Here is a 72089-nt window from a genome sequence, read left to right on the forward strand (position 1 = left end):
AGAAATTTTAATAAAGTTTCGTATGAGCTTAAAGTGTTCTACCTTATTTATGCTCATGAATTGTGACACTAGAAAACATTAAACTCAATTCAATCTTAGCTGTTTAATCTGTCACGTGACTGTCCATTGACCTAAATTTAAGATATTCAAATGAAATTGAATAGTGTTCTATAACTTCTAGGACTGTTACAGTCCACACAAAAGAACAAGAAACGCATTCAACTTTCAATTGTTCCTACGGCCATGTTAATTCCGCAAAACAAAGCGCAATTTGACAAAGAACTAAATAATTACTCCACTATTCGTCCTGGAACGGTCTCTATAATCTATATTATTACCTTATCAATTACCCCTAAGTATTGTTACGGCAGTGACATTTGTTGGCGATCTTCGAACACAAATTACCTTCGACCTATTAATTCTTATAACTGACAGACCTTTTTTCTTGGAGACAATCATAATTGTTTCTGCAACTGTCTCCTGTCTCAGGTCAGGGGCAACTGCCACAGACTTGCAACAAGTCGCATCAAGTCTTTGAACAATCTTCATTGGCCTACTCCAAAGTTTTTGCAGCAAAAGTAGGTCCGAAAGTTCACCTGTTCACGGTGATTTCTCTGTTACGCTAATTTTCTTGATAGTGATTTAATATTTCACACTTATTTTATTATTATTAGATTTTTTGATATCATTGTCCTTTTGTTTGAAGTCCTAAAACGTTTAATATTATGATTCCTATACTTAATTAGAATATTGTGTTAACAATTTTTGTCATTGTGTGATGTCCATAGCAATAATGTATATCTTTCTTTCACATCATTTCTAGTTGATGGATTTTAAACCTACTTGTTTATTTTAAGCAAGTGTCCGTACCTAGATACAGAAAATAGAATTTCATTTTCATAATGTCGCATCCCTGTGACGATTTATTTAATTAAACACCGGTCATAATGTTATGACCACATGAAATAAAAGAATACAGGATTTAACAGATGAAACAATTAACTTCTTACGTGATTATCTGAAAAGTGAACAAAACGAACAACAATGGTGTTCTTTGTTGCTATTATTGTTGAGTTTGTGCCATTCGGGAACAAAGTGAAACAATGTGTTGACGACAATAAGCAGGTAATCCGAAATCGTACGAACAGAGGGGTGTCTTGACATTGTGCTCCAAGAATACCCTACTTTAATATACGTAGATATGGTAACTCGGTAAAATTCGAGTTATCACAATATGTCCTAAGGCTAACGTAAATGAAACTGTAGGTATTCAATATACGTTTACTTATCACTACGACGTTTTTATTAGTGGTATAATTTACGAATTACTCGCTCCTGCAATTACCTACCTGCCTCCCTAGACAAGAGGAAAAACGTGACAGTTGAAATATTGAGAGATGGACGGATTCGATTTTCGATTCGATCAAAAAGTGACACTTGTGATGATGACATGTGACGACGATAAAGGCAAGTGAAATACCATAAATACCTACTAATTGCCACTTCATTAAATGAATAAATAATAAAATATCCATTAAATTCTGCGGGAAAACTTGCCATCTTATGTTCTAGTCCGCAATGTGATTAACGTCCGTATTCACAAGCAGCGGCGAACGCACACAGCGTTGAATAGAGCTCTGTGATTGGTTCGTGTGTCACCCCGTGCGTTCATGTGCACTGTGAGACCTCATAGTAATGTTTGTGAATACGGGCGTTAATCACACACTCAAAATACAGCCAAGATCACGTATTAACTTATGCGTACATGATCAATACAGTTAAACACCATCCACAATTCTCAAGCACTCCAATTGGCCTCTAAAAAACCGTAAAAAACCCGCCGCACGCGATGCTCATTTTGGTCGAAAAAACCTTATTTGTGGGTGCTTTTTTTTGTAATAATAACGGGTAATAATTAGTAATTGGCACGTCGGGGTTGCGCTTACGCCGGACGCCGTAAATTGCGGTTTCGGATGCCATTAGACGGCCATATGGTGTGGTTAACGAACATTGTTGTTAGACTTCGAATATTAAAACGAATTGAGGGCACATACAGTTCGCGGCAAGCCATGAGACTGGAATTTACTGCCTGCTGTCTTCCCTGAACACCATAATACGGGTCTTTTCAAGGCAATAGGCACTTATAGGGCAGATATTATCATCCTTGACAGCATCTTACTTAACATCAGGTGCGATTGCGGTCAAATACCTGCCTTATGTATGAACTTTATGGCGCTCTATACAGGGTGGAAACGATAAGTGATCTCACTCGATTATTTCTAAAGTAAGTAGACAAGGTATAGGTACAAGATATCAAAACACTAGTTACTGATCCTGAAAGTGCTTCATGAGCTCTATCAAACGGTGTCATTAATAGGTTACAGAATAAACTGGATCTATCCGAAAATTCCATGTTTCCAGCTTCAAAAACTGAATAAACTTAAAACCGTAAGGCACCTAAGTCACCTAACGTCTGTAAATAGTGAGACTACTGTCATTATAACAAAATCGTCACAAAGGTGATCCATACTTAATTTTATTCATCCCACTTCCAACTTAAACAGTAAATAACTTCCCACTTTACACACAACTTAAGTAGCCCACAAAATCAGTGTCACTTTAACCGAAAAAACAATCAACGCTTAGACCCTTTTATCTCTATTTACCCTTTTAGTATGCAAATATTGACAGCCTCCTGGGGAGTGGGGGGTGGGGGTACAAAGGACGCCGCCGCCTTTGATGTCTTACCATTGCCGCACCTTGCACGACTACCGAAGTATTTATGGTCGGGAATCGAACCTGCGTCATTGTCTTCGGATGCGAGCAAAAACTGGAATGAATGGTGGTTTTATGTTACTTGATGGATTAAGCGATTGCTAGGCTCTGGGTGGCTGAATGGGTTTTGTAAACGATTACAAAACCCACAATTTGAACTAACAGAGTTAGTTTTCAACTGGGTATCGTTAATTGATGTTATTATAAGTGGTCTACGATAATCTTTAAATAAGAATACAAAAATAATTCTCCTTAATCTTAAACAGCTGAACAATTTTAGTGGCTTTGTTTTTGGAGCTAAAGTGATGAGAGTTAAACAAAGACTCTCATAGACTACATTTAATGGCAAAAAATCACTGACAGACAACATTTTGTATGACTAAGTAAACTCTAGGTTTGATTCTAAAAATGTCTTGTTTAATTTTTTAGATAAACAGTGTTCGATTGCTAATTCGCTACTCAAGATTGACTTTGAAGCTCATAACTTAAATTACTCAAATAAGTAAGTAGGTACGTCACAAATAATACAGCTTAATCTCCAAAACGTCATAGGTCAAATCCCCAATCTCTATCACAAATCTAAACCACCATAACAAATAAGGTTAGCTCCAAGTCCCAGAACCGTGACGAATGTTAAGGGGAATCGTGACGATGACGCCGATTGCGTACAGTTACGTCACTTTTGACAACTTTATGTCACTGCCAGTTATGCGAAATAGAACCCTATGTCTTCTCACATAAGGTAAAGAGATTTGAAGATAGAGTTGTGATCAGATGCAGTTGGGTGATGGCAGTAACGCACGATGCGGTGTTACGACATGAGCACCCAATTTTATATGTCATCTGGCTTGTTTTAGTGTCAGATACTAATAGTCATAACTTAATTGGTGAGCAAAGGTTTTGCATTTAACTACATATTAATAATATTATCTAATGAATCTCCTGCTTTTTCCCACAGCTGCACTGGCACAAATTACCAAAACTTATATCATAGCGCATTTTATTATTCACAACGAGGAAGCTTTTTGCCTGCGTCTGATCTGATATTATGGAAAGTGATGATGATCATAAAATAGATTATGCTTTTAAAAACATTGTTGCGTGCAATGTTACTTTAATGACATTAAATAAATTCGAGTAGGGAGACCGAGGAGAGTTGAACTCTCCTCTGAGCTCTGTTACAACTCTCCCAATCATCTATTATTACCAAAATTGCTGAAAAAGAGCTTTTTAAAACTAGAAAAGTATCATGTCCTATAGATGTTTTTTCTAATATTCAGGGAATTATTTACATACAAGAAATTATTTTTCTAGAAAATTATTAGAAAATTAATAGAAATTATTGTACTAGTACAATCCCATTCAATTCCGTATTGACACAATCACTGCCACATTTGAAACCGCTTCATCATGACTACAAAGCTAACGCTCGCCAGCGGCCAAATGTTTTAAAACTCTCCAGTGCGAAAATGCATTAGAAATAACGACCAGGGTCCATTATTCAATTGAAATATTCGGGGGACAACAACCACTTATGGAATTGTTGGGTCCGGCAGGCAAATATTTTCAAAATAGGGGCCAGGGGCCATTGTGAAATTGACCGAATGATTGTTGGGGGACCAATGAATGAAAATCTCGTGTACCAGTTTTAGAGATAATTTAATTGAAGAGGTTAAGCTGGTACAACATAAATTTTGTATTGATGGATTCTTTTATCCATTTGTTTATGGAGTAAGACAACGTATTTGGTATACATTTGGGATTAAGGGGTAGTCGATTTATCATTAAGACTAGATAAAGTTTGTATGATATAGGATATTGTGAAATTACGTAAATTGTCTTCACATCGTCTCAGCCTGACCTGACAGCAAGCTAATAAAAAAATTTGACCTTCAAAGACTCACCGATTCTGAGAGAAGTCCGTGTTTTTTGCTAATGTCGGATCGATTGGGACTTTTCACTTTTCATTTAGGGGAGAGTTCGGTATATTGTACCGCCGGGTAAATTGTACCACCCTCATATTTCGTAAAGTATTTATTGAATGTCTGTAATTGCAACACTCAGCGAAACACAACTAAAATCAATTAATATCGGCCATGTGGTTTTTGCCGTGACAATAAACACGTGTGTTTTATTTTGAAAAGTATTTTTTCATTGTTTTCAAGTAACTTTTGACAATACATGTTTAGATTGTAATTTTGTTAAATTTAATCACAGGGTGTTTCTAATATGTTATTTAGAAGCGTAAATTAGTGTGGATTACAATTATTTGAAACATTTTTCGGTATTTATAAGCTATATTTTTTACCGATTTTTTAAAAGCACTATCACCTAGTCGGCTAAATTGTACCACATCAAGTTGTATGGAACTTTACCAAAGGATTTTGAATTTTTTTTTAGTAAATCATATTTTGAAGTTATAATAGCGTAGTTATGTTTGACTAACAATAAATGAAAGCAAAAGACTGGCAAAGTAGATTAGGTACAAGTGTGCGTTACGATAATTGGAATTACAAAACTTGTACTCAAAATCGTGATAACGTGTAAAACAATATCGATTGTCTATGTTATTAACTACTGTCCCTTTTCGTTTCCTAATTTGTTAAGAATGTATCGTATAATATTTTGCCATAGTTTTTTTATAGGCTTGAAATTTATTGAAATCCAATTTAGTAACCCTGTGGTACAAATTATCGAACCGGTTGGCTAAATTGGACCGAAGCTCTGAACTCGTACTTTGTTGATTTGTGTTAAATATACAACAATCATGTTAATTAATACTTATGAAATAGTAAGTTGAATAATGTATCTTTTATTATATACCATGGACATTAGCAAAAACAAAAGAAAACTATGTGTATAATGGGATTGAAAAAAACTGGTCCAAATTAGCGGACTCTCCCTTATAATAGTGTTTAGAACTCGTAAAAAATAAAAAATTTAGCTCGATGCAAATTGTAAAGTTGCATAGAGCCCTTATAGGGCCGATTTTTCAATAGTCAGATTTTTAACTGAAGAATAAGTTTGGCATATTGACAGTTTCAGTATGGGAAATATTTCAAAATTACAAATTTATTCTTCAGTTAAAAGTTAACTGATGATTGAAAAATCAGCCCTTATAAAAAGGAGTACGGGAATATAATTTTAGTTCTTTTACTCTGCAATAGATGACGCTACTCGTCTTCATGCGAGTTAAGGACAAGCTGGACAAGTCTTATTGCGCCATCTAGCGACAAGTAGCAAAACTTGTATTCTTGTTGTTTATTTTTTTCACCATTATTTTCTTAAGTGAATGATTGATCTGTAAAAATATATTATTAATATGTACAACAGCTTACATCTACATTATTTTATGGATATGCCGAAAAAATATTTTTGTTTGACGACCAGCGCAGCGTGATATCGCGCTATGGGTCCAAGGTTCGATTCCTAGGTCCGATCAATTTAGAAAACGACCTATCTCACCCTTACTTAGAAGTTATACTCGTAAAGACTCAAAATAAGAATTTTCTTTTTATTAGATACAGTGAAATGATTAACAACATTATTAAACAGATAGTGACAACTTACAACAGTTGAAAACATTTTACTAACATTAAATGATGGTTTTTTAACTAGAGTTTACAAGGATGTTTTCATAATTTGACTTGAACAACTTGTAATCTTTTGTTTATTTTTTGGATTTTCCGTAATTGAACTTATTTAGGCCTATGAGATTAAAGTAAGCATAGCAAATCACAAAATAAGTTATTGTAATAAGTAATAGCTAAACTTGAACTATTTGCAAGCTCTCCCCACAATAGGTATTTTTTTAAAACCAAAAAATATGAAATCTTCAATAAGTACCATACTTACAAGAGCCTTGGCAGGCAAAATTACCTCAACAGCATATTTTGCTCTTGTGTACTTATAGGCGCTTTATGTAGGTTTCATCATGGTACTTCTATGACAACCATGGACAGGTGAATGGACTTACGGGACTATTCCCACCTCTCGTTCCCACCGCTGCAACTCCTGTGTAGCCAGGATCTACAGCTTGACCGCCAATAAAAGCCCAACCAGTGAAGGTCAAGTTTGTCCCCGGGGAAAGTTAAACTGTCATTGGACCCGCAACGAAATTAATCAGAAGAAAATAGGAGTAGTTTGAAGGAAAAAGACTTTCCTGTGTAGTATACTATTGTGTACTACAACCGCCTATAAAACTTTCAAACCCATAATAACGACGCAGACGCATCAAAATAACTTTTATATTATGTTCACGATACGTTTATGTAGGTACTCGTACTTATTCCTAAATTAAGTAAACATTTGTGACGCGTTCTGAATCATTAAACAAGTAATAGGCTAGGTAAAATACTGCCATAACGTAGAAAGGTTTTTCCATGATGCAAAATTTCATGGTTAGTTTTCACTTTTTTTTTCTTAAAAATTTTGAAAAATGTTTTAATAAGATCTCTCATCTTGGAATGGTAGTTCACAATAGTGACTATATTTTCGCTTTTCTACTAATGTAATAGAACAAAACACTGCACACACAGATATACCAGCCCACCTAAATTAAACAACGTAACATTCGTGAAAATTTTCAAATAATAAAATTATTGCACAAGTGGTTTTTGCCCGCGGCTTCACCCGCGTGAAATTTAGTTTGTCACAGATCGTTATAAATTATAGCCTAATAATGTTATTCTGGGTTATAAACAATAACACTGTAAAGTTTAATCAAAATCAATTCAGTACTTTTTGCGTGAAAGAGTATCAAGAAATAACAAACATCCAGACATCCAAACATTAGCATTTATAATATTAGTAAGATTCAAGATGCGCCTACGTTCCTTTTCATGCACATTTTGTGGTGCAATTGACTTGCATGTTCTGTCTAGATGGCGCTATACTACTCGTTCCTGTGGTTATTAGGTAGGTACAGTTTCTTTTATAAAATGCATAAACGAGTACTGCTTACAATGTGTGTTATTTTAACAATTTCATTGATCATAAAATTAAATAGTTCATATCAGAACTATGATATCAACTATGGAACAACCCAAGTAAATAGTAAAGCGGACCACTATCAGTAAAAATGACATCATTATTAATATTATTGCTTCCTCCGATAATGACATTCCAAATCTTACCTTATAAATATTATTGTCGCACTAAATAACCATAGTATAATGATTAGGTACTATAACCGTCATTCCTTCATTCCAACCACCATGAAACCACTAATGATCTGTAGGCCTAGGATGCGCGCCGTGATAAGCGTTTGTCACGGCATTTTATTGATTTTAATAAAGAAAGAAATATACATTTATTATAATGGACATCACACAAATACAGGCAATTACATAGACATGACAGTGGCATATAATAATGGAAGAAGAAAAAATAAAAACAAGAGTAAACTGAGCAGTGCCAGTGCCACGCATTTACCAACAAGATGCCCACTGCAACGGGACCCCAATCAGCATATGCCGTGGCCCACGGTGACGAAGGCCACGGCGCTGGTTTTCAGTGTGCCCCTAATTTTACGTAATAAGCCCATAGGTACATTTGTCTTGTAAAAACATCGATGAGATTTTATCACGGTGCGCATTCTAGCCCGGCTGGTCCGCGTAAGTATAGGTAATTTTTTTTCCTTATACACTCAGTATCAAATAAACCGCACCTCCCGCAACGCGAACTTTAAAGATTTTCTTCTGACACAATCATGGTGCCCCAACTCACCTCTGGGACCAATTATACCTATTTTTGTGGTTATAAAACCAAATAATGATCTTACGTGTCCTTTTTAACAGATGGATAGCGATTAAACCCAATTTAACAGTTTTATAGCAATAAAAGTTGGCTCAAGTAAAGACTCTGGATCCTTTTAAAAACACATTTTTGGAGTAAAACCTTTCCTTTAATGAAATGAAGTTTAGAATTAGGCTCTCAAATGCTACCTACCAATATAGGTGGGAAGTGGGGATGCATACGTTTAAAAGTGCTTGTTGCGGGAGGTGCGATTTATTTGATGCCGAGTGTACCTGCAATGTAATTCAGATCTTATCTCTGAAATCATAATAATTTGTGTATTGTGTGAAAACTATGTGGTATGTATGTATGTAGTCAGTAGCTGTTGTAGTCCATACATTTTGTTGCAATCTAGCTCCTATTACAACTAACATAAAACCCACATGGTGATTCGCTTGATGTGCTGTCGTCTGTACATTTAAAGTGAGTAATTTTCTAACGGCATGGCAATTTTCGTGGCAAATCGCTCAATTCTATTATTTCTGAAGGTTAAACCAGAACACAATCAATCTCACATTTACAATAACATAATTTCCCCTGCTCTTTCGTAACAGTAGTAAAGCAAGGGGCCTTGAAAGGTGATTTCTACTAAGTGTAACTTAAAATATGATACTTAGTAAGTTATTATAAACGTGAAGAATTAATTTTTCACTTAGGTCTACCTTCCCGATGGATGTACAACTATTTCAAGTAAGTAGGTATAAATCATACCGATAAAATCGTCCACCTTTTACTAAGTAAGCAGATGTTTTTTCGCCAACCAACAGACCAAGCTAAATCAAATTAGGCTCAAATTGAAGCATTTTAGCAATTTAGTCGGATTTTCAGAAGTAGTAGCACACACAGTGACAGTGGTAGAATTAATACTGGGACGTATAAAAGTGCTTTTTAAAAGTCTATTGAGTTATATAAGTTTTTATTTATCTGAAAGACGCATCTTAAGATGTGTCGAAAAAATGCTGAAAAAACTATTACATAACAATTTTCATATTTTCGTAATTTCGCGAGCAGCACAGGGTTTTCCGTATTCTTATCTACATTTATAGAAGGATAATTATATATTTTTCACTATTAGACTCCTACATTGTTTTTGATGAACACAGGAGGTTCGAAGTGCACCGGGTCTGCTAGTAAAATAATATAAGAATTCTGAACTTTTCACACAGTAAAATTTTTATGATGTTTTTCCTTTGTGTTTCAATTGAATGACCTAGAGTAGATACCTATTAATTAGTTTCCATTATAAAACGAGTAATAAAACATCAATGAATTTTAAATTATGGGGGCACCTTTATTTTTTTTTCCTGAAATGAGCCAGTTAATGGGTCAAAGTCTTTTTTATCCGTGCTAATGTAATGAATTCGTCATATTAACTACGAGTTATTAAAGCAAGAGTCAAATCTATTACTTTAATTATCTCTCTTTAATCAACTGCTAAACGTTATTGAAAATGATATCTTTATAAAGTAGGCAGGTACAACAACTTTAACTTGTTTCAGTTTTTTATGGACCACCAAGAGCTAATATTAATAACCGAGATGTTATTTTTTAATCACCAACTTGGTTTACATCGACCAAATTAATTCTCGTGTCAAGTAGGTATGAACTTGTTCGTAAAAGCTAACCTCTTGGAGGATCACAGTCTATATATAACCAGACAAAACGCACTTGTGTCCAGTCTCTCACGACCGGCGTTATTGGCGGTCACACTTCAAGTGACCTCTAAATAAGTGAGAATTTCTCAACTATGCATGGCTTAATCATCAGTGTTCTACTTTGCCTTATCGCACTCACAAGTGCGAGCGTCATCCCAAACAAATACAACGCGGAAAGAAACGAATTACTAACGCAAGAAGATGAACTCTTCCTCGGGGGAAAACTTAAACTCACAGAAGATGAAGAAAACGTCAACGATATCCTCATGCACTGGAAGAGAGAAGAGGTAGATGAATCCTTCGCGAACCCTGAGAACTACAACTTTTCCAAACATTTCTTCAGGTACAGAAACGACGTGAGCAAGTCCAAAGTGTACCAGATCATAAAGAAGATGCCGAAAGGCGCGGTGCTGCACGTGCATGCCAGCATGATGCTGGACACGGATTCTTTATTGAGACTGACGTACGAAGACCATTTGTACGCTTGTTACGGCGACGGCCATTTACAATTACGTTTCGCGGACACCGTTCCCGCACAATCATGCCCATTTAAGTGGGAGCTACTCAGTGATCTCAGAAATTCCTCAGGTGACGTCGAGGCATTCGACGCCGAACTAAGGAAACACCTTACTTTGTACACTGATGACAAGAAATTACAAGACTCAGATATCAACGACACCTGGAAGAGATTCGAGAAGGTCTACGATGTAGTGTCAGCCATCATTCACTACAGACCGGTCAGGGAGAAATTCATCTATGAATCTCTTAAATACTTCTACGACGACAATGTTATGTACGTCGAAATCAGGAGCGGGCTACATAACCTTTATGAGTTGGACGGAACTGTGCACGATCGAATGTACTTCGCTACTCTCTACGAGAAGGTAACCAACGAGTTCATACGGGATTACCCCGATTTTGTTGGAATAAAGTTTATATTAACATCTGGGCGTTGGAAGAGCCCGGAGATGGTCCGTAGAACATTGGAACTGGCCCGAAAATTGAAGGCGGAGAAGCCTAAATTCTTTGCGGGTTTCGATTTAGTCGGTCAGGAAGATTTGGGTAGACCATTATCTGATTTTCTGCCGGTTTTGATGGAAGCGAAGAAAGACATGGACTTTTTCTTTCATGGTGGAGAGACAAATTGGTTTGGAACTACGACTGATGAGAACTTAGTGGACGCAGTGCTGTTAGGATCAAAGAGGATAGGTCACGCGTATGCGCTGATCAAACATCCAGTTATATTGTCGGCTGTTAAGCAGAGGGACATTGCGCTTGAAGTGAATGTGATTTCTAATGTGGTGTTATCTTTGGTGCGTGATGTGCGGAACCATCCGTTGGCTTCTTATTTAGCTATGGGGTTGCCAGTGGTGTTATCAAGTGATGATCCTGGAGCATGGGAGGCTGATCCCTTGTCGCATGACTTTTACGTGGCTTTTGTTGGTATTGCCAGTAGACAAGGAGATTTGCGAATGCTGAAACAACTAGCCTTCAATTCTATAATATACAGTGCCTTAGATGACCACGGAAAGAATAGATTAATTAGTGTTTTCAACAAAAGGTGGAGTGAGTTTGTGAAGTACGTTTTGTCGCAACACTCATGGGCTTAAGGATAGTGAAAATTGTAAGTTATTAATAATTTTAGATGAGTAATCCGTAGATTTAAAGAGAGGAGCGAATTTATTTTTATAATGATTAGTTAAGTTCCTACTTTTATTGTAAATACTTTATTACCTACTAGGTTTACAAGGCTATGAAATAGTGTTATCTTCTGAATTTCAAGTTTAATTAATTGAAATGAACTTTTGTCTTAAGAAATCTTACCCTTAAGTGGCTTGATTGTGTATTGTATGTATGTATCTATGTTACGGTCAAAGTGATAAATGTGAAAATTATGAATAATCGCCGGTTATTATGAATAATCACCGCATGATTTGGTAAATGTGATTAATATGAGGTCATTTATGTGTGTATAAAACTAAATAGGCGGCTTAGGGGTGGCCCAAGGGCCACCCCAGCCGCACCTTAACCTATTTTTCACTTTAAATCAAAACATTATGTTATAGGCATCATGGAAAAGTAATATTATGCAAGAAACATTCCAAACTCATTATTCCAAATTATATTAATATATGATATCAAAACGTTCAAAAGTTTGGCTGTACACGAGCACGTACACAAGATGTTCTCTTTTATGAAATTTAGTACTAAGGTTGAATTATTAAATAATCACTGTTATATGTGATTAATTTATCACTTTAACCGGGACTGTCGGTAATTATTCATAATAACCGGTTATTATTAATAATTTTCAATTTATCACATTAACCGTAACATCTACACAAATTCCAGGAAATGCATGATTTATGCTTATTTTATAAAGGTTGTATGGGACTTTAGGCTAGATAGAAATAAGACTGCTTTAAAATTGTTAATAAGACTTCCCAATACCTAAGCATTTACGTTATTTATAATTACTTTGACCAATAAAACAATGACAATAAATACTTATGCTAACTACGATAATTGTATTATCTGCAATAGTTATCTAACTCATTTAAGACTTATTTATCTGATATTATCGGCATGATTAAACACGTTTAAATGGTATAATCCCGCATTTTTGTGAACTTTACTGTGAAGTATTAGAAGATATTTTGCAGCAGCAATTGAGCTGAGAAAAGACTATTCCCGCCTCTCGTTCCCACCGCTGCAACTCCTGTGTAGCCAGGATCTACAGCTTGACTGCCAATAAAAACCCAACCAGTAAAAGTCAAGTTTGTCCCGGAGGAAAGTTAAACTGTCGTTGGATCCGCAACAGGAGTTCGAAGTTTAACAGTGTATTTGTGTAATCTAATAAATCTTAGAACATTCCCACTTGACACCAATTAGCTTGAACACCTAATGGCTCTAAAACATGTGGGATGTGTGAACGTTTTAATTAGTCGATTTAAGATGACCGCGACGAAGAAGCGAGTAAACTGAAAATACAAACTTTTACTGCCACAACATAAAAGTTGATTCCTGAACCAAATTGAGTTGTGAAATTAAAGTTCAGTATTATTAGGACCGTTTTTTCAAACGTCATTCTTATAAATATTTACACAATAAGTGTGGCATAACAATTTCTGCATGGGAAATAATTGTCTTATCAATAGTTTTCTTGTAAAAATGAATGCTTATTTAGTTAAAAATTTACTCATTAAGGATGGATTACACCATCTTACTTTAACTTTAAAAAACAAAAAACACCGGTTATCGTTATAGTTACGGTCAAAGTTAGATGTTGCAACTCCGCCTAAGAGATAAATATTTATTGAAGCGAACTTATCGACGTCTAACAAAATGTTGTGGTTTTTTGTTAGTTTATAGGTCAGATGATAAATGATTCTGATCAAAGGCTTAGGTCGTTGACCTGGTGAATGGAATTGAATGTAAGAAAATCGGAATGAGGTCATTTATTTTATATCAGTGGTAATTTTTATAATTGAAGAGGTGCAGTGATGTGGAAAATTGACCTGCGTATAATTTTTTGAGTTTATTATTATTAAAAAACTTTAATTACACAAAAAAATGCAGTTTAAAAGGTCAACTTATTGCTTTATGGCAATTTCTGCCAGTTTGATATTTTGGATTCTTCAAAAGAAATATTTTGTTTATTTAAAACCTATTTCTAGATTGATCTTGCTTATAACATACTAGCTTTCCGCCCGCGGCTTCGCCCGCGTGGTATTTTGTCTGTCACAGAAAAACTTTATCTCGCGCGTCCCTGTTTCAAATACCGGGATAAAAACTATCCTATGTCCTTTCCCGGGACTCAAACTATCTCTATGCACAATTTCATCAAAATCGGTTCAGTGGTTTAGGCGTGAAAGCAAGACAGACAGACAGACAGAGCTACTTTCGCATTTATAATATTAGTGTAGATTCAACCAATGCAGAATTGCAAAAGTATAGGCTTACTTACGCATTGAATGGCACTTTACTACTACTTATTATAAATTTGGTCTATTTGCGAGTGAGATATGAAATTTTCCAAACTAGACTTATCGGGTTTTTCGAGGCAGCCAACAATTAAGGCGTGGATGTGAAATCGCGCGCGACTGTGAACATTAACGCTAGAAGCGCTACGGGCAAGCGTGCAGTCACTTCATCTGTGACTGACTTATACAGGGTGAAACAGTATGAATACTTATAAACTAAGTATTGGATGTAGTCAAATAGATATGGCACTAAATTTTTGTTAAGTACTTTATCTAAAGGTAAAGGACTAAAGGTAAATATGATTATAGAAGCACTAGCTTTCCGCCAACGTGGAATTTTTCGATTTTTTATTACCCTATGACACTCAGCAATAATGTGGCTTTCTATTGGTGAAAGAATTTTTAAAATCGGTTCAGTAGATCCCGAGATTACCCCTTACAATTTAACAAATATACAAACTCGCAAACTTTACCTCTTTATAATATTAGTATAGATAAAAGCCTCATCATCCAGTTAAAGTTAATTTCAACGGCAGCTTATTCTTAGTATTTATACTCGTATTATATTATTGACTAGTATCAAGCCTACAAGCTAAGTTTTACTAGCTTTTTCCATGTCTTCACCCGCGATTTGTCTTAGAAAGATTATAAAACGATGCTGCGCGCATATTTATCACTTTCGAACATAATTAGAAAGGTACCTACCAAAATAATTTGAATCGGTTCAATGGATGGTTTAATCATTATACCAGTTAACAGACAACGGCATAATAGCACTTTGCACTTTTTTTCCTATGCTAAACACCCTGTATAAAGTTGTGTCTTAATTAACACATCCTCGGATGAACACCGATTTATCGTCTGTTACGTTGCTTAAGGTCTGAAAAACAATTTAATGCTTTAATTTTTTCTATTTTTGACATAAAGCATGAGGTATTGAAAATTGAAATCATAACACAATGAAGTCTTTATGGTTCATTATATTATAGGTTTAAGGTCTTTATTAAATAAATCTCAAGAGTAGGAAGCAAAATTATTACTGAAGCCACTAAAATTACGAGTAAGTAGGTTAATGTTGAAATAAAACAAACATGACTTTGTTAAAAAGTTTTATTATTGTTATTCTTAAAGGACTGAGTGAGATGAATGATTTACAGTTGAAAGTGGCTATCTGTGCCCAAATCATAGGCGACTGCCAAAGCCAATAAAAATAAAATCTTTCTTCAACATGAGTTTTTGAAAACCACTCTAAGAAACTCCTCTTATAAAACTATCACTGGATCAAAATTCATGGCCGAATATTATCTACCATTTATCCTTAACGACCGAATCAATAAACTTCGTCCAACGTATTTCGAAGTCGTGGACAATCTTAACCTTATCTTTGACTGTGCTGTAATACAACGAGTTCAATGCCAGCTTCTTCAGGAGTTTCAAGTCGGCGTGTCTACTCGCAACCCCCACGAAAGTGACGTAAAAGTCGTGAGAAAGAGGATCTGCTTCCCAAACCCCAGGGTCATCGCTTGACAACACCACAGGTAAGTCCTGAGCCAAAAACGATGCCAAAGGATGATTCCTCACATCCTCAACCAACTTCAATACAGCATTTGACACAACATTCACCTCTAGAGCAATGTCCCTCTTCACTATTTCCTGAATCAAATATGGGTGTTTAGAAATAGCGAATCCGTGACCAATCCGCCGTGAACCCAACACAATCGCGTCGATTAAATTCTCATCAGTATCGGTTCCGTACCAATTTGTTTCACCGGCATGGAAAAAGAAATCCAACTCACTTTTAGCTTCAACCAGATCAGCTAGAAAATCTTTTGTCGGCATCCCCTTATCTTCTTGTCCGACCAAATCGAATCCAGCCAGGAAATCAGGCAGCCTCTTTTTTATTTCTTTGGCAATTTTGATGTATTCTCGAACTGTTTTAGCATCAACCATCCTGAACGGTGCGTAAATCAACTTAGCTCCATAGAAATCAGGATAATCACAAATAAACCTATCAACAACTTCCTTGTATGACACTGCAGTTTCCACCGAGTCATACACATTGCCATCCAAGTCGTAAAGCTGTGGCAAAACACTACGTATTTCAATGTACATTACACTGTCTTCTCGAACGGCCTTCAGCGTATCGTAAAAATATTGCTCCCATACTGGTTTATAGCTGAACAACGCACTCGTAGTAAAAAAATATTGTTGGAATTTTCCCCACGCAACATTAATGTCAGTATAAACTTCGGTTGGGTTATCGATAACTATAGTGAAATGTTTCCGCAACTCTGCGTCAAATTTTTCAACATTTCCAGATGAGTATCTGGCGTCTCTCATGAGCTGCCATTTTGTTCCGCAGGTTCCATCAGGGGTGTCTTTAGAGAATAGTAATCTGAGGTCATCTTCTTCGAAGCAAACATACAAATCGTCCCAGTAAGTTAGAGTTACAACATAATCCGGACTCAACAAGCCCGTGTCGTGTGCGTGAAGTATTGCTCCTTTAGGCATTTCCTTAATCAGTTTGAAGAGACTAGACTCTTTAACCACGTCTTTGTATTCAAAGAAATGTTTAGATACATTGAAGAGTTGAGGCTGAAGGAATCCTTGATCCAGCTCCCGCCTTTTCAGATCCATTATAATATCGTTTGCTTTTATTTCACTATCACTTAACTCTATTTCATGTCCTAACATCATGTCCAATTCGCGGTGTAAAATATCGTTTCTTTCTCTAACTACATTTTCGAGCAAGTCCGTTGACACTGCGGTGAACGAAACAAATGATAAACACAGTATTGTAGACCACATGGCACTGTTTATGAATTCAATTTGCACTATAACTTTATAAAAGGTTGTTTTTGGAGCGAGGTTGAGTCAGTAATGTTACTAGATACAAAACTTGAGGCAGGTGGGTGGAATTGAAAACGTTTTTTATCAATTGTAGATCGAGCAGTAATGATAATAGCCCACGCGCTGTCGAGGCGTTTGTTGATAAGATTCAATGATTAAATTGAATTGATCGAAATGACAATTGAATGTCTACGTGTAATGATTATTCTCCGACGTGTGCACTATTAGCAGAGTAGATGTTCTATGACCAAACTTGTTGATAACTATTTTGTTAGCACCCAGCATGGGAAAAACCACATAGGAAAGACTAATGGGGAAACGCTAATTTAAAAATTGATTATCGTAAGTTGCGCCTGTTTTAGCTGCAATTTTTTTTAATTATCGTATTCAAAACTAGGAAATACTAAGTTGAGATAGTATGTAAATAGTTCGAAGCTATAGGTGTTAAAAAGAAGAATTCTAAATTGTACTGTTAGTTCAATAAAATGGAAAAAAATACCTATTTTATATTAATAATAAGTTGAAGGCAAAATCTATTAACTATATCCACAGAATAAGTAATAGTAGGTATATCTAAAGCCCAAGCCGCCGTATCTAATAATAAATCGATTACTATAATAATCATAACGCACCAATTGTTGCCAAGTAATTATATTAGATATTCATAATCATAAATTAGTATAATAATCGCCATCGGATGATTTAATGTTACTGAATTGGAACTTGGTATTGGTGGACGCACTTAAGTAAGTAGATGTATTATTTTTGTTATCTTTGTGGTGATAAGAACTATCTCACAATAAACTGAACTTAACTATCAATAAATGAAATGCTACTAAATTATTGTAAATATTGAATTGCTGTCATTTCATCTGAAAACAGGTGGTTTAATTCAAAAGATAGCATCTTTCAGGAGAAATCATCGTCATCGTGTCAGCCAAATGAAGTCCACTGCTGGACAAACGCCTCCCTCAAGGATTTCCAAAAAGAAACGGTCCTGCGCCGGCCGCATTCAGTCAAATCATTGTCATTAAGTAGCAGGTTATTTTGGTCCCTAATGCAAGGGCAAGACCCTCTCCAATTTACTGGAGGCAAAATTAAATGAGGATTTGAACTACAATTCTACGCTGGCTAGACGGGTTGAGAAGACCTGAAAGTATGAATACCTAAGTTTAATTTATTAAAAGCAACTAATTGATCCAGCAAACGTTATGAAAATTTTTTTACATTCTATTCTCAGACCTACTAAATATACCATAAGAATCGGTCAAGCCGTTTCGAAGAAGTTTTGTTACAAACATTGTTACACTAGAATCTATATTAATAATTTCGTCAAGGGGTACGGTAGACTGGATCGAAACCTTATATGAATAACAAAGCATAAAAGAATATCGATTTTGAGTCGACAACATATATCCGCAAAATTCGGATAATGGAGAATTTCGTTAAATTCCGATGGCACTGACAAACAATTTCAAACAAACCGCTGTCGCCATCTTTAGTAGTTCACTATCCACTCACTATGCGATCAGCGCCAAAACCTTACTACCTCTTTGCTGGGTTGTCATCGATCCATAAATAAATGGAGATCAGAGCCCCGATTACGGTAACTTTTATAACGTCTACAATCCAGACGCGTTTCTGATTCTGCGATACGATTGGTCAAAACAGCTGACGTACGCTGTTGAACGACCAATCGTATCGCAGAATCGAGAAGCGTGTCTGGATTGTTGACGTTAAAAATTACCGTAATCGGGGCTCTGTGCGTTTCGCGATTTTTATGATACACTCTTTGTTATGTGTTTTTTCTTTTAACCTTATATTGGCCGATTCAACCACAGAAAAAGAATATTAGCCACAACCATAAAAGTTGAAGTTCAAATGTCAATGTCATTTAGTTTCGCACAGTGAGAAATTCCAGTGACATGCAATTTTTGTAATGGCAAAATATTTGTAAGAAATTGCAAACAAATTCAAATGTGCAGTCGATATGTGGAATGCGACAACATTATACTCGGTAAGCGGCTTAATATTTTTTTTATTTAACCCGACAAATAATAATAAATGACCACATGCATAGCCTGTGTTGAGTTGTTATCAACATATANGGATGGCATGAAAATCTTCAACACAGAGAAGAGAGTCGAACTGCTCGAAGCCGTCTTACAATGTTACAATTTTATCAGTATAGACTTCCTGTTCGTAAAAATTTTAGCCCATTATTTTACGCTGAAAAACGTGATTTTCATATAAAAAATCACGCGTGCGGACGCGTTGTCAGTGTGAAGTGCCGCGCGTGTTTTCTATACAAACTGAGGTACTTGCATACAATGATTAAATCTGTCGCCCCGCGCTCCGCGGCGGAGCGCGGCGCAGTGTGATAACCGCCTTAATAAGAGTTATTTACATAACCTATATTAACGATTGAATTTGATTGTTTTGTTAATTTGTCTTAGTTTATTTTGACTGGTGATTTAAAATAAAAATAATTTGTGTAAAAACTTTTGCAGTTTTTATTTACCATATTTATTAAACACAACTAACGAAGCTATATGAATCTATATTTAATATTCTTTGAGAACCGATGACTACAGAAACATCTATCTACATTTTGCACCTAGAATTGTGTATTATGAGTCAAATTTCACCCGAGCGAAGCCGGGTTTTCATCTAGTAATCCTATATTGCCGTATGAATATGCAGGATTATCAAATGTGTAACATTTTGTTATCAACTCAGTTCGTCGAACTAACACAGTTTAATTCATATCGCAAATTCGCAATATACTGACCTACAACGACCATGGCCGTCGCAAATACGTTTACAAAATAGAGATATGTAATTAAAAGACGTAGACAAAGTAATACTGATATGAATGCAAAGTACCTACTCGTAGTTTCAGCGATTCTTCCCAGTAGGTACTGGGAAGAATATACGGATTGAATATAGAAAACCAGCATAAGTAGGTACTTATGCTGGTTTTCTATATTCAATCCGTCCGTCAACTGTCTTTCAAATACTTTCAATAATGTTTTTGGTCAAAATATCTACGGGTTTTCGATGTTTTAACATTTTCATATTGTTTATATTATATTAAGTCTTATAAACTTTATAAGACTATTTTCAACGCATCAAAAATTGTGGGTATTTGATCGAAAACTGATTGAAATTTGACAGTTGAAATCAGGATTTGGAAAAGGATTGAATATGGGAAACGGGCGTTAGTCTCCTCTGCTCTAGCACTGTCGACAACTATAAGGGCTGAAAAATACAGCTTTAAGTATCCAGGTAAACCGTATAGCGGCCGCTGTAAGCCTTTTGTACCTACTACCTACTTGGGCAGTTGTGACCCGGGTGACAACATTGAAATATTTTCGATTCGATAGTCAGCATCGTTTCTTCACAGTCTTTTTCTAACTTCGTTATGTGACGAAGGTAAATTAATTGGATTCTAGTTCCAAGTAGAACATAAAGCCACGTATTCATTACGCAACATTTGTTGATAAACTGTTTATGACTAGTGTGAAACAAGTTTACCATAAACACAGGTTTCTGAAACATGGCCATGGCCGTCCACACTTGTCAGTTGTTGATAGGATGTCGCCCGAGGAGGTAGTGGTGCTCGCTGCTGCTTACATAATAATTCACAAGAGCAATAAAAAAGAAGAAAAGGTGTTGGATTTGAAACTATCTGTTGAATAGAAGTTATGTACCTATTTAATGACCTCCGCGAATCTGATGGGTCGTTTCAGAATTTTACCAGGATGTCACCAACTTTTCCACTTCTTTTTGCGACATATGCAATACTGCAGCAATGTCGGTCCAAGCATCATTTTTTTCAACAAATGTAGCCTAATGAATACGTGGCTTAAACTTCATGCTCTAAGAAAAAACAATTGAAATCGCAGAAAGTACTTGTCATTTTAAGGTCACCATGCAATGTGATTAAAAAATGAACTAATCTAAATAAAAAATAATTGAAACTTAAATTGGCATTCCCGTTTTTATTGTTTCAATCATAATATTTTTCAAAGTCGGCCAGTTAATTCTATTGTTTATCCAGGAAAACGTTAGGTACCTACTTCCTAAGTATGATTCATACAGTTCATGCCATAACACACTGTAACACAATCCAATCTGTTTTCGTAGAATGTTATCATGGAACCAGAGACCGCGATAGTTACGTGGGTGGACAAACATCGTGTTTTGTTTTACTTGTTTTGAAGTTCTAGTTTTGTGAGAATAGGAATAATTTCAGGAACTGTGGTCCGAGATCAACAATTTTCTGTGAAATTTGATTATGATTAGACATAATTACACTATCCAATTTGTCCAAAATAACTGGAAAATTGATGTGGATTCACCCACTTCATGGAGCATTTTCAGAGGTTCTGTAACTTTCACTGAAATTAGGAGGAGTTTATTAATATTTTACCTGGTGAAAACTTGGATTCTGATGCATATCAATTAATTTTACTTGTTTGCATATTAAAAGTCGATTAAGTCTAGACTAGAAGAATCAATAAATCAATAATACTTTCGATCATAATATTATTCAGTCAGTTATGAATTATTATCGATTCCAGAGACTGATCATGAGCAATTTCATAGTTTTAATACGCAATCGGAAATATTTATTGCAGACTAAGGGGAATAACCTATTTAGCTCTAGCTATGTAAGTAATATCTGGGAAATATTTTGAAGACAGTGATCAAATTGTTTGTGAACTGGACGATACTGCGTATGATAGACTCAATGTGTGTGTCAGTGCGAAGAATTCCGCGAAATTGCAATATGAGTCATTGCCGCATTTGGAACAACGACCAAAACTGTTGAAGTTATTAAATCAAATCAATGATAATTTATCATAGATGATAAAACTTACAGAAGTCCCATTCTCAAAGACTGTCTGGAAATCTGTTTATTAACTGTAATAACATTCGAATTTCGAAATACCATTCGAATTGTAACGATCGTATTTTGTTTCGTGTCCATTTTTTGTTCGAATTGGAATTCTATTTCTTCATAAATACGTCTTCTTGACAGATGTTTGAACTTTGAACATTTATCACAGAAATGAAGGGCTGCCACAAGTATTACTTGCAGACACTTCATAAGGGAAGTGCATGAAAACTTATATTTGTGGGTGTCGCGTTTGAAGCGTCACATCGATATGGGGAGGCTGCAATTAGAAGATTAAAGGCAAGGTGACAACACTCGTGTCGCCCTAGATGGGTCTGAGATAGGGTTGCCATCACTTAAATTGCCGTTGAAAGATCTTCTTGCTTTATTTTCGAGAGCTACACTTAATGGTTTTAAGGGTAGTAGATAAATTTTCGGGTGCAAGGCGGTGCAAACTATTCTATCCCTAGAAGTCCGAAGCCTGTCCAAGATAATTCCTACCTAAAAACTAAGTACTTTCGATACGATGCGATTTCCCATTAATTGATTCATTGGAGTCGGAGGTTGAGGACAAAGACACCACTTGAATACTCCACTGGAATTGATAACAGTCCTATCAGGACTAAACTTCAGGGTACAATGAAGAAGAGAAGTGCATATTAATAATATCTTCAAACGAAAGTCTAAAGCTAAAGTCCAAAGCCTCAGCAGACAGGAGATTCAGCCAGGACAAAAATGAAATAGGCAATTCGTTCTTGTACTTAATTGTATTACTTTAGGGAATACACCGATAGCTACGGAATTCCACAAGATTCAGCACTTACCAATAAATAAATCTTTCAGTTCTTTCAGCTGTCTTTTGCTGCGATTGTGAAGATATCGTCGACAGGTTTTACGACAAAGAAAAGCGAAGAAAATGCAGAAACTCCATATAGGTATGTAAGCATGCAGTTCGAATCACAGCTCACACGTACCGGGTCCCCGCCATGTTTTTTTCTTTTTTTAACGAATGCGTGGCGCGGGGCGGTTCACCAAAGTGCCACTTGATCCTACCCCAACCCTTTCGCAGAAAATCATGGCGGATACAGCTTCGTGTTTCTTTTATTTTTATTCTTTAGTTCGCCGAAAGCTTTGAAAACGACCCCTTTTTAAAGACGCGAGCCGTAATTTACACCAGGTTTTAGTAAATCGTTTTAAAATGGCTAGAGAACTTTAATAAGTTGATCTTGTAAGAGTGCGGTTTGAATAGCCCGTTTTAGGCTGTCAGTTGCTCGTTTTCTTTTACTGCGTGGTAAAAAGGAAAAATATACATCCACTTGAAATGCTCATTTATAGTCTTAAAATCATTTGTAATGAAAATAATTCACAGCGAGAAAAATAACAGGCCTAAGCTGTTGCTACAAAATTGATATCTTCAGCGCTGTCAAAAAAGGTTCAATCGAGCCTACTTGTGTCGACGCATCGATCAATGAATTAAATTATGTATACCTTCAATTATAATGATGTTTACAACTTTTATAACATAACACTAACATCGGCTGCACAAACGGGTCATTGCGCCAGAGCATCCTTCTCTGTCTAATCTGAGGCAATATGTAGAATAATATAATCACGTACAGAAGCTCCAGTCCTTTAATTTGTAATTTAACGTCATTTTCCTACCTATCAGTTGCAATAACACATATGCTGCAAAATTAGAATCGTTAATAAATTACTAGTGGTTACTAAAAATGTAGATTGCTAAAATCTCATAATTTTAAAATTATATCTTTAACGGCATACTTAACTATACTGATATTTAGTTAGACTTCAGGCAACGATATCAAAGCCAATGTTTAACTTGGTTTTGATTATTGTTAACAAGTTTTTGGTAATTTTGTGTAATTTTCATTTTATTGCAACTATACGAAATTCTCTAAACCAAATATAAAAGAAGTCGCCCTTCTGTCCCTTTGCGTACTATTGAGTATTCTGTGTTACTACGCCGACACGTCATCCTTTAACTAGCCAGTGAGTGATTGACCATATCGGTGTCCGAGCGTGCGACACGGACCCCCGTGACCTAATCATGCGAAAACTCATTATTCTTATCTCACTATTTGTATACGCATCGTGTGGGACGAAAGACTACAAACACAAACGCGCAAAACTATTACAGGATGAATTCTTACTAACCCTAGGAGGAAAAGTCAACCTTACCGATAAAGAGATCGCAGTAAACAAATGTCTGATGAAACACAAAGAGAACGAGCTCGACTATGGATTTGACCATCCCGAGCACTTTAACTTATCACACCATTACTTTTCTTATAGAGAAAGCATAAAACAATCGAAAGTGTACAAAATCCTCAAGGAAATGCCCAAAGGAGCGGCGCTGCATGTCCACGACATGGGAATTTTAGGACCTGACTACATCATGAACATCACTTACATGGAGCATCTGTATGTGTGCTTTGGAAGCAAATTGTTGCTTCAATTCTCGCTGCGTCGACCAGATGTTACGTGCACGGGGAAGTGGCAACTGATGTCCGAAGCCAGACGGATATCAGACAATGTGACGAAATTTGACGCCGAACTGAGGAAACATTTCACCCTTGTTGTTGACAACCCAGATATCGTTTACCCAAGCATTACAGAAACATGGAAAGCGTTCATGGATTACTTCATCACAGTCGCTCCAATGCTGAGTTACAGGCCGCTATGGGAGCAGTACTTTTATGATGCACTAAAGAAATTCAGAGAAAGCAACATCCTTTATGTCGAAGTCAGAAGTATCCTACCCAACCTATACGAGCTTGATGGAACAGTATACTCTCCTGTTATTACAGCAATGGCATACAGGAAGACAATAAAAACATTCCTAGATGACTATCCAGATTTTGTAGGAGCGAAACTTATTTATGCACCATCGAGAAAAGTGGAGACCTCCACAGTGAACGAGTATTTGGAATTGGCTAAGCTGATCAAAAAAGATATGCCTGACTTCTTTGCTGGCTTCGATTTAGTTGGACAAGAGGATCTAGGGAATCCGCTGGTAGACTTTGTGCCTCAACTCCTGGGTGCGTCAAAGGAATTGAACTACTTCTTCCACGCTGGTGAGACCGATTGGTCTGGACTTCCAACGGACGAAAACTTGGTGGACGCTATTCTTCTGGGCACAAAAAGAATAGGGCATGCATACGCGTTGCTTAAGCACCCTCTACTTTTGAGGGAGGTGGTATTTAACGACATTGGGTTGGAAGTCAATGTGATCTCAAATACTGTTTTGTCTCTGGTGCGTGACGTCCGTAACCATCCTCTGAGTCTGTTTTTGGCCTTGGACCTGCCTGTGATGCTTTCCAGTGATGATCCTGGTATTTGGGAGGCTGATGTGATTACAGATGACTTTTATTTGGCCTTCGTGGCTGTGTCAAGTAAACATTCAGACATTAGGATGCTGAAGACATTAGCTATGAATTCATTGAAGTACAGTGCCCTTAATGAAACATCAAAAATTGCAGCATTTAATAAGTTCAACACCCAGTGGAATAAGTTTGTGAATGAGTTTGATTGTTCTAAGTATTAACGACGTAAGTAAATTTTATTAATTGTGTATAAAATATTTTTACCTTTTCCTTGTTTATTTTTTACCTACTTCGAAGCATTCTGTTAGTAACGGATGTTGCACCAATTATTGTTCAATGCTACGGTACTTATTTCCACAAATAGATCGAGTAAAGTAAAGTATTAATATAAATCGATTACCAGTGATAATTCGATTATAAACCTTAGGTCGCTAAATTAAAAGTTAGAAGACGAAGATTCTTTAACTAAGTTAGGTATTTGCAATAAGTAATCAAGTGAACTAAAAACTCAATTGTTAATTTTAACAAGAGTTGCACTATTTTAATATAACATTCTTAAAATTCAGCTATTGGTAGCTGTCATCCAATTTTATTTCAGCGAATAGTATTTAGTATTAAGTCCAAACTTCTTATTATGGAACCTAACAAATTAGGTAAGAACCTAAGATAGGTAGGTTAGGTTACTTTGCAACATCCTTCATTTTCACTAATATTTAAGAGCGACAGCATCACTCAAAGGATGGGTCTACTTTGACTTTTACAAAGTGAAAATAGTAATGACTCAAAAACTTTGTAAATCAAGAACTGTTCTGTTTCATATCTTATTGCCTGGTGATAAAGGTGAACGTTGTTTCGTTGCTTCATTGACGAGGATAGTGCAGCCTCAGAGTGGAGTGACACCCTCCAAAGGAGGGTTCTTTGGCTAACGAACCCATTGTGAATTCGCAGTGGCTGCAATCCATCTGAGTTTGTGTACGTGCATATTTTTATATGTAAATGTAATGTACAGTCGGTACTACAATAGGTACCTACCTAAAGCGAAAGCACTAAAGGTGATTCTTACAAGTTTGTACAAATGACACACACAACAGAGCTAAGTTGCACCACTTTATTTTAACAGTGACTATAGCCATAACCTGAGTTTTTTGTATTACTTTTGACGTTTGTTAAAGTTAATAAGATAGTGCAACCCTGCCTAAGTATTTCTGTATCTAAATTAGGTACTGAAAATCTTTTTTTAATGCAGCACAATGCAGGTAATCACAATGATAAGTGAGATGCACTCTATTGTTGCTTAATCTCACCGAAGATTGACTAGTGGAGAATGCAAGTAACATTAAGTTCACCTTTATTTGACAAAATAATAACAGTTATAAAATTAATACAACAGTGGACTGATCGGTTGAATACCTACTTATATTCGTGGTAAAAATGAAGTGCATTTGAAATATGACGATGACGACCTTTGAATACACTGAGATTGACAAGTGGAAACTGAAAATTGAAATGGATTGAAATGATATCCATTTCAATTTTCAGTTTCAGGATCTTCAAACTTTAATAAATAAACAAAAAATCTACAATAGCTGCCACATACGCGGGACTTGTGACTCCAAACTTTTGGATAACTCCGAGTCTGGACATTCAATAATGCCTTTGATATAAAAAAAACATTAATTCTCTTTGTATGTTAGTTATTATTGTATTCTAAACTCACGAACTTAATTTATATTTATGTTCGGAATCGGATTATTTTCAGTAGCCTTGGTCTCGCTAATTTGAAAAATATTTAAATAAAAAAAACTTACTTTGAGAATGGTTTTAAAATTATTCTCAAAGTTCTTTGTAGAAATTAGAATAAAATTCATAATATGTATGTATTTGCTTTTGGTGATTCGAGTTATCTACACTCGACAGCAAATAAATCGCACCACCCGCGACGCGAACTTTAAAGATTTTCTTTTGACACAATAATGGTGCCCCAACAATATTGGTGTTATTTAAAAGCCCAATAAATATCCTTAAAGAAAAACACATTTAATTTCTTAATAAATGATTAACATAATACCATAAATGTGACTTGAAAAAATACCTCACTTTGGGCTCACCTCTGGGATCAATTAGACCAAATTTTATGGTTATAAAACCAAATAATGATCACACGTGTCCTCTTTAACAGATGGATAGCGATTAATCCCAACTTAACAGTTTTATAGTCATAAAAAATGGCTATAGCGTAACTACCTATTTTTTTAAGAAGTGACTCTGGATCCTTGTAAAGACACATTTTTGGAGTAAAAACCTTTCCTTTAATAAAATGAAGTTTAGAACTAGGCTTTTAAATGGTGCCAATATTGGTGGGAAGTAGGGATGCTAACGTTTGAAAATGCTTGTCGCGGGTGGTGCGATTTATTTGCTGTCGAGTGTATTATAATACCTACTTATAGGAAATGCGCAATGTACTCGTACTTACAGATAACATTCTGTAACGGGTAGACAAAACTAAAACTACTAATAGTTTTCTAAAAAAATCTGAGTCCTGCCTTGATTTTCATCATGGCCACCCATTACACCGTTATGTACATAAAATATGTCATCCCTCTAGTCTATAGATTAATCCTCATCGATTGTCGATTGCGCATTGTTGTCTATCTATTGAGGGTCCCAATTAGCCTACAAGGGCCGCTGGCGCTGAGTGCCCGATATGTGTACCATTGTTGGTGGAAAAATCTGGAGTGAGACATGCAGACATGAGGATTAGGGTACAGCAGGATTACTTTGGAAGTGTTGGAACCAGATCCCGGGTACTTATTGCAACGTTAAGGGCTTTGAGATTGTGACACTCAAACACAAGTTCTGGTTTTCTTTACGTTACTAGCTTTTGTCCGTCTCACTGTAGCATCTAAAAAATGGAAAAATAAGATAAGTTCACGGTCTAGTTTTTTTGTAACATTAAAAAATTTAAAAAGAAGCATTATTTTTTACTTTATTTTTACGTTTCAAGTGTTTCTAAGACATTTAAACTTTTTTATGTCAACTTATTGCTTACTTTTTTAGCTGTCGAACAAACTCACTTTTATACTTATAGGTCCTGTGGGTCTAGACAAAGTGCAAATTATAATCGCAAACCAGTCGAAAAGTGGTCGAAAAGCCCCTTTTTTGTATGGAATTTTGACGGATTCGATTTTCGATTCGATCAAAAAGTGCGTTTTATCTAGGGGGACTGTACATCGGTAGATTTTGCTAAATAAATGAATTCACCCGGACTCAGAAACTAAAAATTAAAATAGATGTAATTTTTTAATAGTAGGGATAAAATGTTTTATTCCAGTGGATTTGTCGATAAAATTGATTATATTACTGCGCCCTAACGGATCGAACACTGGTGACCGGACATACTGTTTATAAGTACCTACATACAAGCTAGTCTACCTAATAAGTATTCCCCATTTTCCTCTATGCGTCGGAGACATGGACTCTTCGTGAAACCGAAGGGAGGAAGATTGATGCATTGGGGATGTGGTGCTGGAGACGGATGCTGGGAATATCGGGGACCAAGTTTCGTACTAATGACTCCATATTATAGGAACTCGGCATCAGACAGCGCCTATCAACCACGGTTCAGTCACGCATTTTGACCTTCTGCGGCCATGTATCTCACCGCAGTAATGACTCCATAGAGCGTCTCGTAGTGCAGGGAAAGGTTGAGGGCACCAGACCACGTGGTAGATTACCAATGAGGTGGACAGACCAGAACAAGGCCGCAACTAAGTGCTCGGTTATCGAAAGAGGAATCGCGTGGAATGGCGCCGTATTGCGAGGAACATCACTCATCGTGATTCACAATGATGACCACGACCACTGACAAGAGCGTACCGATTGAGAAAAAGCCAGTTTATTTTTATTTATACAATTTAAATATTAACAAATACTGAAAATTTCTTAGTCATCACATAAACAGGTTTTTAGCAATTAATGTTGATGAGTAATGTTATTTTGCACGAAATGAAATCAAGTATTTTTTCTATAAATAGAGTTTATTTAAAGTTAAACACTTTACATCTTAAACATGCTATCAGACTATTAATAAAACTGACAGTAATAAATCGTTTCAACCAGGAAAACTGACAATTATAATAAATTGATAATGTACCGTGTAATTTATAAATTAGAAACATAATAATGTTGCATGGTTTTTAAACAGGTTTGAAATACAGTGGGTACATAAGGTTGTGGTTGTATCAGCAAGAAGCCATCATTCACAACACCTCTCATTTACCCTTTTATACAATTTCATTATTATTTTGATCTAAGTCGATACACCATAATAATAGGTACCTAATTAGGTACCTAGGGCAGATGCTTCTATCGCCAAACTTCTGGATCAAATAATTTTATTATTACAATTTTGATTATTATCTAAGACAGGTTTAGGTTTTAACGCCATCTATTGAAGCTATACAAGACTACTTGTGATTTTTGTTAGTAACGAAACAATCCGCTAGGGGGCGCTTTAACTCCACTTCACTAAACCTGTGTATATTATTTGAATCCTGATATACGAACAAGTTTTTCTGTTATTTGGAGCGGAGCAAACAATTCTTCAAGTAAAATGTATCTGACGATTGGTTACATAGACCTTTGACAGCCATTTCTAGTATGTAATTATAAGGCGGGTTTTAGAATGGCGCTGACCGCTCGCTGATCGTCGGCGCTGACAGATCAATATGTATGTAGTAGACAGTTTGACACCATACCTAGATAATTTGAAACCACAACTTTTTTAAATAGACCCTTCATTCTGGTCTTAAAAACCTAATTAATTTTAAATTACCTGTAAATTACGATTTTTGTTCGCATTGTAATTGAAAAAAGTAGTTTAATTGAGTTGATAAAATAGTGACGTCACTTGCTTGTAGTGGCCATACAAAATCTATGATAGAGTTTCGTTTTGACAGTTTTAAAAAGTACGTCAATTGATTGGTGGTGTCAACATGTCTATTGAAGGGAACGTTCCTGAGTGACGCTGATCGCTCGGCGCCGACGCTTTACATTTCGGCTGTCAGCGCTGACGGTCAGCGTGCGTCAGCGTGACTCTAAAACCAGCCTAAGATGAAATAGAGATCACAGCGTATTAAACATGACTCCACAAGATCTTAACCATTAAATAATAGTAATTGGAAACATACATTGCAGTTTAAATAATTAATCTTCTCCAGCGGGCACTGCGTCTTCTAACCTTTTGATGTACTTCACTCGTAGCTCTGTGACCGGATCGCCTTTCAGCTGGTCCTGGAAATGTTAATAATTATGGTTATTAGCTTGATAAATTAACTTAGATACTAAATTTATCGAGATTGTGTTTAAAATGTGTTAATTGTTATGACAGAATTATAAAATATGTAGTGTAAAATGTTCATGTCAATCGACACTTCTTGTAATAAACTATGAACTACAAACTATTTTTTCTGTCATTCAAAAGGGAAGGACTGGGTTAAGTAGAAGAGTCTAGCTTTATCTCAAGATCAATGGTATTAATCAAATTAAAATTAATTTTAATTACTTAACTCAAATTGTTTCTAGAAGTTGACACTTTTTCTGGATATTAATTACATTACCACAATTAAACTTTTGAGTTTTATTGTTTGTTAGCCAACAAAATCTACTAAACCGGCTTCAATTTGGATTTGTCTTCAATCTTTAATAATAATACAGAGTCCAGAAACATGGCCCTGTGAGCAGTGGCGGCGTAGCATGGGTTGGTACCCGGGGCGATCACCCCCCCGTCACAAGTCCTATGGCACCCCCTGGTACCTTCCCAGGATTTTGGGGTTACCTACCGATTCGAAGATTAAAAGACAATCAGACATAGACCGCAGATTTGCCATGCAGATATGCCAGTGAGTACTAATCTGCGCGACTTGTGTCACCCCCTGATGCTTGGCACCCGGGGCGGACCGCCCCCACCGCCCCCCCCTTACGCCGCTACTGCCTGTGAGAGCATTCCAAGTTTGTTAAATATAAATATATTATTTAATAAAATAAATTTTTTTAATTACCTGTATAAACCAGCACTGAACGTCCAACTGCACCATCTGCAGCGCACCCCGTATCGCCCCCGGTATCAGTGCGCAGTACTTCAGGCCGTTGTTGGGCATCTCCACCCACTCACTGAGCGGACACTGGTCCCAGACGAGGGAGAACTCATCGCCTGCGCTGCTCCAACTAGTGACCGTTGGCTGCATGTTGAGGTATAGTCTGAAAAGTGAATAGAATAATAAATAACAAATATCTTTGGACATTTTACACAGAAACATTTTCGATCTAAGAAAAACTTGCAGTCGTCATCAAATACTTTGTGACACCCAAGTAGCCAAAAAGTTCGCAACACGTCTTTGTTACAATTGGAATAAGGGTACCAACTTTCTGAGCACTTTGGATGTCACAAATTATTTCACTCTGACTCAGTGCCGTAACTAGCCTTTTATGCGCCCGGTGCGAGCTTTCAAAACTGCGCCCTTGAATAATGCTTGGTCTGGTCATTTCTACGCCCCTCCAGGGTCTGCGCCCTGTGCCTGGGCACCGCTGGCACCGCCCTAGTTACGGCACTGCTCTGACTGTACTAGGATACTGAATAACGGATATTGTTTGTAAACACTTATACAGAAAACACACAATCCATTACAAATAGATATTTTAAGTTCTTGTAAACAAATGTAGGATATTGTACGAGGACCAAACCAGATATTTCTTTTCTCTGGGTATGCTACATGGCCTTTATATTATTCAAAGTAGTATAAACCTTTTTTACCTGAAAGCTTGCTGTATTTTGTCCGCTGTTTCTCTCATTTCCAAACATCTAGTCGAAGTAGTCCTGGCAAGAAAGTCTTCGATCAGTCTTACGCCCATGTTATAACCAATTCTCTCCAATTGCTTGTTAACATCCTCTGAGTTTTCTTGTTCTTTTAACATTTGAGAGACCAAAGCACCGTAAGTGAGCGTCAAGAGCTCTGAATTCTGGAAAACAACACATCTTTAGAAACTTTGCTTGGAAAAACTCAAAAACAAAATAGGTACATTATCAATAAATTACATACCACTTTCTTAGCATCAAGTCTTGATGTTTGCCGCGACATTTTTATTTCTAGTTCTTCTAAACTTATTAACAAACTAAGAAAATCTAATTTATCAGATTAGTCGCCTACAAAAACGCAAAATCGAAATTTCACACAACGTAGCAAGTCTAGTGATGTGCAACCATTTTAAAACAATAGTCAAACAGTGGAACCTGCTCTGTGAGTTGAACAATCGGTAAGAATTTATTGATTTAATTTCATTCTCAGTTCGCTTTGATATAAAGTAGTGGTTACGCAGATGCACGCATAACTTTATTTTGATTTTAAATTCCCAAATAGTTTTGTCTGCAGGTAGAAAACTGTTTGGTTTCCACATCTCTGTGGTCATTCTTGGCGTTTCTGAACGTCAAGCTTTGACACACTTCACCGTAAGAACTTTATCGCAACGCACATCTTCGCAGTCTCACGAGTGAAAAAAAACCGCACTTTTATCTCCCGCAAATCGCATCATAACGCACAACGCATCTACGCAAACCACCTACGCATTCAAAGCTCAAATTGCTCGTGACCCGAACCCCCTGCAGGGGAAGTGAAGCCGATCCATCATCATTCTGGAGTGTCCCGGTGCCAGCAGTGGTCGAGCTGACGGAAGGGGACCCGAGATTGGCTCAGAGGTTAGTGGGACCAACTATTTCTCCTCTGCAGGCAGAATTATTTGGGAAACGTAATTTGGACTTCCGATTAAGATCCCGCCAGAGCCCCGATTACGGTAACTTTTATAACGTCTACAATCCAGACGCGTTTCTGATTCTGCGATACGATTGGTCAAAACAGCTGACGTACGCTGTTGAACGACCAATCGTATCGCAGAATCGAGAAGCGTGTCTGGATTGTTGACGTTAAAAATTACCGTAATCGGGGCTCTGGTGTGGCTATTTACACGCCACACCAAGTAGTTTATCAAAATTAATTTGTTTTTAGTTATTGTCAAGAACACTGTTACCTACTACTTATTACTGTGTCGCTCTCGTTACGAATCGTGGAAACGTAGCCAAACTCGTCCCTTGCCATTTAATTTAATTTCACTGACTTTCTAGAGATTTATCCCTGCTGGAAAAAAGATCTTCCACATCCTACCATATTAATATTATATTGCACTTTTTGCAAATTCATAGGGAAAAAAAACAACATCGATATATACGGGAATTAATCAAGTAATAAATAAGCAGAACATCACTAGAAATGTCATTGATTGTCAACGCGTTTTGTTAGTCCTTCATTGTTATGCGTTTCGTTGTTTATTAATTTGCGTTCAATATTTTATTCAATTATTTTATTTTTTTTTATGTACGTTATTACCACTATTTCATAATTAGTTATTTTATTTGAAAGATTTTAATAGGTATTTCTTGTGTGTGGCCCATGGGCGCAGAATAAGTAATAGTACAGAGCCCCGATTACGGTAACTTTTAACGTCAACAATGCAGACACGCTTCTCGATTCTGCGATACGATTGGTCAAAACAGCTGACGTACGCTGTTGAACGACCAATCGTATCGCAGAATCGAGAAGCGTGTCTGGATTGTTGACGTTAAAAGTTACCGTAATCGGGGCTCTGGTTATAGGAAAGTTTTTTTTTAAATGTTTTTCGATTAATTCTTTAAGTTTTCGATAGATGGCGTTTAGCCGCGATAAGACTTTTTAGTTTTTGAGCAAGGCTTCTTGGCGGGAAAGTGAAACTAACTTATTTTTTACCCGATTTGTTGTAACATTTTCTCCATTCAACTAAGTAACTTAATAGTTAGTGTTTGTGAGAGTGCTGTAAACAAAACTGAGCAACATCATTAATTCAATCAAGTGTAATGAATTCATATCATTTTCGCTTTGCTGCGGGAACCTCTCGCAAAGGTGCGATATTTAAGTCCAGAAGTGAGCAATAAATAGATGGGTGTGCGCGATCCTCCTTCAAGAGTGGTGTGAACCCAGATTCAACACGTATTGGAAGATTGGAAAACACAAGATCTAATGTGTTGCCATGAGAATTTTTTAGAACGTTATATTGTTTTAATCCACAATACGCAACGGTTTCTTAAGTTCCAAACTAGCCTCTTGAACCTCAACCGACCCTTTTTTTAAAACTGAGTAACCATTCTGGCTCCAAGATAAGCATGGCAGATTAAAATCACCCAGTAATACAAGATTATCTTCGGGACAGAGATCGATTACGTTTTTAACCGTATTTTTAATCGTTTTCAAATCGGAGGGTATCTGACGCATATTGGGGGGTATGTACACCGCACAAAAATGCAAGTTAGGTTTAGAAATGGACTGCGACGGCACTGTAACCCACAGTAATTCAGTCGGGGCTATGACGTTTAGATCACGAGACATAGCACCCAGTGTGCGTCGTATCATTATCACTACTCCACCACCGGTACACTTACCACTGGCATTCAAATCCCGGTCGGCCCTAAAAACATCATACCTGTCGTCACACAACTCACCATCAAAGATACCACCGTGCAACCAAGATTCCGTCAAAATAATTACGTCGTAATCGTTATTCAAAATGCTAAGTCTCAAATCGTAACATTTAGTCCTAACACCTCGAACATTTTGGTAATAAATATGTAGATTATTATTCGCCATTTCGAATTACGTTAAACATAAAAACTCTAAATTTAAAGTATAATGTAACAAATTGATCGCATTCATCACCATTAAAACTTATTTTCAATTTAGTAAATACATCACTTCTTTTCATGTTTAAAAAACACAACTTCGTTATGCTATCTTTTATACCACTTCTGCACAAAATAAATAGTTAATAAGAAATTAAAATGACGGATATCGTAGCAAATATGTNCGTCGGTCGTACCCTAAATGGTACTCACCAGCATTAATAAATATTATAAAAGAAAAAACAAAAGCTCATTCGCGCTGGAAAAAATATGGAAATAGATTGGATTATGATGAGTTTTCTCTATTACGTTCAAGAGAGCGACGCGTACAAGATGAGTGTTTTAAGAATTTTACAGCACACTGCGGAAACAATATTAAAAAACACCCCAAAGCATTCTGGACTTTTGTTAAGGCTCTGCGTGGTGGATCCGCATACCCCAAAAAGTTTTACCTGGAGGGAGTTGAATATACGGACGGGAAAAATATATGTAATGCCTTCAGCTCATTCTTCCAGAGTGTATTTGGCACACCCTCTGACAATTACTCACCAGCAACCCAGAAACCATCTTTATGTAACACAGTATCAAATATACAAACTTCCTTGTTAATTGTAGAAAATATGTTAAAATCCCTGGACATAAATAAAGGTGCTGGGAGTGATGGGTTGCCGGCTGTGTTTTGGAAGAGATGTGCTAAGTCGCTTGCTCTTCCGTTAACTATAATATTTAACCGCTCTTTACGGGAGGGTACTTTTCCACATAGGTGGAAGTCCGCCCTAATAGTGCCTGTACATAAGAAGGGGTCGCGTATGGATATTGTCAATTATAGAGGCATTTCTATATTGAATACTGCTGCAAAGATGTTAGAGAAAATTGTTTATAACGTAATTTATTCTACCTTGGCACAATCAATACCTGAAAACCAACATGGTTTCTTAAAGGGCCGCTCAACCATTACAAATCTGGCATGGTTTACGAGTTTTGTACTGGAGAATATGGATGGGGGTGGGCAGGTCGACGTGATCTACACCGATTTTGAGAAGGCTTTTGATCGGGTGGATCACGTGATCCTATTGAATAAACTTCAGGTTTTGGGAATCCATGGGGATTTACTTCGGTGGACTGAATCATATCTCACAAATCGTTCCCAGGCTGTAGTGATGAGTGGTTTTCGTTCAAATTACATTAATGTCCCTACAGGGGTTCCACAGGGCTCCCTTTTGGGTCCTCTTTTCTACAACGCCTACCTGTATGATATAGGTATGTGCTTTGAGCATTGTCACTATCTCATGTATGCGGATGACAAAAAGATATTTTATAAAATTANCAGGAAATTAGAACTTTAAATTTTTAATAAATATTTGGACTCTATTTTAAATTTTCTCTTGTGAGAATGAATCTTAAATGGATGTTTGGTATGTTTTAATAAAAATAAAGAATGAATGAAAGAAAGAAAAAAATATATTTGGCAACAAATTGAATCATCTCTATGTTCATGTTTCATACATTCATTAATATGAATTTTTCTATTTTTTACACATAAAAGCAAATTCAGAACAATTTTTTGTTGTTATTCTTAATTCTAGGTCATAAAGCAATAAAAATAAGCTATGCATAACCCGTGCGCAAAAATGCTGTAGACAGTTGTAATTAAATACCATAACTTACCTGTTTCGTCCAATTTCAGCATACACCCGCCAACCTGATATCAGGTTGGCGGCTCATTTTGTAATCGTAATTGTTCCCGTCTTATGGAAGTACAAAATAAATAACTAAAGGTACACCTCAGGTATTAATTAATCATATTTATTTTATTCATTTCTGTGATCATACACCCGCCATTCTGACGTTCACCTCTTTTCTACAACGCCTACCTGTATGATATAGGTATGTGCTTTGAGCATTGTCACTATCTCATGTATGCGGATGACAAAAAGATATTTTATAAAATTAATAACCTACAAGACAGCCTTTCTATACAAAGTGATCTGGATCGCCTATATGAGTATTATGTTAAAAATAATATAACCGTTAATGCAGGCAAATGCGAATGCATAACATTTACTCGAAAGCCAAAGCCTATCGTACAAAATTATAATTTCAACGGCAAACAAATAGAGAGGAAAAGTAATGTTAGGGACTTAGGAGTACATTTGGACAGCAAAATGCTACTTTCCCTCCACGTTGAAAAAACTATTATGAAGGCGTACAAAAATCTAGGCTTTGTTATGCGTGTGTGCAAGCCATTTTCGGATATTTCAATTGTAAAAACAGTTTATAACGCGTATGTGAGAAGTGTCCTTGAGTATGCTAGCCCTATATGGTCTCCCCAGTATTCTGTATACAAATCCCGTCTGGAACGTATACAAAAAATTTTCGTTAACCATCTAAAATATCGTGGCCGTAAAACTTTTGATAATTATGAGGACGGCTGCATAAAACATAAAATCTTATCTCTGGAGCAGCGACGTATATTGTTGGATATGGGTCTTCTGCACGACATAATAAATAGTAAGATTGACTGTCCATATCTGGTATCTAAAATCACATTTCGTACACCTAAATACCGAACCCGTCAAACCCCACTTTTGGAAATTATGCGGCATCGTACAAACTTCCAGCAAAATTCAGTTTTGCTGCGGCTGGCTCGTGAATATAATGCGCGCTTTGAAGGTGTCGATATCTTTGCGAACACTAAGCGCAAGTTTAAAAGAGATGTAGGTGCGTTGTTGGATTCAGGTGCAGGGGCTTGTGGCTGAGTCTGGAATCATGGAACTATTATTTACCTACCTACGGCTTCGGCCGCGTGTGGTTTAGCCTGTTACGGATCCTTCTGGATCGTAGATTATAAGTAATGATGCTTTAAGTTTCGCTAAAATCCGTTCAGTGGTTTTTGCATGAATGAATATGTACTCAAATAGATGTTTGTGTAAACATAATTAACTTTCGTATTTATAATAATAGTAGGATGTAAACTACAAAATATCTTTTCTGTATCTCAACTGAAATTGAGTTGGCTATCGGGATGATCTTTGTTTTGTAGTGTATTGTTTAGGTAGTGTTGTGTGAACTTGTGTGGATAGGTATTGGTAGCATTCCAACCTTTACTAGTACTATCTGTGGTACTATTGGTAATAATTTAAGGGAAACCTGTTATTGGCCATATTGTATGTTAAATTTATGTATGGTAAAATTGTATAAATACGCTGTTTGGTTTTCTCAATAAAATAAAATGATATTTTGTTGATTGCTGGTATTGCAAAATAATGGTTTTTAGGTTATCGCTTATCTAACAGGATAGATAATCGTATTGATTTTTTTTGTAAGTTAATAATATAAGTATACTAACTAAAACGAATTACTTACATAAGATGCTTAAATTTAATAATAAAAAAACAACGTTTGTAATAATAAAATATAATTTTAATTTTTTAAATCGAATGACGACTTATTTTAACAAAAAGTACCTAATTAGAAACTAAATAAATTCAAGCTTTGTAGTGTCTGACGGCTGTACCATCCCAGAAGTTGGCTGTGATTGTCTGTAACAAATAACAAATTCAGTTATTTTACTATTTACTATTTTTTATTATTTGTATTTAATGAGATGTGGGTGGATTGGACTTGGGGTATCAAAAAGTCTTAATCCGGAACTGTTTGCCAATAAAGTTATTAAATTTTTTTAGCGTTAAGAATTTTAATAACTTTATTAAGAATAGGCGCACACCGTTGATTTTTCGTCGGCCGATAGTTTAGTCGGGCAGTTGATCAGTATGGGCAATATGGGCATGTATGGAAGTGCGCACACTACGCCAATTCGATTTGGCCGATGCTTCATACAATTTAAAATCGGGCACAACTATCGACCAACTAAAAATCAACGGTGTGCGCCAACTCTAAAAAATCGTATTACGTTGGGAATCGAACCCACGCACGCTTAATTTTCGCTTGTCTAATTTTTAAGAATCACCATCGATCCCTAATTTTAATTGACCCCTATGAAAACAAAATTCCTGTTTATAAGTGTTTATTTATTTATTTATTTATTTATTAATTAATGCAAAACACTTGTAGGGGGAGTNAAAATAAAATAAAAAAATAAAAATTTAAAATCACAGTAATGCAACAAAATTTTACCCATTTGTCAAGTCTAGAAGAAATACATACCTTTGTAATTTATTTACATACTGTGTTGACCTTGCAACTGCTTTAAACTAATGTGTTATGCATAAACGAACTTAGTTATGAAAACAATGGCATGTTGGTCAAGAAATATAAGTAAAGATAATCTCATGATGATGATTATATGATGATTATATGGCATTCATTTTAATTTTTTACTATAATTTACATTTGATAATTTGTGAATGGAAATTCCCATAAATATTTTTAAAACTTTAACTCCCTTTCTTCACTAAAAATATTTATATAAATACCAAATAATTTATCTTAAACTAGCACTGGATCGGGGTACTGGAATTACAATATTAATCAATAGTAATCTTTATTAATCTAAGATAGTAATTATTAGTAATTAATTATTTTTATCAACTCAATTTTCCATGTCATGAATAATACTAATGCATCGTTCATACAAATAGTAATTTTGCTAAGTATGAACCCTTTATTTTGTTATAATACTTTACTGCGTTTTTATAACGTGCCTGCCCAAAACCATTTCGTAGGGCTTAGGGACATGTCAAGGTCAATGGAGCAATATCAGACCGGCGAACGAAATTTAGGTTTTCTGGCGTACGGCTGAGCGTTTGAAGTGTTAAAAAAAACAATTCACTAACCTTTACGCTTTCATGGGGAAACTTGAAGTCATTATCGCAGAAATCGCCGTCTTCCAACCAATTCACGTACTCCGCATTCGATTTCTCCTTGTTAACATTCTTGATAAGCTCACCCAATGGCGTGAACATTTTCCCGTTAGTTTCCTTCTCATTTGGTACGAAAAGAGACGTAACTTTATACAAATCAGCCTCAGTAATATGAGGAATACACACAAACTGACTGCTACCAATTTCTATTTCGATTTCGTCTCTGATGAATGGCCAAGCGTCTTCGAGCCTCAATGACTTCAGGTCTTCCAAGCTCACATCTTTCCGTATTTCGTGCGAATACAGCGATTTGACGACAACTTTTAGTTTTTTCGGCATTTTTCAATAATTTTTATTAGCAACCAACAAGCGCGTACACTCTGTCCGAGAGTCAAAAACGAACTAGTGATGGTCAACTCGAGTAAGTAACTCGAGTTAACTCGAGTTGGGCGTAACTCGAACCCACTCGAGTTGAATTCTCTCTGACTCGAGTTCGTATCGTAAACCGAATGGATCCGACATGGACCGAAGATTGCCGATCATTTGAGTGTTGAGACTATGTTCATTTGAAGTTAACTTTAAACTGCCGGTTATTGTTGTAGATTTTCGTGTTTTATGTTCTGTTTTTGAAAAATGCCAAGTGATAATAAATATAAATATTTTTTAAAATTAAAATTCAAGCCAAAAATCCATGAATAAATTATTATATTTCAAACAATAATTTTTTCTTTCTTACTTTAGTTAGTATGATTCTCCCAATACATTATAAATGATAAGTTTTAAATGTTAATACGAANTAGAAAAAGAATAGAGGTAACTTTGGGAATGTATTCTATCGAGTCAACTTCATCAAATCGTGTTTCCATCCGTTAATAGCCCTAGAAAATATCTTCAACTATGCCCAAAAAAAATCTTAGCCTTTTATTTTACTGTTTAGTACCTCAAAAATGAAAAATGAAAACCTCATTTTCGCCATTTTCTCTGTTACCCGGCCTTAACGCATTGTTTTCTATGAAATACCTTCAGATGACGTGTAGCTAACTACGGGTGGTATTTCATAGAAATACATAGAAGGTAGTATTGTTACGATACGTTTGTTGCTGCTGCGTGGAGTCGGTTACGAAATCATAGTGAGATATAGTAGCCGTTACATTTTCGGCAAATAAGGATAGGACCCATACTTTTCGTGATGTCGTAAGAGGCGACTGATGGAAAAATATGCGAACGTGAAAAACAAGGCTACCAAAATTGAAGACTTGGTGAACCAGACTCTAGACATTAAAAATCCATACTAATATTATAAATGCGAAAGTAACTCTGTCTGTCTGTCTGTTTTGCTTTCACGCCTAAACCACTGAAACGATTTCGATGAAATTTGGCATAGAGATGGTTTGAGTCCCAGGAAAAGACATATTATGATAGTTTTTATCCCGGTTATTGAAACAGGGACGCACGCGATAAAGTTTTTCTGTGACGGACAAAATTCCACGCGGGCGAAGCCGCGGCCGGAAAGCTAGTATTAAATAAAACAAACTCACCATTGTACCAATGCGTAATATCATTCATAGACACAGTAGATATAGTGTCACACGTATTATGCACCACCACAGGCTTTAAAGCATCCCCAGACACCGTCAGCAGATCCGTCTGTTTGGAAGCCACGGAGAAGTTTCCAGAATCCAGACTCAACACTCGGGGCTGATTTTTCATGTTCTCGGTGACTTTTGACTGCTTTTCCTCCACAACTGGTATGGGGCTAAAGAGGTCGAACGCTTGAGGACGTTCCACTTTTTCTGTCTTCTGCAATTCTTGAGGCAGGGTAGGCGGTGAGGATGATAGGTTTTCCTGGATTAGAAATTAGATTTTAGAATATCAAACACTATAAATGCACTAAAAATTAGTTTTCCTAACCAGTAGGCCTATAAGAGTAATTGGATGCGCGCCGCGATAAGCGGTTATCGCGCCATTTTACCGATTTTACGCAATTAAGATACATACATTTTGACGTGACGACTAAAATCATGGACCAGAGTATATCACGGCACGCATTCTAGGCTGGCAGTAAGAGCATTTTAGTTTATGCAGAAAATCGATCAAATTGATCATTAAGATTGATTGAATCTTTTTGAACTTAGGCCACTCAACTTCTGGGCACTGGACCATTTAAAGAATCATGAAGGTCTATGCGCTCCTATTTCTCAATTCTTATACTTACTCGTAACGCCTTGAGCCTGCTAATTTGAGTCGATATATGCGCCCAGTGCGCGTCAACCTTTGCCTTGAGCTCGTCTTCCTGCGGTTCCTTGGATATACTGCTCAGGTGACTTGAAAGGTCTTTTAAAGCTCTGAAATCACAATGGAAATGTTGTATTGAGACATTTCAAAACACTTTTGATTGAAAAACACTTTATTCTATTTCTAGTTGCTTAATCATCATCATCATTAAGACAGGTCATCCACTACTTTGGGTTGTACCATCTTACTTTGACTGTAACAAACGTCAAAAAAAGATTACTATGTGAATAAGTGACGTCATAAGCCCAAGTAGCANAAAACGAACTGTTTTATTTTTTTCAGCACAGCTACTAGTGATGCGGGTTCATATATCTCATATCTTTAACGACTAATCGATTCCAACTCGGAGTAAAAATCAGATTGCAGGCGATATTTATGTTTTGTTTTAAAAATGTCTATCTGTTTATTACAGGATTTTTCAAAATTTTTTTAGTAAGAAACACCTATTTATAATCATAAATGTGTTCACATTTCACAATCGTTTATGGACAATTTTGTTAAACGAATCGATTAATCGATGTGCCACTGGCTTGGGCTGGTGAATAGTGGTGAACGACGAGCGTGCTCATCTACAGCTGGAAACAAGGATGACAAAAAAATCAATACACAAGGAACAAAAAGAGATAAACACGAATATAACGTGGAGTGACCGTCTACAGAAGTGACCCACAGATTGTGATGGTAAACGGAAACAGGAAATGAAAAATTTTACCACTCGCGCGAAGTTTTGTACCTATTGTCATAATAGCTATTGTTCTTTGTAGGAGAATCATCACAGTTTAATCAAGGTTCAGGGATCCTAAAGTATCATTTTTTAGGAATTTAGATGGAACGCGAAAAAAATTCTTTTTTTATTAGCTTAGCCCAAATTTGACGTGTAGTAGATGGAGAAACTAACCGGTAGATAATGGCCTTAGTCGTATTTAACATTAAGTTCGCCTAAGTATACGTAGCATTAATAAAATCAATCAAATGCAAATGAAAAATGAAGGAAATTAATAACATTTTCCATTTAGCCACATTGTGCAACTTAGGTTCACACAAAAATCTAATTTATATAACTTTTCCTAATAATTTGGAATGAGATTTTTGGTAGGTAGATGCACAATCATGAAAATTAATTTAAAAAAATGCAAGTCGATCTTTCCTCTTTGCTTGGAGCTTGAGTTAAACGATAGCTGTTTAGGTAGGTATTTGGTACCTATCTAGGTAGGGTAGTTAGGTACAAGGCATTCTCCCTATCACCGCATAACCAGAACCTCGTCATAGACGTATCACGTAGCTAGCACGCGCGTTGCCCGCGTCTTGGCGTCTAGGATCGTTGCGTGCGTGCAGTGAGCACGTACGGTATTTCTGCCAAACGACACGCCACTTTTGCCATCGCTGTGACATCATCATTTCCCAACTGAGATCATTATTAATGGGTTAATGAATCACGAATCACGCTGGCGGATAATGATGTCGAAGTGTATTGTTATCACTATCAGATAGCACGCAATAAAAACTTCATTAGGTACAATAATCATAAAAGCGATTTCAGGCTAGACAATCCGTCTCGAATTCTATTACCTATAGAATTTTATCATTGTGGTGCAATTACTATTTATAGCAATGGACTTTTTCCGGGATCGTGTTCCGACTTGCAGCACTCCCATTCCTTCGGGAATACGTTTTCTAATTTTAACCGACCGATATTGAACCCCAGACCGGCAAAGTAATTCGCGCTACAGTGCGCCATCATTCAACAAAGCTATGCTAATATGGCTATGCTCTGTTTATTTATTTGAACACCAACAAGGTTACATTGAGGCTTCACAAAAGTAACTATAAAAAATGACACTTGTTAAATGCATTATAAAAAGGTATACCTAAATAAGTAGGTTCTATGAACACAGACTTGATATTAAATATTTTACAGTTATACGGGGATTAAATTAAAAATGGTAATTAATATAAATTATTTTATTTAAAAGCTTAACAACAATAATAAATTGTGAGATACATTCGAGATTAGTATTCATAAAAATATTTCAAGAGAGCACCATCACTAAAAACTCTAATTGCACTCTTCATGCTTATTTGAACCGCATAGTGTGGAATGTACAGAATTATTTAATATGAAATACACCACTACCCCATAATAATATTCTATTTACAGAATGATTGCACTAATGAAAAGTAGAGCAAAACTTTTATGAAAAAAAAAATAGGACATGATATCAAACATAAACTGAGTTGCTATTGCTAATTTATGAAAGGATTACTGAATATCTTATGACACATATTTTGCTAATTTGCAACTTTCCAATCCAAGCATGCAGGATTTCCAGGTTCCAGTTAGAATTTTAATATTTGAAATAATTTGAGTCTAATTTCTTAATAGGGCCTCAGTAACTCAACAAAACATCAAAATATGCAGTTTAAATCTCTAATTTGATCCACAGCTTACATGAGTGATAATTATATTCTAAAATACTCACAATATGCATTCAGGGCACTGGCCAAAGTGGACCAATAAAAAAAGAAAGCCTCAAGAGTGTGCACACCTTATTAAATTGCAATGTGCAAAGTAAAATCATGAAACAACCCATGTACAATGTTTCTTTTGATATGAATTATATTAATTAACCTTACAAATACAAAGAGTACCATGTAATTAATGCATAAATTGATATCAACATAATATTATCCCATGAACAAACAGCTGTGAAAGTATTGAAACACATTCATTGATTGCAGTACTCAAATGATTGAAATTGGTCCAGGATTAAATGCTGTAACAATAAGTTTAAAAAATTCTTGTACAAAATAACATGGGAATATTAAAGCTAAGCCTCTTTCAAAGTTTCATAGCATCTGCAATGTCGAACACCAATTACATCTTGCTTGCTTTACATAATGAACAGTAATTAATTCTATTTCTTATGCACATTAGGAGTTGTAGATTGGAATACTGAAGAGGCAGACATTAAATTTTCTATATACTGTCCAAGAACTTGGTTTTCCGAACGTAATTTCAGGTTTTCTTCTTTGACAGAGTCCACTCTTTGAGACAGATCTGAAAATAGAAACAAACTGTTTTTAAAATGATTTGCAAGTATGAAGTAGTAACTATATGTATGAATCATCGTTACAATTACTGTCGGAAGTCTAATAACAAAACAAAGAATGTTAAAATTGAGATCTAGGTAGAGTAAATGCAACTTACCGTCCAAAGTGTTCTGAAGCTCCAACACTTGTGATATCAATCGGGCCTTCTCCTCTTGCTCATCGATGCCCGAATCAGGCTCGAAGCTCGGAGGACCATTCAGGCCAGGGCTAGAAGATCCTCCTGTATAGGAACTGGGTAATGAGTCCATGGAACGACCATGATCTAATCGATTGTTTTCGACGTCATCAGTAATAATCACTTGTGGATCATCATCGGCCAGTGGAATATTATCATCACCACACTTCTGCATTATCGACGACATTCTCAGTTGCAGATTTTTATATAAAATTGAGAGAAACTGTAAAATGTACCGTAAACAAAATCGATATCACTTTTTTGACGTTAATGACATTTATGTCTTATAAAAACTGTAAAGATAAAAATAGCTAAGGAACTGGTTACTGTACAGTGTACGTACATGCAATATGTACCTATGCTTTTAATTTTTTACTTGGGGGAATGAAAAAAAATATTTCTTTGCAAGAGTTTGCAAGCAAGCAAATTGCAATTTAAAAAAACAAGTGTCAACTTACTTACTTTCCCGTGACGTGAGGAGATCGTGTTTGTAAAATTATTTCGTAAAATGCTAATTTAAATCGAAATTAACTGAAAACTGAAAAGATATACTGAATTATCTTATTCGCAATGGCGTTAGCAATAAGAAGAACCAGTGATTTATTGTGTGCCGCAAAATGGTTTATAAGGAGAGGTTAGTATTTATCGCAGAATATTATTGTCTTATAAATCGGATTTATTCAGTAATTTACGCTTTTATTTATTCCAGATTGCCGTTTATTATCCACACTACCAGAAAAGGCTGAGGCTCCTCAAGAAGTAGAAGTCCGACGACCAGCCAATCGCAGGCAAATTCCAAATGAGGCAGTTCTTGAATCTAGACACATTTACCCTGAATTTCTTCCGGATCCTAACCCTAATTGGAGAAATAGCTTGCGTGAGAAACTGGAGAGAGCTGACATGTTGAAACGGAGGAGTCAAATTGATATTCCTGAATTTTATGTTGGTAAGTTTACATTGTTGAATTGCTTACAAATCTGTGCTCAGAGATAAAATAATTCGTGATTTAACTAACATAAGTATTACCACGTTTCCAGGTTCAATCCTAGCAGTCACCATATCTGACCCTCATGCTCAGAGCAAGACCAACAGATTTGTAGGAATCTGTATTGAGCGTAAAGGATGTGGTCTGCGCGCTGACTTCACTTTGCGGAATGTTGTCGACCATCAGGGAGTGGAGGTAAACTAATTAATATTTTAACTAAAATACAACTGCATGGTGTCATGACATGTGTACAAAGTTAAATAATGAGAATTCTAGCAAGAATAAATTTACTTAGTTAATTTATTACTTCTTAATTAATTGTAGTCTGCACTCTGCAGCTCTGTATTCATTTTAACTGTGGAAACTGCTGATTTCTGTCCTATTTTTTGTGTGATTATTTGTCTGTCTAAGAAATTTTTTTGTTTTCCTAATATAAATAAATAAATTTGCCCTAGAATGGTAATGTGTCTTTTACCAGGTATTTATTTATTTCAAACCAAATGTCTTATGTTCTTTGTTTATCTTCTAGGTGCGATATGACCTCTATGATCCTACTATTCAGAAGATCCAAGTGTTGAGACTTGAGAAGAGGCTGGATGAAAAACTTTTCTATTTGAGGGATGCTCTACCAGAATACAGCACGTTTCCTTTTGACATGGATCCCGAAATACTGCCTGAGGGTACACCAGTGCCAATTAATCCTGTACAGGTATGTGATGATTGATAGAAATAAAATAAATAAGAAAAAGTCGTTATACTGGACAGGCTATTGAAATATGATTGTGTATTGAAGAGTTAAACTTTCGAAAAATGTATGCAAACTGCAATACGTAGAATCTAGGCTTTTAGGAAACATTTAGGCCTTAGATGTTCCAGTTATTATTGTGATGAGTCAAAAAGATTTCTCAATTAAAGAAAAATTTTGTTTACCATCTTAGTAAACAAATATCTTTGACTAACAGCTGATTAAAGTTGAGTTGCATATAGTATTTTATTACTGCTGTATTACATTACTCCTGGCCAGGACTTGGTGTACCCACATAGTAATCTATTATGAATCTGGCTACTATTTATTTTATTTATGTTATTTTTCAGGTGAAATTGAAGCCCAGGCCTTGGTTAGAGAGATGGGAAAGACAAGAGCTAAAGGGTATCTCAAACATTGAAGAGTATTTGAAGGAGAAAGATAGAGTCCGTAGGGAACTGAGGAAGACTCCGTGGGAGAAATATGACTTGATGAAACAGTACAGGTAAAATATTGTACTGTGTAAATAACATGATTATGAATGAAAAGATAGGGTGGTGGGATGCTGGGAGTGTTATGAATTTCAAAATGATTTTATCTTTATTGTATTAACAAGTTTAACAAAACATTAATACAATACTAAGAATTGAGATTCATTTCCCTTTCAATATTTATGTGAAAAATAAAGTTGATGAATTTTTTACTATAGCTTGAATTTGTACTTTATTTTTCTAGGAAAACAATACCGATGGAAGACCAAAGCGAGATATGGGCTGAAGTACACAACCAACTCCAACAACTACAACTAAGCAGAAAGAAGATGTCCAGAAAACGAACTTTCAGCGCGCCCAAACCGCAGCTGGGTTAACTTGCAGTACAGATAAAATTGTTTAGATTAATATTGTAGAATTAATAAATTACGTATTGCTAAGATTGTAATTTTATTAATAATCATACCACATTCTGGTCGAAATCTTCCTGGATAAACAGTAAAAATTCATAATATCATGGCATGCATTGTTCTTCACGACCCACTAGATGGCGCAGTAAGTTTTCTATAGTCAAAGCGTTTGACAGAAGAAACTTATTTTGTGATCGTTAGATGGCGGTAGCTGTACTTTGCTTGCTCAAACGGTTGCACTAAAAAGACTATTTACACAACCCAATTATTTTAATCATGTACATTCATTTTATTGTACGATTTGATGTTAGTAGTACATTTTGATATTAATTGCCAGTTTTTATTAAGTACTGCTACATTTATTTTTGCGTAAACAAATAAATCGGGATTGAGTAGTTTTGTAACGTCAAGTAAAAGATATCCTGACATGTAAATCGTCCTTGTTAAACTTGCATCGCGGGCGGTCCGACGATATTTTCGTGTTCTTGTTCCGTAGAAACACATTTCTACATAAACAAAGTGTTTTAACAACGAATAAAGAGTTATTAGTGGACTTTTAATAAAAGTTTGTGTCACTTGTGCAAAGTTTCGTGTGTTTTTGGGGTCTTAGTGTTTGTGAAGTTGCGTGTCTGCCGAATACACCTGTCGCCGGGTACGTACTGTTTTGGGCTGTATTTTGCCAACTACATTTTAGTTTGCATCATGAATTAACATCTTGTTACGCTTTGTTGTACAGTTTCGCAACTTTACAGTCAAGGTTTTGGAGATATTAGTGCTCAGTCTGACTGGCTTGTTGAGAAATGAAAAATATGTTGCTAAAATTGCAACTGCAGTGTACTGCAATTTAATAAACCTTGAATCCTTCCTTGATTTATCGATTAGGCCTCACGAGTAACGTCATCTGTTTCTAGGTTGACAAAGTACCTACCTATTACAAAGTTTGAAGGTTTTCTTTCTAAAGTTAACTTAGTTTATGAGTTCTCAATAATTTTTATTAAACAGTTGTTATAGTAATGTTGTTAATCTCTTCTAATTTAATCTATTGGATTTATTGGTTGTTTTAATATGGTTTAACTTGGAAATAAAATAAAAAATCCTTTTATCAGACTATTGCCATGCTGTTAAAGTTGCTAACTTTATGATGCCACATGTTGTCTTAAGGAGTGTTTCGAGTAAAATTAGTTTGAGTAAAATTAACTGTTTAAATCATACAATTGCTGCTTTGTTTTTTCTGACTTACGTATTCATATCAGAATTTAAATGTCTAAAAGTTGGTATAATATAAATTTTGTAGGACTAAATCCTAAATGGCAGGGTTCGCAGTCTATCAAGAATTTTATTAAGGTCAGTAGAAATGAGAATGGGTACCTATGTCTTAACCTCTCAGCCCCCAAGTGGTAGCCGGACACCACGTAACAATTGATTATCTATTGTGTCTAGATTCACGGAGCTTGAAGGATTAACAAGCTACAAATCATTGTATCACACTTGAAAGTTAAATTCCTGTTAATTGTAATTTTGGAGCAAAAATTATATTTTGCTTTGATTAGCAATGTTCCGTTTATAGTTATTGTAAAAACATTTCCTTAAACCTAATCTAACCTAATTTTGAAAAAAATAAAACACTCAATTCCTGTCCTATCCTTATTACCTATCTATCCTTACATAATCCTTTATTTCTTTTTTTGCAGATATCCTTGGACCTCCCGAATTCCTATCCAAGAATCCTTATGCTAATAAAATGCTTTCATTAATTTCAAACTTAATTTTTGAGCAGTTTGTTATAAACAAACACAAAAGAAACAAAAAGAAATAGAAGAATGTGCAATATAAATCTTTATATAAAGCTCAGTGTTCAGGATCCAGCTTATTTTTTGGACAATGATGGACTTCGAGTTGCAAATGATAACTGTTAACTTAGCGGCAAAGTTATGACAGTTGTTAGAGTTTAGAGTTGCAGTACAGAGACCACAGGCAGACTGAGAGCGTTCTCTGATATCTATTCAAAAGCTCATAATGAGTTGGGTGCCTTTTGTGACAGAATGAAAAAGTAGATGCCTCAATTCAGAAGAAATAAAGAAATTTGTATGCACAATAAGATAAAGATACCCTTGTAACTTGCAAACCAATCAGATTCCCTTCATTTATGTGACCAACATTTAGCTGCACTTTCCCATTTACCTGTGATAACGATCGGTTCCCACATTCACGTGCGCCGAGGTTCGCCGACCGATAATCCCGTAACCCTATCGAGTTGATCCTGGCGCGGAATAATAGTGAAATGGAACGCGTTAGTTATCTGGATGGAAATCTAGTTGGGTGTAGTAGAAATGCGTTTTAAATGTCAGTAAAAGCACAATTAAAAGTAGATTCTTTAAACATTTTAAATTAATTCTAGCCAGTTACTAATGGTTACTCATCGGTCAGGATATTTATTAGAGGCATTAGTAGAAAAATCCGTGGATGTACTGTCGTGTACTACACGTGGTACTATGCTAGCAACTAGTACACCAGTGTGCCAATATTTCTAGACGTCTAAGGTTGGTATTACGGCAAACCTATTCAGCTTCAAAAACAAGACCCAAGCTAGACCTACCTAGGAAAAATGAAGTCGTGAGCCGTTCGTGACGTACTGGAATGGGCCTCGTAATCTAACAATACGGGTTCGTTCTCTACTCTACCACCATGTTTTGCGTAACAGAATTTCCGCAGCCAAGCACCTCATCCCAAATGAATTTATCTAAACTATTTCGAACGGCTTGTCGTGTAGTGGCTAAGGTAATGATGTAATATTATAAAACAAACCGAATTGCGGTAGCTTCCCGCTGTCACTTTTTGATGAAGCACATTTACACCATGGAGCTTACGAAAGCGGAAGGCGCCGATAAACGCGAGATGAGGCCGTAAAGTGGTGCGCTTGCGACGCTGGCAGACCTCCCTCATAGACCTGAGTGCAGCGGATGAGGCTTTAGTATATTTTTATATTCGTATCAATTTAAGTTTAAGTTAAGTTTAAGTTTAATCAATAGGTACTCTACTTGATCTTATTATTTATGAATCTGCTTGATTCAAGCTAAGGGAATTCGTCTAGATTGTAACTTCGGCTTTTTTAGTCCGGTGAACTAGAACACTAGAACTTGCCCGCAGCACAGAATTCAGACAGTAAATATAGCATAGTTACTACGCTCTACAATTTCCTCAAGCTGTAGGTGCCAATTCAGGTATCGTTATGCCTACGAAAGAATAACACACATCGTTTAAGCTTACAGCCCCGCTGATCGCTATTTCTTGAACACCTCGCCACGTCGACTTATGAATTGGTGCCAGGTTGAAGAGAGGCACACACAGTAAATCTATAAACTTTCCATATAATTTATTTTCAGTGAACTGGCAATGGGAATTCCATCTGACGTAATACCCTCCAGGGCTATTGAGAAGATGTTAGAGTATTTTCTTTTTACGAGGCCATTGCTTCCTTATTGCTGAATCACGAAAACGCTAGCCAGCCTAATGGTAGTAAACGTAATAATTCTGAAATCAAGAACAATTATTATGTCTTTTACAATTGAAAAATGTTAATTGAACGACCCAGTTCGACAGCAAAATGAGACTCGAATTCAATATCCGCTATCAAATGGCGCCGTAAAATCGCAGATTCGATTGGTGCCATGCTGAATAAAATTTTGAAGATTGCGGAATGTTTCAGTCCATGAAAAGCTAAGTTAATTGCTACATCAAGAACTGATAACAGCTGTAAAAAGTAAACACGCAACTGTGTTGTTGTTCTTGTGTTTATGTTTTAACAACTAAAATGCGAATGGTTTTATTCCCGATTGAATCGAAAGAAGGTTGATGGGCAATTAGAAACCGTGTCGACCACTGAACATTCCCGCTGCTGAACCTTTGCCGCTCAAGCTTCGATAACCGCCAAGTACACCGTTTCTCGTTGTAAAGATTCTACGATAGCATGACAGCCCTCAGTTAAGTCTAAAATTAAGACAAACATCAGATCGCTAGACGTCAGTTAACCTCGCCAATGGTCAATTGAGAAAATCTCCGATCCTGTGCTCTACGGGCCTGTTGCACCACTTTCTAAGTTTAATTACCCTTTCCAGCTCTTGTTGGTGAAGTACCCTCACATTGTCAACGTTCTTCCGCGTTATTATCGCGATTTAAAGGCTAACATTATCCAGTCTGGTTTAGACTAGTTGAGCGGTTCCTTTGTAAATAACTCGTACATTTCTTGATTTCCTCGAGAAATATTATGTTACTACACCATCGACGAGTACCAGTTACAAATAAAAACATGAGTTTTTGAAATTACGTTAGAAGAAATAATAATTGCGAATTCAAGGCAAAAAAAAATGCAAAAATACTGTTTCCGCCCGGGATCGAACCGGGGACCTTGTGCGTGTGAAGCACACGTGATAACCGCTACACTACGGAAACGATGACTGGTGCCGCGAAATTGTAGAAGCTAAGATAGCGCTGTCGTATCTGCGTTAAAAATAAAATGACAGGCTGTGGCATTGCTCCCTCAATTTGATATTGGCACAAATGGTCGCACAACCAAATGGTTGAAATGGTTCACCCCCTTTTCCCTTTATTAATATGACCTACGAATAAAAATCGGTACATCCTGATGGAAGCAAACTTTGCTGAAGGAACCACAATACAATTTTTTACCAATAAAATTAATAAATGCCTGGACTTTCATCAGAGAATGGCGTAACCGGCATTGATGTCCAGTCAACATGTCAATAATTATTCCATTGTCCACCGCAACCTGGGTATGAGAAACTAAACAAAGAGATTGGCAGTTAATTTGAACAAAGCACGGCTATCAAAAGGTGCATCTAAGCGGCCAACTTATTCAATATGTTGAGTCATTGTAAAGGGTTAGTTCCTTTGCACGCGATTGTAATATTTCCTCACTACATAAAACTAATTATTATGTTGTTTGTTTGTCCATACAAAAGGGCTTAAACATGTCAGTCCATTCGTTATAACTGGATACTTTTTTTTTATGAAATTTGCTTTTTTTCCACAAAAATGTTGCCAAAACTTTAAAATAAAAATTAATTTTATGGTCTGATTTACTGTAAATGGAGCTGGGCTGTGCCAAATGGAATAAAGCATGAAGTAGGGATCTAAATGAGTAATTATTGGCCCAAAATATGACTACACAACTCTACAACAAACCATAGTTTTCCGCTTTTTCACAAAATTAAAACAATGCTAAATCATAAAGTAACGATGATTTCGATTTGACGAATAGGGACAAAACTGTTTCAAGTTAAAAAGGTGATAGAAAACGTAGGTTTTTAATTTCATAGTTTTATAAAATTTATGCTTTTAGTTACTTATAAAAATATGTAGAAGTTGGATTACCGTGTTTCTCTGTCGCTTTCTATAAACACGGAACGGAATCATCGTTCACTGTCATCAGGTAGATTCAAGAATACTTCCTAGCCAACCTGTGAACTGAAGTGATTTCTTCACACTTCACAGTAAACGCTTATGCAATAGGACTTACACAATTTAACAGGCATTCTTAATAATTGCTAATTGTACTCTGTGACCTGTAATGCTAAACTGTTAACATTCTCCATTGTTAAGCACTAAATGTCGACCACTAATTGTGATAATGTTAGAACGTTATGAACAATACTACTAATTACAGTTCTCTACGGGTGTACATAATAAGAAAGGCTAGGTTAGGTATTGTTAAGTGTAATTATTTGCTAATTCTAGGCCTAACACTTCCACCTGTTTCAGAAAGAGATTTAATTTTAGAATTCTATGGGAAAGAAGCTGCGAGTCCTAGGAAGTTTAAAATATTTGCAGTAGGTATTATTACCTTAGACTTCGCATGTTCCGAGGTTGCGCAGATTTTTTCCTGGCAAGTCTAAAAATAACATTGTATCTGCAAGATATTGTGAGAAGGTACTTAATTGAATATTCAATGAAGTTAGTCGACCTAAGATAGGGTTGCCATAAGTGTGGGGACTCAGACGGGGACATTTAAAGAAAAACTATTAAAGGTAGAAAAAAGGAGCTTTTATTACAACAATAGGTATTATAGCCTGACCAGGAACATAAAAACCCTCGCCATGTTGCGGAAAACTAATGGTACTAATTTCTTTTAATGGCAACAGTAACTCAAAACTTCATTGACATGTCACCTTGCATGTCAGTCTATTGCTGTCAAAGTGTAAACAAACTTTATTTTAAATGTGCGCAATTGGTTTTATGAATTAAATTGCTAAAATATTTTTATAGTCGTGAAAGAAAAGTGGTTCACAATGTGTTAAAGTATTTGTCGAAGAGAGGGTTCGGACAATATTTTCATTGAATAATGTTTCCGACAAAGGTTGTCAAATTGACTGACATGTTTATCGTATAGTACAGTCCACTATGAAAATTAGCTGTGGTTTGTTTCAACTACCTATTTTTAAAATTTTGTCACTTTCTAAGTGTTGAATTTTATGGGATTGGGAAAGAAGTACCGTTCTTGAGCAGACATTGCAGTTGAATATTCAAGTTCTGAATTTGATTATTGATAAATAATAAAATAAATTCTACTAGCTCGATTGATGGTTTCATTTAATTTATTTAAATCAGGTTACCTACAATAATATTTTTTCGTTAATTTATGAAAATATCAAATTAGCCCGTAATCCTGAATCCTGATACATAAAGTTAGCCTATTAATTTAACACAGGTACGACTGTACTCAGTGTTGCACTATCAAATGCAATTGACGCGCCTCTATGCCAGGGTTTTTATGTTCCTGGTCAGGCTATAATCAACATTAACCAAAGTATTAAGTATCTGTCAACATTTTTTAATTAGCACACGTTCCCCCTTAGTCTTACTAATAATGGTTGTATAGCGGTGGTATAGCTATACAATCTTTTGACCTTATCTGTTATTGTGACATTTGAATTTGACAGATAAGGACAAAACATTGTATAGCTATACCGCCACTATACAACCATTATTAGTAAGGGGGTATGTAATCAACAAACATAAAATTATCACAATGTTATTTTTTTAATAAACACAAAATATAATCAAAAACAAAATAAATATAACATTCTCAACTATGCATGGCATTGTTATTTTTTAAATTAACACAAAATATAATCATCAAATATTATATCCTCGTTTATGCATGGCATTTTTTTTTATTAGTACAAAATATAATAAATTAATCAAAAAATATAAAATCCAGCGGTTAGGAAGCTTCTTAGTCTAATTGTTGCCACAATGCGCTCTTGCTCTGTCAACGTCGAGAGTTCGCGATCCCGAAATGTGTTGACACTGTTGATGTAAATTCGTGAAACGTGAACGGACAAGACTAAGTGTCAGCGCTTACGTCGTTCTATCAAACGTACGATTAGCCTCATTAGCCTAGTTAGTTAGTCGCGTTTATTTCTACGTAGGTATATTACTGTTTACCAAGTCCAGCCCTCTATTAAATAACTATGATTTTTAAACGGGGACAAATTGCTTATCGGCCGGGACGCCAGGACACCATGCTTCAAACGGGGACATGTCCCGGCGTACGGGGACGTATGGCAACCCTAACCTAAGAGCATAGAAAAACTTAGGGCATATAAAATCACTGCCTCATAACATGAGAGAATAAATGCTGGGAGTTACGTAATTTTAAAGAAGTATTCCAATAAACTTTAGTAACTTAGGGCCAAATTGAAGATCCTGCTATACAGGAATATTGCGAACGAGTCGAGATTATTTCCGTAAATGTTTACACAATTGCTATTCGTTAGCAACTTTTTAAACTGAAAATCACAGAAAGACCGTATACAAACCTTTTCAGTCTGCCAATTCCTCATCATCAACTCATATAGTAGTAGGTATTCGTCGTTATCTATTTTACATGGGTCTGCCTTCTAATCCTTTACTCTTTATGTCCATTAGTCATTCGCCACTGACCATGGGTCTGCCCAACAAAGTTCTTTACAAGATTCAAACCTCTTTAACATTGCCTAAGTCTATCTATGGCGTTTGGTGAATGAACCCAACTGCATCATTACACCCAGCCGCATTATCAGACCGCGAGTGTGCACGTAGTAGGTAATTGAATTGTGTAATGCTCGATAATAACGACCGATATGATAAGCCGTGCGCGCGCGCAGACGCGGTAATGAATGGCTAGTGGCGCTAGTGTAATAAAGCAGTAACAAAGAGTAAGTCCGTTACTTTAGGTATATTTTAAGTCAATTTAGAAAATAAGGTATAACTAGTTTTATAGATCAGAAATATATTATCTCAATTTTAATTAGAAATAAATAACACTGCTAGTTAAAAACACGTGTTTAGTAGAAGCGTGACAAGCGGTTCATGATCATGTTTATTGTTACAAGCAATTAGTATTAATCCAATGTTTTAAGTAGCTAGTAATCAGGTACGGACACGTATACCGCCTGATTTCTTCTGTCTGGTAGTGTAAAAATAAATTGACGAAAACGATCGACATCAAATAATCGTGCGTAAAAAATAAAAATCCACTAAACACGCCATGACGTCATGTACTAGCTCTCTTTCTCATCTAGAGCAAGAGTGACGAAGACGAAGAGATCGACTTTTGAGGAGTAGACTCGCTGGTCCTTCGTATTTTGTGCGCGTGCGTTGATCAAGGGCGGCGTTGAAGAGTTCATTGACAATAGGCCGGGCTAATCAAGCATGGCTCGCGAGATGTGCGATTGAGATCTCTATCTCGATAGAGATTAGTCACTAACTAACTCATCAAGGTTGATACTATTGATACAGAATCATCGTGCAGCTTTGATATTTGTTTTCTTTATCTAGGACAATGTATGATGGCAGACGTACGAGTTCCAACTTCCAAACGCTGCGGTTTTGCGGATATGTGCTAATAATGCTGGCGTAACTTTGTTTCTGTAAGTTTATACAAGAAGTAATGAGTATTTTGTTATTTTTTTAACATCACCGGCTTTGGCAGTCGTCAAACTAAAAACCCACAAACATAAGACTTGGTGATTTTTGGAGCTGAATCAGATAAAAATATTTTTGTACATTGTACGAAAAATACCAGCTGTTATGGAATCATTGCCGTTTTGGTCACAATGGCTGTGCTTAATTTTGTCAAGTCACATAATCCCCTAAATGGCTTTCAACTTGTTATGATTTCTGTTATCATGCGAGGTAGCCCTTCGCATGTTCGGCCCCAGTAAATATTTTGTGACAGGGGGTAGGTTTAATCTCTTAGTACGTTTCATTAGGGGTTGCTTGATATCACGGTGCTTTTATTAAGGACTGTTTTAATGCCGTTGGGGAATATTAATGAGCGACGTTTTCGGTACAATACATTTTAATGTTGTGATCATAATTTAAGGCTGCATAACGCACTCACGCTAGCAGCTGTTTACGCAAAAAAACCTTAATTTCCTTTCCTTAATAAAACTTAGTCAAGGTAAAAGTGAAATCAGAAACACAATTCGAATTTGTATTAGCACTCCAACTCAACACACAAACTATAAAGTTTATTGTCATACGAAAGTCATCTCATGTGTCATGAAAGTGCTATGATTGCAGTTTCGGGTATTTAGAAATTGTCAACACTCTACAAGGAGAAAGCCGCACTACAAATAGTGCTAGGGCCTTGTGTGTTTTTGTCACACGACGGCCAATTTATACGAAAGAGACATCAGCTGTGATGTGATTTTCACTATGACATTGGAGTTATAGGACTTTCTTTTCATAAGAATACTAATATTTAGGTCTTGGGTATAGTTCAGTTCGAGCCGTTCGTTGTGGAACGAAAGGCCCCAGGCTTTTCCGACTACCTTTTGCCCTTTGCTTATGTAGGACAGCCTATATGTAGTGACAAAGAAAGCTGCGCCCGTTTCACCCTGGTTAAGATTAAAGCTAAGATGATAGTTTATATAAATTCAGATTTCGTACAGTATTAATTTCACGGTCTATCTAAAATTAGACAGATTTAGCATCAGGACAAATATTTTAATTGCAAAATAGCACCTAATACAACATTATAAGATGCCGCAGTGTCTAGCTAGATGTGCTGTTATTCGTATAGTCGGCGTCGTTCGTGACACCCAAAGTTTCCAATAAGTTCGCAACACGTCTTTGTTAAAATTGGAATAAGGTTGTGTTGTCAACTTTTTGGCCACTTTGGATGTAACGAACTATTTGACGCTGACTGTACTATTGATAATTGTGAATTATGTTCACATGTTAGCTAAGTGAACTCATTGTTTTCGAGCCAAAGTTCACCGTAGTTCCGTAATGGGAATATCAATCCAATGAAGTTTGAATGCTAGGTCGGATACCGCCCTTTAAACTTATCAAATTAGTTTCGTAAGTCTATTGTTTTATTAATGTTAATTCCAATCCAACATGGCATTTTGATGCACTTCTTTGATTTTCAAGCCCTATCTTCTGACGCAGACCTGTGATAGACAACGATATTCAAGATACTGTATTACGTCCATCCACGTATGTAAAGATGTTATTATGATATCGTACCGTATCGTATATGTTATGCTTTACTAAACCAACCATTGGCCGCGATTTTATTGTAACAACAGGCAGGTACATTGAAACTGCGTTAAGTTTCATTAATATACAACGGACTGAAAACGGACTACCAAGATCACGTAGGTACCTACATTAAATATTAAGTATTCTACTTACTAAAAATTTTCCTCGAAATATTTTCAATACGGGTGATTTTTGGGACTATTTAACTGGCCATTAAAACACCCAGTATACGTACCTACTACCTATCTCTTTAATTTAATGTTCCCCTTGTGACATCGTTGGCAGGCAGCAAATCGCTACAAAACGAACAGAACAAAAAGATCTATTCCATCACCATATAGCGACTCGATTCAAATTGATAATCGATGTCAAGCCGTAAATCTGCGGACAGATGTCGGCGACCACAAATGTCGCCATTTGCATTTGATGTCGCTCCGACAATCTGACATCTCTCACGATTTTCCGGCTTTCTAAGCTCCATACAGGGTCGGTTCGCCGTTGGTCGCCGTTTTGCTCTTATCGCTGACGGGATTGAGATGTCTGTTGCATCACGCATTCAAAGTTTACAAAACCGTCTCTATCTATGGTCCAGTTTTTCTGGTCGGTAAACTTTACAGAGAAATAAGGTTCTGCACTCGTTTTGGTCTACTTTTGGTTGATCTGTTCAGTACCTAATTGCAAGTGAGCACTCTATCATTTAAATAGCGATCATATCTAGACAACCTGGATCTACCCAAGTTGAACTTGATAAATAGAGATAAACAAAACTGTTTATTTATAGTCTTTTGATGACATTTTCCAAGACATACAAAATGTTACGAAACACTGTGAACTTTAGCTAAGTAAATTTTGTCATAATATGACATTTATTTGTTGGTATTAGGTATTAACATCACAATAATACATATTATTATCCACCGAGTTGGTAGCTTGATGAGGTCAAGGTTTAACTTGGAGGCCAACACAAATAGAATTGAAATCAATATGCTAATTACACATCCTTTGTTTTTATTAAGAATACATATTTTTCCCCTTACTTATTCCACATTATTAAATAGCTTAGTGATTTATACCTTAGTAAAAATGACACGATAAGTGCATCAGAGTCGGATGTTTGATTTGAACAGATTATAACTTAATTCAAAGAATGGTTCAACCAATCTCACAGGAACGCCGCAGTTGGCTTCAATTCCCACGATGCGGTGAAATTACTTCGACCATTATAACTTGACCTTTTAATTATGGACCTTTTTGAAGACGTAAAAATCACAAGTGTTACAGTACAGGGCTCTTGTTACGATTTGCCTTGCACTTGATGTTCTGCTTGACTTCTCTCTGCGGGAGGTTGGTTTCGTTTCGTTTTGTTTACACTTCAAAATTAGTATTCGAAACTAAGTAACTACTATTTATAACATGATTTGTAAACAGTTATCATGTGTGATGTAACGGGTTTAGATAATCGTCCGTGTTACTTGCCATGTAAAGAAAGCTGCAGTAAAATGACGGAAGCCTTTTTCTCAAGCTACAGCGATATTAGAAAATTGTCTTGTAGTAATTTGTTTCTGAACTTTAAAACTAGCTTGATGTTAACAGTATGGTACCAATTAAGTGTTACCATGAAGATTGACAGAAGAAAGCCAAGGAGCAAGGCAAGGCAGCGAAAGTGGAATGCGCGGTCGCCACTTGCGTGATTCAGTCTATGTCCGGCACAGGCTGGATGTCAATTTATACCCTTACCGTGACGTTGGTAACACTTTTTATTTGACGTTTGCGAATATGTATTTATTATCTGTTGTGAACTTGTCTATGGTTGTTTCTGTTTGCGATTATCCAAATAGTGCAACGTTTACATGATATTGATTCAATAATACACACTTGAAATCATCACGCAATCTTAGAAACTACAAGTGCTAGGACTCAAATTTTGCATGGGGTTCCTTTTAGAACGTAGGTGCTCACTAAGACGGGATTTTGCAAAATTCAATCCCTAAGGGGGTAAAACTGGATCCACGCGTACGAAGTCGCGGGCGGCCGCAAGTTTTTTTTAATCGCGTTCAAAGAGTAGGTATTTACCGTAACTAAAACGAATAGTTGACATGTTATTTAGTAACAGTAGGCGTTCTGCGTAATGACCAAATAATGGCTTAATTTTTAATAAAACTACAAACTAGTGGACACGACAACCTGCTATTAGAAGCTTTGGCGTGTGACGGTGGGGACAAACTGATTTGAACATTAATATGGGCATAGGGCTAGAAAATGTAGCAACGGTGGTAACAAAAGGCTCTTAAACTATGGTGACAATATCCCACTTGGTTACTTTTTTCACTAAAGTTTTTGATTCTTTTTACCCGATTGCGCCAGAAGGAGGGTTATTTAAATAAAAGTTTTAATGTCACTGATTCGTAGCCATCTTTGCTCTATCTAACGAATATTACTTAGATAAAATCTTCTCCTATAATGATGTTCAAGTCTTTTTGGGGAAGAGGCAATCATATCATTAAAACCCGAAATAAAACAACGAATTCTCAGCTTTTGTGGGAATCGTGACTCCACATAGTAGTTAATTAAGTGCGATGCGTTGCTTTTGAACTTTTTTGTTTAGAACTAAACTTGATTAGATTTCAGTTTTTATTGTTATGATAGTTTATGTCCAGCATTAGTTGCTAGGATAATAGATTATTCAAAACAAACTCGCTAGCCTAAAAGCAACAGGCTTTGCACCATAAAAATAATATGGCTTGCATCTTGAAGGATGATAAACGATGCAAGAAATTGATTTATGCCGCTAACCTATCGGCTTAGGCAGTGAATGAATTTATGAGAACTGAAAAAGCGTATCACGTCATTAATCCTTTTCTACGTAAATTTGAACTAATCTAATAAAAATGAGCTACTCCAAAATGTCTATGACACGAAGGATACATAGGAAATAGTTTCTTTATTGGCCATTTATGTTAGTGAAGGGTCTTGACCACTCCCAGTGCCCTAATGGTTCCGTGAATGGAACCTTTAGTGATCTATTTATCGAGGTTCACATCTCGAGGGGTGCTTTTTACCCCACACGAAAGTAATTTGTGGTAACCAAATAACTGCTTTTGGATTGGGATAATAGTTCTAATGCGTCCTTCAATTGTGGGTAAACATAGATAATGTTGAGAAATTTAAACGATGTACGAAGAAATGAGTTTAAAAGTATTTTGTACGATTACATTACATTCAACTTTTAACAACGTTTACTAAATAAATTAATAGTAACCAGCAGCGTTTAGAGCGTTGTATGTTTCTGTATTTTCTATTTTTGATTGTTCAATATCAGGTTTAATTAAAACCTACGATGACTATTAAAGTTAGGTTTATAAAGTAGCTTTCTTAATTGTTGGTACAAGTCCTTGGCGGCAACATACCCCTTTCAGACCTTACTTAAATAAGCGTGCGCATTGACTTAAAATAAAAATTTGCTTGGCAAAATTTTGTTTTTCGGAACGAAATCGATACACGGCGATCGTGCGTATTATGATACTTTTAATAAAAAATATAGGACCCTCTTGCGGGCAGTTGGTCGCCGGACAGCGATTGTGAAAGATGTCAGAATTTTTAGGCGCGAACTCCCGGAGAGGTACGTATATAAAAAAATAGTATTTTGCTAGTATTGTTGTTAAAATGTTATAAATTATAAAGTAAATATTGTATTCTAATAAATAAATGAAAAACCATTAAAATAATTTATAGTATTGCTTACTTAAAACTAACTTAAATTTAATGCGCACTATCGTAGCAGTTCGGTTTAAATTCATTTTTAAACGGAAAAAACGGCACGCTCGTGCGTATTGTTTTTTTGGATATTTAATTCAAATAGTAGTCATTTTTTAATTTAACTCTTTGATGTAGCAGTTTAATTATCAGAAAACATTATCTTATGCTTATTAGGTGATGAAAATGACTCAGATATTAAAAAAAATCCAAACGAAAGCTACTTTCTGCACCATTTAGATCAAAAGAAGGAAATAGTATGAAATGAAGTTATTTTATGCCAGCAATCCATTGATTTGGCTAGATCTGAGCCTGCAGAGCCATCAGGGAGTACCAGTAGTGCTCAATTCTCCGTAAAAGTAACTTTACCATGTATTACGCCAATTGAAGAGAGAAAAGGGCAAAGCTACTTTCTGCACCATTTAGATCAAAAGAAGGAAATAGTATGAAATGCTAGCAATCCATTGATTTGGCTAGATCTGAGCCTGCAGAGCCATCAGGGAGTACCAGTAGTGCTCAATTCTCCGTAAAAGTAACTTTACCATGTATTACGCCAATTGAAGAGAGAAAAGGGCTAGGATATGGAGGCAAAGGGCATATCTGTAAAATAAATGAAAGATATTGATAGATAAATCAATCTATTCGACTGCACAGACTCCAATGAAGTACTTTGGAAACTTCCTTGACCATGATTTTATAGACTAGGAGCCAAATGCTTCAATAACTACTACTTGAGAAAAACTGGGCGAGCCTAATACCTCCGCTGATAAAATGTTTGGTATGCTTTCATACATGGATTTTTTTCTTTCCCCAGTTGTATCTGTTCTGGTGACTAAATATACGATAAGTAGTCATAGGTGACATTCTGAAGACGTTAGGATTCGCAACGTGGCGAAGCCAATTGAATTTTGTTCCCTTTGACCATCCCACTTCCCTAGAGGACATACCTTTTGTGGAAAGTACAGCCTTCAAAGTCTTGTAAGCTTGTCAGAAAATGAATAGTGTCTAATAGTTAATAAATAGATGAGTAAATTTTATATAATGAGTATATTATGTTACTGACAGATGCAGGTTGTAAGAAATGAATCTTGCTCTGTTTGGCTTTTAACAGCTGGAAGACTGATGCTTGATTTCAGTATTTATTTGGATGCAAGTACAGCTTTTGCTGAGTAAGAGCAGGATGTTGGTGCACTAGTAATTTTGTATACTTAAGCAGTTCCTCCACACAGATTTATATACTTCGACAGGTTTTTCACCAGCGTCAGTCATGTTATTAGAAATTTGACAGCGATTGCCTTTGATTGGCACTAGCACCATTATGATGAATGGTATTTTTCAACGAAAAACGTTAAATTTCATGTCTGACCATAAGATGAAAAGAGGAGAGTCAGAATAATTCGTGTTTGATGACTTGGCTCTCTTAAAATGGAAATACAACACATTTGTTATGATAATCTCTAACTGTTCCACCAGGAGCTCATAACACTTCAAGGGTCATGAGTTGGAATGGTTTTATTCAAGTAAAAGCTGATTATTATTAAATTTTAATAATAATATCCAAAAAAGTGGGTCTTTTCTTATGGATTTCCTCTAATTTATTAATTATGCACGAGTGTGCGTATAGTGCACTTAGTCCTAACCCGCACGATAGTGCGGGTACTTTTCTGAAAAATTGGAAAGTCGAAAAATTTTTATATTATTTTTCTTGTTTTCCTTATGGACCAAATGTTACATAAAATCCGAGAAAACATAAATTTTGTAGAAAAAAATTTTCAGGTCTGAAAGGGATACAGTATCTAGGTATATTAACTCTACTGTTTATTTTACGTAATTATGTTGGGGATATACGTCTTTAATTTACTCTGAATACTACTCGGTTACAAGCATGTCAAAGGTTAAGCACGTGAAATATGAATACAACATATTATTTACATTATAATTTTTTTCACATTATTTTGTCCCTAAACGACCCTTGTGCATATTTTCTAGCTAGGTACCTACCTATTTATTTATCACACGAATTACCAATACTATTGCGAATTCCTCTATAAAATCGTTTCAACGTGCCCAAAATGTATTTAAACAGTTGTGCGTGTTGAAAACGTATTGAAAGCGTTTTGTTTGAAGTCGTCCCCGTTTTTGGAGCAAAACAACGTAAAAACAAACATTAGAACGACAGGTGTGCAAACACTGATGTGTTGTTAAGTTTCATAATTTGGAAAAACTAGTGCATTTTCTATTGCTTTTATGTTTCAAAAAAAATACGCATTAACTGTAAATATGGCTTACAAACGACACCCCACAATAATAATAATTATTTTTTAAATTCCTCCTCTCCATTGTTGTTGTGCCCGACAGGGTTCATGGTGATCCAATTATACAGGGTGTTTGGCGCATCGTGTGCCAAAATGATTTGGCGGATAGAATGGGTCATTTCCTATATTTTCAGCCCCCATAACACGTTCCATGCCAGGCGGCTACTTTTATATTAATTTTTAGTAATTTCACTAAAATACCCAAATCGCATCATTTAATTTCAATTTAAAAAAAAACTACTAGGCGTAGCCTCAAAGTAAATATTTTGTGAAGTTTTTACCTGCTTTGAACTTATTGTAGACTAAAAAAAAAGGTTCAAAATTCAAAATTTGAATATCAGTCCGAGTAGAGTCAATGCACTAATTTAAGGAATTTTGAAGTTGTTGTTATTATTTAAACAAGATTAGTATACCGTTTGAATGGGGATAGACTAGAGAAGTTTTGATAAAATCCGAAGATCGCTATCTCTTTTAATTTTTTTATTATAGCCATGTAAACTTAATTGTTCAGTCCATTTTTAACTTTTCGGAAAACTTCAAAACTGAATTAAAAAAAAACTAGATGATATTTGCCAGTAAATTTAGATTTGATGCAACCCTACATATTGATGTAGGGTGCATTGGCACGTCAAAACAAAATATTTACTTTGAGGCTACGCCTAGTAGTTTTTTTTAAATCGAAATTAAATGATGCGATTTGGGTATTTTGGTGAAATTACTAAAAAAAATCATATAAAAGTAGCCGCCTGGCATGGAACGTGTTATGGGGGCTGAAAATATAGGAAATGACCCATTCTATCCGCCAAATCATTTTGGCACACGATGCGCCAAACACCCTGTATATTTAAGACCTAATGTACACTGTGAAATGCAATAAAGATTTGAGTATTTGAGTATGTCTTTAAAAATTACTGTAAGTAGCAATTCTATAAAGTAGGTACCAAATCACGCCAATATTATGTATCAATTTGGAATGGAATTGAATGCATTTGAATAAACCTAGAACCTTAATAGGCCTGTATTACTGTCCATATTCATATATCTTAATTTTCAATCCAGGGTAACCACAATTGCGTACTGCAAGGTAAGATCCAGGGGTACACAACAATTTCTAATGCTATTTAAAGAATGTTCCATTCTTTCTTTCAAAATCCGTACATGGTTCTTAATAAGAAAGATATCGTGGAGTGTCGTTTGTAAGCCACAATTTAAAATTGAAAAATTTAGCATATTCCACTTTAAGTCTACTTGTATCATAATAATATCTACTATTATACAAAATGTTCATCAATCATATCTGTCGCTCGTCTACGCCCAGAAAACGTCTCATTTGATAATAGGAAATCCCAATCGGTTGTTTTTCCTTAATACATTTAAAAAATCGTGGTCAGGTTTAGCACCCCTGCTCTAAACTGTAGTTTCAAGAGATTATGATGGTTAGATCCAACACGGTGACTGTTTTATTGTTTACGTTATGATCAATGATATTATATAAAAACAAAAGCAGATATGTTATAAGCGCTCGCGCTGTGAATACTCAAATACGTCCCAATTGGGACGTCTTGTGTTTAGTCTTCGAGTGGCCTGCGTCGTGCGCAATCGCTTGCGTACCACACCGTAAGTTCCTGTTCTTACGAAAAAAAATAAAAAATGCCATCGTGTGTGTTTCGAAAGTGTACCAATTATGACTCTAAAGTAACCAAAATACAAGGGATCTCTTACCACATGTGATTATGCAAAATTATTTAGTATTTATATTTTCAATTATTTATGCAAACAATCAAGACGCCATGCGCCATGTTCAAGTTAAGAAAGAGAAAGCGATCTTGTTTTGACGTTAGAGCGATAAGGATGCGTGCGCTGCGGACATAGATTAGTTAGTGCAGAATCGTTAAAACTATAGCTATCTCTTTCATTTGCGTGCTATTTCGTATCTTTTGTTTCACTTATCAGTTACATTTGTCAATGTGTGCAATTTGGAATAGCTCGGCACGGATTCAAATCGTAATTTCTATGAACGTAACATATCTATAGTTCTTTAATATCATTGGTTATGATGGATGCGGTGAGTTTTACCATTTCTAACATTTAGGTTTCTGGGATAAGTGGCGTAGCCTTTCCTCAGACATTACACTAGGCAACTAAAGGAACTGGTTTTTGTAGCGTATTATGATAACTACAGAGAAAGCTCTACTCTATTTTGTGCTGATATAACAAGTATCTCCTCCCTATTTATTTATGAAACTTTGTTACGTTATTATGATTGCCCATTAAGGATTTCTCAAGTTTTTTCTAAGCTTAAGACCCTCTGGAGACTATAGACTTTTAGTCGGCCGTTAGTTGGGTCGGGCTGTTAATCAGTATGGACATGCATTTAAGTGCACACATTACACTGATTTAGTATCTGCCGATTCTTCATACAAATTGGAAGCTTACCAAACTATCGGCCGACTGTATTCTGCGGCTAGGTTAAAAATTAGACATGCTGATGATGATACAAATGCGATAAATATCTTACAACTTAGTGATACAAAATCTCTAAACTTCAACGTAAAAGCTGTGCCTAACTGTGAATGGTAAACGCGGCATTTGTTTACAAACATTTGCGTAATGTCCCTCTGGGGTCATTCTGTGACACGAGGTTAAGTGACATTCAACATGGGCGTGTTTTAAATTGCCTACGAGTAGGTACGTACCACTAGAGTGTTGCTATTTGCCACAATGTAGGTAAGATTACCTATCAATAATACCTGTGAAACGTTTTCAAGCACATAGATAGGCAATGAAAAAGTTGGAGCATATTTTATAAAAAATCCATGAAATTAGATTTTTAATGAATAGGGACAGCTTTTCTTCTTCTGAAACATATCACTGTTACTTCTCTACTTTCAGTAGTAGTATTTTGGTTTTCGTTCCTTCTGCTATGAGACTGCTGACCTTTTTTGTAAATGTAGGTATGTATGAGAAAAATGTCTATGGGTGGATGTAGTTTAGTGGTACAACCTTATAGGAAACATTAATGTAACATGCTCTCATCTAATTCCCATGATGTGGTTACGATCAATATCATTAACGGTAAACAATCCCATACAATAAATCAATGTATAGAAATATCTAAAGGTTCTGAATAATGTATTGGGCCCAACAGTTAGTACAGTTACTATTCGTTTCCGATGCTAATTGTGGTTAGCTATTATTTATCTATTAACATGCCCTTTTGAAAATGATTTGTTGTAATGAGAAAATTATACAAAAAGTACCAAAATGTCTTTTGTTGCATTACATTCCATATTTATGAACATAACTTTCGGTTTGAACTACCTACTTTTACTTTAATTTATTTAGGTGGAATAGTGACCGTTAAGAAAAGTGACAATCGCCATCCGATGACTTCGAGAAATAGAGCCAAAACTGGCAATATACTTAGAACGATTTTAGCTTTTGTAAAAAATGCGATTGACTTGAAACGAAAGGTAAAAATTCTGATACTATCTCCAACCAACCAAATTTTGTGCAATGGCAACCCTCCAGCCCTATCCTAATGGGACGTTTTAGAACTGCCATAATGCGTAGTCATCAGCCGATAGTGATGTCAGTAGAATTGACGGCAAGCCCACGGCTGTCGGTCACTCAGCGCGAAGTGTTGCAAATTCACCCCTTTGAAGCAGTCACGAGGCAGTTTGTCTATGTCTGGTAAATATTCTTCGCGACCTTGTTCCAGCCACAGTGTAGTAACAGGTACCTAGTGCTACGCAGGGCGAGTCTATAACCTAGTTAGACAAGCAGTATTATTTTAATGTTGGCGCTGTTGAACTTAGCACATAAGTGTGCACTGACCGCGATCGGAATGGCACTGCTTACCGGATTTAAGAAGAAAATATATTTTTTTTTTACTAGAAATAGGCAAAGACATTATTACCCATGTTACAGGCTACAGCCTTTTGATAATAATATGTAGAGCAGTAAAAGCTCGAAAAGTAGAATTTATTGGCTCTTTTTGAAAGAGTGATGATGTGTGTGATAAAGTTTAACTGCATTGGTCATTCAATGTGTAGTCGATCTATGCAAGCATCAATTCTTATTTCACACCTGTAAATTCGTTACCGCTAAACAACCAATTACACGAATGAGATAACTCACAGAAGTGTTAAACGGCAAAGAGCCGACGTTTGTACAAATAACCAACGATGCATTATTTTCAAAAGAATACATCTCTACCGCCTTTGTAATTAGGTGCTATATTAGAAAGGCAATACCGCTTGGAGTGTGTGTACCATTAACACGCAGAACAATCTTTGTTTTCGAATAATCGCTTTGTGGCCTATGTTAGGGCTCGGGTCGACCACTCCAGCTAACTGTACATTATATTGACCATAACCTCTAATAGAAGCAATGGCGGGCGTACATTTTCCACTTAATTCGAGTTTAGTAACCAAGAAAGCGGCGGGAAGATTTACAGTTCAGACGGTATCTGCAGATAAAGTACCAGATAGTGTTTGTCTATTATCGAAATATTTACACCGAGTCTCGGTTAATTAATATTTAACAGTCAGTTTATTCGTGCAATAGTTTATATCGTCTTGTTTAGTGCCTAACAAACATTTTAGTGCATACTAAACAGTAAACTTGATTGCAATAAACCTAGATCAAGTAAACAAATAACTAAACTGAATGTTTGAAAGGCTCAAGCCGTAAGTTTTAATATTAAACGTATGTATGACAATAAATAAAGCTTACGGTAAACTCTCAAAAATTGAGTAACTAGTTAGCTCAGATTTAGGTCTGACGCAAGATTTTTTCTTTATCGGGTTTAAAAACAACAATGAGTTTTTCACATAAATCAGCCTCTAAAAACTAAAACTCTTTCCTTAATATTTTTGCAAAAAGGGTCAGCAGTTTAAGCGGTGAAAACATAACACAGAGACTAACTACAATTCGTATTGTCGTAGATCGGAATTACTAATAAAGACACAAGAACCTTTAGTCTTATTCAAGAGGCGGAAGATTTTCCAATTGCGATTGACTCAAGCGCACCCTGGGATCAGCCATTCGACACGCGTTCGTTCTGCTAACATGTTAAGCTTTGACCTCCACCTTTTTCCTGTATATTGTCGGCGGCAGTAACACTGGTCAACAAAATTTTGTAACAAGAAAGGTGCTTGCTAATTTTAAATTACCTACCTACCCTCAATTTATTCCCATATTTATTTTGATTCCATCAGGTGTAGTTTTCGTGTTACAGCTAGTACCCACAAAATTAAAAATTAACCGTTTTTATTTCACTTTCTCATTCAGATATTTTTTTTTATTTGAAGAGCGTAGTATTTCGTTCTGTTTTTAGAGTTAAATGATTTAAATGATTCTTAAATAATGTCCAAAAAGTGCAAAAATTATCCTGACAAGTTTTGTTACATTTGGGGTGACATTACTTTCAAAACTCAGCGAAGGAATTTAACATCATTAGTAATTAAGTTATATGAATCGTTTTTGGCTTTGCCATCGGACAACAAGACATAGCGTTGGTTCCACACTTCTGTTGTGTTACAAGTGTGTGTCTTTTCACTGGATGGATGAAAAGATCTCGATCTATGCCTTTTGCAATTCCTATGATTTGGGCGGAACCAACGAAAGACTCATCTGATTGTTATTGTTGTCTTACTGATACAAAAAAGGTATTACAATTAAAACAAAAATTAAAATTAGGTATCCTGACCAGCCTTCAGCTAAAAGACGGATCCCTCATAGTGAAGATCTACCGGTAGTCCGGTGCCGGAACTACCTCAAACTAGCGATCTGGCCGTTACGCCAAAAATCGAAAAAGACACATTGGATCCTGACTTTGAGGGCATATTTGGTGGCCCTCAAATCAGGCAATTGATGAAAGATTATTTTTAAAGAAAAGCTTAGTAATTTAGAAAAATCAGCTTGGGAAACTTTCATGAAAGTAACTTCAAATTTTCTAGGAAATCACCGATCAAGTGACTATAAATGTATTATAGCGGAGCTTTTATCTGCTTATGAGGCTTTGGCCTGTAATATGTCATTGAAAATACATTTTCTTCATTCACATTTAGACTTCTTTCCTGAAAATTTGGGTGCCAGCAGCGATGAACAAGGTGAAAGATTCCATCAAGACATTTCTACCATAGAAAAACGATATCAGAGCAAGTGGAGCCCACGAATGTTAGCAGATTACTATTGGGCATTAAAACGAGACATTCCTGAAGCAAAATACAAACGAAAATCATAAAAGTACATTCATATTAATGTTGCAATAAATCGAAACAACTTCTTTTAGTTGATTAAAATTCAAAATTTCTAAAATGTTATAAAATTGTGTAACAAAAAAACTATTCGTATTTAAAGCATTTAAATTTTATTTCTAGTATTCTTATCCTTGTTCTAATCATAACTAGACAAAAGTTTTCATGTTACATGCAAAAGTTGTTTTTTTGTTGACCAGTGTAATTATTGGCTTCTTAATCAGTTTTACTACACCAACGTAGAGGTAAGTATAGTCATAAATCACACAAGCAAATAATATTCTCACATAGGAAGTAGGTGCCTAACCTCTGTTAGATTTTATAGCTTGTTTTGTCTCCAACTGTATAACCATTGTGGTTTTCGAAGTCCAATTTGTATAAATACGTCTGGATGATATCTAAATCATTCCAGCCTATGACAGTCCACTGCTGGACGCTTCGAAGAAACGCACAAATCACGATCTAGATAGGTCTTAGACCTGTATCATGAATCAAATCTCTAGTATAACTAATCTACACTCAAGTACATTCCAGTCCGTGATTGGTCCAATCACCTAGCGTTTTTGCCATTTGTAGCACTTTGCATTTCATCAATATTCATCAACGTTCTCAGTTATGGAGAATGAAAGCAGGATTTTCCACATTCCCAATTTATTGTTCCATAAAAGCATGTCTACTAGATATCCGCCTAGATTACAGGGACATGGCATCTGACTCGCCTGACGCTTATCAGCTTATCTATTTGGGTATCTTGATCGGCTTTCAAAACATAATGTGGTCCACCGCACCATTTATGCTATTATTGTGGTTATAGCAAAATGTTCAAGCTATTTATTTATTACTAATATCTTTGTCACACTTTATGCCCGTTTTCACCATCAATCACTAATTTTTATGAATTTTGTTTAGATAGGGGTGACTACAACAAAAATTAGGGATTGATGGTGAAAACGGGCGACCGAGTTGCACCACCTAACTTTGACCGTAACTATGACGATAACCGGTGCTTTTCAACCGACTTCAAAAAAGGAGGAGGTTCTCAATTCGACACGTATGTTTTTTTTTTTTTTTTTTTATGTTTGTTACGCGATAACTCCGCCAATTATGAA

At 36.0% G+C, this 72089-nt stretch overlaps 7 protein-coding genes, 1 non-coding gene and 1 pseudogene across 8 annotated transcripts; 3 read left to right on the forward strand and 6 right to left on the reverse strand.

The window, feature by feature from the left end:
- The first annotated feature begins 10219 nt into the window (after window positions 1-10219).
- On the forward strand, window positions 10220-12746 carry LOC114364460 (adenosine deaminase AGSA). Its single transcript, XM_028320629.1, has 2 exons — window positions 10220-12084; window positions 12562-12746. Exon 1 carries the CDS (start codon window positions 10319-10321, stop codon window positions 11834-11836), a length of 1518 nt encoding a protein of 505 aa, XP_028176430.1. The 5' UTR covers window positions 10220-10318; the 3' UTR covers window positions 11837-12084; window positions 12562-12746.
- Window positions 12747-15303: 2557 nt separating this feature from the next.
- On the reverse strand, window positions 15304-17156 carry LOC114364459 (adenosine deaminase 2-like). Its single transcript, XM_028320628.1, has one exon. The coding sequence runs from the start codon at window positions 17015-17017 to the stop codon at window positions 15515-15517; it is 1503 nt and encodes a 500-aa protein (XP_028176429.1). The 5' UTR covers window positions 17018-17156; the 3' UTR covers window positions 15304-15514.
- A 6815-nt stretch (window positions 17157-23971) lies between these two features.
- On the forward strand, window positions 23972-25574 carry LOC114364458 (adenosine deaminase 2 pseudogene; annotated as a pseudogene).
- Window positions 25575-30226: 4652 nt separating this feature from the next.
- Bet3 (blocked early in transport 3) lies at window positions 30227-32569 on the reverse strand. The gene is made up of 4 exons (XM_028320625.1): window positions 32404-32569; window positions 32118-32323; window positions 31366-31564; window positions 30227-30598 (listed from the first exon to the last, which is right to left on the reverse strand). Exons 1-4 carry the CDS (start codon window positions 32440-32442, stop codon window positions 30512-30514), a joined length of 531 nt encoding a protein of 176 aa, XP_028176426.1. The 5' UTR covers window positions 32443-32569; the 3' UTR covers window positions 30227-30511.
- Window positions 32570-39736: 7167 nt separating this feature from the next.
- Window positions 39737-40285, reverse strand: LOC114364462 (uncharacterized). The gene has a single exon (XM_028320630.1). The coding sequence runs from the start codon at window positions 40223-40225 to the stop codon at window positions 39752-39754; it is 474 nt and encodes a 157-aa protein (XP_028176431.1). The 5' UTR covers window positions 40226-40285; the 3' UTR covers window positions 39737-39751.
- A 726-nt stretch (window positions 40286-41011) lies between these two features.
- Window positions 41012-43562, reverse strand: LOC114364451 (uncharacterized). The gene is made up of 4 exons (XM_028320620.1): window positions 43528-43562; window positions 42102-42231; window positions 41425-41731; window positions 41012-41091 (listed from the first exon to the last, which is right to left on the reverse strand). Exons 1-4 carry the CDS (start codon window positions 43560-43562, stop codon window positions 41012-41014), a joined length of 552 nt encoding a protein of 183 aa, XP_028176421.1.
- A 566-nt stretch (window positions 43563-44128) lies between these two features.
- LOC114364457 (short coiled-coil protein homolog) lies at window positions 44129-45745 on the reverse strand. The gene is made up of 2 exons (XM_028320626.1): window positions 45390-45745; window positions 44129-45239 (listed from the first exon to the last, which is right to left on the reverse strand). The coding sequence occupies exons 1-2, from the start codon at window positions 45652-45654 to the stop codon at window positions 45097-45099; spliced, it is 408 nt and encodes a 135-aa protein (XP_028176427.1). The 5' UTR covers window positions 45655-45745; the 3' UTR covers window positions 44129-45096.
- A 204-nt stretch (window positions 45746-45949) lies between these two features.
- On the forward strand, window positions 45950-48128 carry mRpL19 (mitochondrial ribosomal protein L19). The gene is made up of 6 exons (XM_028320624.1): window positions 45950-46101; window positions 46177-46413; window positions 46505-46647; window positions 46982-47161; window positions 47548-47702; window positions 47933-48128. The coding sequence occupies exons 1-6, from the start codon at window positions 46038-46040 to the stop codon at window positions 48063-48065; spliced, it is 912 nt and encodes a 303-aa protein (XP_028176425.1). The 5' UTR covers window positions 45950-46037; the 3' UTR covers window positions 48066-48128.
- Window positions 48129-52474: 4346 nt separating this feature from the next.
- On the reverse strand, window positions 52475-52547 carry TRNAV-CAC (transfer RNA valine (anticodon CAC)). The gene has a single exon. It is a non-coding gene; the product is annotated as a tRNA-Val (tRNA).
- Window positions 52548-72089: the final 19542 nt, after the last annotated feature.

This window comes from Ostrinia furnacalis, unplaced genomic scaffold (genome assembly GCF_004193835.3).
Source record: "Ostrinia furnacalis isolate ACB-3 unplaced genomic scaffold, ASM419383v2 OfSCF7420, whole genome shotgun sequence".
Classification (NCBI taxonomy): Eukaryota; Metazoa; Arthropoda; class Insecta; order Lepidoptera; family Crambidae; genus Ostrinia; species Ostrinia furnacalis.

What these genes read in the sequence shown, in the direction of transcription:
- LOC114364460 (XM_028320629.1), top strand. Translation starts at nt 10,319, where the DNA reads ATGCATGGCTTAATCATCAGTGTTCTACTTTGCCTTATCGCACTCACA.
- LOC114364459 (XM_028320628.1), bottom strand. Translation starts at nt 17,017, where the DNA reads ATGTGGTCTACAATACTGTGTTTATCATTTGTTTCGTTCACCGCAGTG.
- Bet3 (XM_028320625.1), bottom strand. Translation starts at nt 32,442, where the DNA reads ATGTCGCGGCAAACATCAAGACTTGATGCTAAGAAAGTG. An exon ending in GACTTGATGCTAAGAAAGTG is followed by an intron (nt 32,324 to 32,403) that starts GTATGTAATTTA and finishes GTTGTTTTCCAG; the next exon opens with AATTCAGAGCTCTTGACGCT. An exon ending in AAAATACAGCAAGCTTTCAG is followed by an intron (nt 31,565 to 32,117) that starts GTAAAAAAGGTT and finishes TTCACTTTTCAG; the next exon opens with ACTATACCTCAACATGCAGC.
- LOC114364462 (XM_028320630.1), bottom strand. Translation starts at nt 40,225, where the DNA reads ATGCCGAAAAAACTAAAAGTTGTCGTCAAATCGCTGTATTCGCACGAA.
- LOC114364451 (XM_028320620.1), bottom strand. Translation starts at nt 43,562, where the DNA reads ATGGCAAAAGTGGCGTGTCGTTTGGCAGAAATACC. An exon ending in TGTCGTTTGGCAGAAATACC is followed by an intron (nt 42,232 to 43,527) that starts GTACGTGCTCAC and finishes TTGTGATTTCAG; the next exon opens with AGCTTTAAAAGACCTTTCAA. An exon ending in TATTACGCATTGGTACAATG is followed by an intron (nt 41,092 to 41,424) that starts GTGAGTTTGTTT and finishes TTTTTCCATCAG; the next exon opens with TCGCCTCTTACGACATCACG.
- LOC114364457 (XM_028320626.1), bottom strand. Translation starts at nt 45,654, where the DNA reads ATGTCGTCGATAATGCAGAAGTGTGGTGATGATAATATTCCACTGGCC. An exon ending in GCTTCAGAACACTTTGGACG is followed by an intron (nt 45,240 to 45,389) that starts GTAAGTTGCATT and finishes TTCTATTTTCAG; the next exon opens with ATCTGTCTCAAAGAGTGGAC.
- mRpL19 (XM_028320624.1), top strand. Translation starts at nt 46,038, where the DNA reads ATGGCGTTAGCAATAAGAAGAACCAGTGATTTATTGTGTGCCGCAAAA. An exon ending in TATTCCTGAATTTTATGTTG is followed by an intron (nt 46,414 to 46,504) that starts GTAAGTTTACAT and finishes CCACGTTTCCAG; the next exon opens with GTTCAATCCTAGCAGTCACC. An exon ending in TCGACCATCAGGGAGTGGAG is followed by an intron (nt 46,648 to 46,981) that starts GTAAACTAATTA and finishes TTTATCTTCTAG; the next exon opens with GTGCGATATGACCTCTATGA.